A 72,089-nucleotide genomic window follows, 5' to 3' on the forward strand; every position below is an offset into this window, starting at 1 on the left:
TGTGCCTACATAACCTCTCATCTACCTTGTCACATCCCTGTAAGAATTTTTAATACCTCAGTGAGATCACCTCCCATTTTTCTAAACACAGGAGTATGGTCCCAGACTGATTAATCTCCTGTTATAAAACAATCCTCCCATCTTGGGAACTAATCTAGGGCACCTTGGCTGCACTCCCTCTACCACAGATATTCTCCTCTGAAGGTGGGAGATGCTACGAATTTAAGGTCCTTTAAGATCACACAGCTATCGATGCATTTCCTTCAGTCACAGTGGCCTTTACAACACCCCCTGCCGACCTTCCCCCCCCCCCCCCCAACCAGATAGGCAAACACAGCAGAGCTATTTGGAGACCCTTCTTAGGAGGTTTAAGTACCCACTGGGCACCAGAGTCTCAGCTGAGGTTGCGGGTGAGTCTTGAATCCCAAGTTATTCCATGATTGATCATTAAGGATAGAAAGGCGTGTGTTTCTGTAGCATGTTGCCCAGCCTCTGTACATCGCAAAGCATTTGACAGACAAGTGTGGTCACTGTTGTGATGTGGGAAGTGTGGCAGTTCATTGCGCACAGGAAGCTCCCACAAATAGCAGTGTGAAGACCGGTCAATATTTTTTTGGTGATGTCGATTGTGGTGTAAATAACAGGAGCAGGACACCAGTGATAACTCCAGTGTTTTTCCCTGAAACAGTGGCATGGGGCCTTTCAAATGGAGGCAGCGGACGGGGCCTTGGATTTAAACTCCTTGTCTGAAAGATGGCACTTCCGACAATGCAGCACCCCCTCAGCGCTGCACTGGAGTGTCAGCTGAGATCATTTGATGCAGATACCTCACAGTCCCACATCTTCCAAACTGAGAGGTGAGTGCGTGACCTGCTGCACCACAAGCAAGCGTAACCAAACACTTGGGGTATTCCATGGGGGTACGAGGCGGGTATGCTCACGGGACTGGTAATCTAGAGGCTTGAACTCAAAATCCGGGCTGTGTGAGTTCAAACTCCAATTCGCAAATTATAGTTCGGACTCTTTGTTCAAAACAAAAAGTAGCCCTGAAGCTAGCAGACAAGGACCCAACCGTTGCCTTCAGTGGGAGGGACACAAGCGAGTGTCTCAGAAGTGAAGAGGCAGCCATGTTTCGGGGGGCAAGGTTCACCACCACTGCCATTGTTGACGTCTTCTCAGGAGAGCTACCTGTGGGCGATAAGCACCAGCCTTGGTGTTTACTGCCAAGTCGGGATTGCGCAGTTTGTAAGTGCCCCTTGAGAGGGTAAATGGGACAAAGCCGACACACTGGCGCTTGGAGCCACGCGGTGTTGGAGTCTGGAACTTGGCCATGTTTGGTTTGGACATTGCTTCAATAAGACCAGATGCTTTTAACAAAGAAGGAAACTTTATTTGCTTTGTTATTTCCCAATTGCTTTGAAGGTTAAAACAGGCACGACCAGCCGCGTCTCTCTACTGTTGGATCCTGCGGATGGATTGGATTTGGAAGGTCTGTGCATGGGAGCCCCACTCCCGCCAGTGCTTGTATTCTCCACAGTGACGGTCACACTCCATGATGAACTGGTAGCCACGGTAACCAGGGTACTGGTAGCACACCCACCTAAAAAGGAAGGTAAGCAAAAGTTGTTACTGGAGGCCGAGCACCTTTAATCTCTGCATCCAATTGTTTCTGTGGCATTGATTCAAACTTACTTTGACAGACGGTGCACCATGGGAACCTGTTGTATTTTTGCGTGGGATAGCATTGCATGGACTTCTCAATGTACCTGGGAGCCTAACTGTTTATAAGAGCATAAGACATAGGAGCAGAATTGGGCCATTCGGCCCATCATGTCTGCTCCACCGTTCAATCATGGCTTTTTTTAAAATCAACCCCACTCTCCCGTCATCTCTCCGTAACCCTTAACCTCTTTACCACTCAAGAACTTATCAACCCATGCCTTAAATACACCCAATGACTTGGTCTCCACAGTCCTCTGTGGCAACGATTTCCACAGATTCTCCACCCTCTGGCTGAAGAGATTCCTCCTCATCTCAGTTCTAAAGGGATGTCCCTTCATTCTGAGGCTGTGCCCTCGGATCCTAGACTCTCCCACTAATGGAAACATCCTCTCCACATTCACTCTATCCAGGCCCTTCAGTATTCTGTGTTTAGCTGACTCTGAAACCTTCTCAGTCCAGCTCAAACGAGTTGCGATCAGCGTGCACCTGGGTGGGCTTCGGAAGGTGGACTTCTCCGGGTGGGCCTTCAAAGGTGGGCTTCGGAAGGTGGGCCTCTGAAGGTGGGTCTCCGTCTGGGCCTTGGAAGGTGGGCATCAGGGTATAGGGAAGACGGACTTCATGCGCACTTTCAAAGGTGGTTCTCTCTGCCTGCAGTGACTCAGTCCCTGGAACCTTCGTGGATTTCATACATCACCATAGTGTCTGTATTGTATCCAAGAGTTCCTAGGTAGGGTCTTGCAGCCAGGCTGCCTGCAGATGAATCTCAGCAGTGGAAAGATGATGTACCACCCGCACCCTTCATTGTGCCATAGTTAAAATAAAATTAAAAAAACATGTAAAGTGAATAACTACTATTGTACCTCAAGTGTACAGAGGTTCACCCACCACTGACACCAAAGCAGGCCCTTTAAAGACCTCTGCCCAGCAGAGGTCGACACTATTCCATTCTTTACCACACCAGCCATTCTACTGGCTTTCCAAAGTGGAATCATTCCTGGTCATCTGCACAGTGGGGACATAACTAAGATCATCTTGATTCATGCTCACATTACAACCAGCAGAGAAAAGGCCAGCATACCCTCAGCCTGGGCTATCCTCATTGTACCATCAAGATCCAATAGGCCATCACGATGGGGTATAAACTCGATTAGATATTTATGTCTAAGGCACTAGGGATCTGAGGCATGTTGGCAAGCTGATCCAAAATTGGCTTGGTGATAGGAGGAGATCAGTGGTTTTCCGATTGGAAATCTGTAACAATGGGTGTACCACTGGGATCGGTGCTGGGACCTTTGTTGTTTGTAATATAGACTTGAATGATTGGGATGAGAATGTATGTGGTCTGATTAGTAAGTTTGCAGACGGCATGAAAATTGGTGGAGTTGTAGATAGTGAAGAAGGTTGTCTAAGGATACAGAGGGGCATAGATCAGCTGGAAAGTTGGGTGGAGTGGTGGCAGGTGGAACTTAATCCAGACAACTGTGAGGTAATGCACTTTGGAAAATCAAATGCTGGTGGGATATATAGAGTAAATGACAAGGACCTTGGGAGTCACAAGAAATTCTGCAGATGCTGCAATCTGGAGCAATACACAAAAAGTGCTGGAGGAACTCAGCAGGTCAGGCAGCATCCATGGAGGGAAATAAACAGTCGATGTTTTGGGCTGAGACCCTTCATCAGGACTGGAAAGGAAGAGGGCAGAAGCCGGAATAAGAAGGTGGGGGGAGGGGGAGGAGCACACGCAGGCAGGGGATAGGTGAGTTCAGGGGATAGGCGAATCCAGGTGAGAGGGGTAAGGTAGGTGGGTGGGGGAGGTTGGGGGAGATGTAATAAGCTGAGAGGTGACAGGTAGAAGAGGCAAAGGGCTGAAGAAGAAGGAATCCGGTAGGAGAGGGCAGTGGACCATGGAATAAAGGATGAAGGAGGGGAGGGGAGGAGAGGAGAATTAGGAGTGTTGATATAAAGTGGGACTTTGGGGTACAAGTCCATGAGCTATTGAAAGTGGTGTCACAGGGGGATCAGATAATGAATAAAGCATTTGGTATGCTTGCCTTCATAGACCAAGGCATTGAGTGTAAGAGTTGGGCGTCAAGTGGCGGGTGTACAAAATATTGGTTAGACCGCACGTAGAGTGTTGTCTTCAGTTCCAGTCATGTCGCTACTGGAAGGATGTGGTAGCGATAGAGGGAGATTTACCAGGATGTTGCCTGAAATGGAGTGTAGTCGTTATAAGGAGAGATTGGACAGGCTGGGTCTATTCTCACTGGATCGTAGGAGGCTGAGGGGCGACCTTGCAGTGGTTTATTACATTATGAGGGGCATAGAAAGTCAGAGTCTTTTTCCCAGGGCAGGAGAGTCTAGAACTAGAGCACACAGGTTTAAGGTGAGAGGGAAGAAATTTAAAGGAGATCTGAGGGGTAAGGTTTTCACACAGAGGGTGGTAGTTATCTGGAAAAAGCTGCCAGAGGAGGTGGTAGAGGGAGGTTCAATTACAATATTTAAAGGGTGTTTGAACAGATACTTGGATAGGAAAGGCTTAGAGGGATATGGGCTTAATGTGGGCAAATGGGATTTGTGTAGACAGGTATCACAACAGCATGTTCGAGGTGGGTCAAAAGGGCACGGTTCTGTTCTGTATGATTTAATGACTTTAAAAACTCTGAGGGAGTCGGAGAAGTGAACAGAGGAGCAGGGTGGTGATGAGAATAATTGAGTTGCTCTTTTGAAGGGCTGGCAAAGGAAAGGTGGGCCAGGTGGCCTCCTTTTGTATCATTCCACAAGGAAGAAAACAGGATACATCAGTTTGTGTAGGAGTCAAGCTTTGGGACATAAGCGTTAGGGTTTGATACTTTGATGGAAGTTTAGTCTACCAGAGGAACAAGCTTGGGCCAAAACGCTTTTCTTGTGTTGTAGCCCGGAGGAACACTTACGCGCCAGAGTGGACACGGAAGGATCCGACTTCATTGTTGCACCAACCCATGGCCTGTAGAGAAGGGTAGTCGTCGCTCAGCTCCCCCTTCCTGCCCAGGAAGTTCTCCCTCTCAAACATGGTCATCCTGCATTCACGGTGATTCTGCAGAAGGGAGAGACCGCACCAACTCTTCAGGTAATTCCTTTCTGACAGACTAAAAGCAGCTTTTTCATCTGGGGCAGGAAGAAAGTGGCCCAGTTTTTTCACCACCTCTGTTCCCATTCCCACTGCTTGTGTAAGAGTCTAGGTACCAAGACATAGGCTTTTGCTTGCAGATGACATAAACTAAGCAGGAATGTCGATGTTCAGTGTTCAGGATGTGCCTGAGCCTCATCACATTTGTGACTGCAAGAAACTGCAGAGAAATGTAGACACAGTTCAGCACATCACACAAACCAGCCTCCCCTCCATCTGTCTGTACTTCTTGCTGCCTCGGTAAAGCAGTCAGCATAATCAAAGACTCTACCCACCCTGGATGTTCTCTCTTCTCTCCCCTCCCATCAGGCAGAAGATACAAAAGCCTGAAAGCACATACCACCAGGCTCAAGGCCAGCCTCTATCCCACTGTTATAAGGCTACTGAACGGTCCCTGTGTACGATAAGATGGACTCTTGACCTCACAATCTCTCGTTATGACCCTGCACCTTATTGTCTCCCTGCACTGCACTTTCTTTGTAACTGTTACACTTTATTCTGCATCCTGTATTGTTTTACCTTGTACTACCTCGATGCACTGTGTAATGAATTGATCTGTATGAACAGTATGCAAGACAAGTTTTTCACTGTACCTCAATACAGGTGACAATAATAAACCAATTCCAAATTCCCTTCATTATATCCTCCAACAACTCCTCCAACTCCCTATGCATTTAACTGGCTCTGCCTGCAATCCCGTCTGTAGGAGTCCTTGTGGCAGCAAGAACCCTGCCTGGGTAAAGAAGTCCCTTCTGGACCAGATGCCTGTGTGCACAGCAATGTGGTGGGCTCGCGGCCCTGGCTTTAGTCAGTCACACTTGTGGAAATACTTACAGCGCAGGCGATCGGTCGGAAAGAGGTCAGCCTCTCGGTGTGGTAGGAATTGCTGCCACTCCAGCTCTCCCAGCGTGGATACTCGCCTCTCTCCAGGACGAACTGTTGACCCTGGAAGCCCGAGTGTTCATAACCCGCCCAGCTGTGGAGGAAGCATAGGACAATCAAAGAGGCTTCAAGGTGGTGCAGTGATTGCTCAAAGAATCTCAGGTCAGTGTCGATCACCCTCAGTGAGTCAGGGCTTGGATCAGGATTCTGACTGAGGGAGATGAGTGACTGTAAGTGACCAAGAGGCAGGCTCGGTAGTGTAGCGGTTAACGTAACGCTATTACAGCTCCAGTGACCCAGGTTCAATTCCAGCCGCTGTTTGTAAGGAGTTTGTACGTTCTCCCCCGTGTCTGTGTGGGTTTCCTCTGGTTTCCTCCCACATTCCAAAGACGTACGGGCTAGGAAGTTGTGGGCGTGCTATGTTGGCGCCGGAAGCGTGGTGACACTTGCGGGCTGCCCCCAGAACACTCTACGCAAAAGATGTATTTCACTGTGGGTTTTGATGTACACGTCACTAATAAAGAAATCTTATCTTATAAGTTCAGCATGGCAATCGGTCAGGATGGGTGGTCTCAGCTTTTGGGTATTCCATTGGCACTGTACCACTAAAACAAAGTAAGCACATCATAGCCTTCAGAATTCATTGTGGTTCAACACTTATAGAGAATGATTCTGCTTTTAAGCTTTCTCTGGACACACCTTTTCTTACCCCATTGCCGCTCTGTTTCACCTGCACCGTCGTGTCTTGACATTTTGCCTCTCCTTCCCTCTAACCCAGCACAGCCCTTCTCTTTTGTTTTCTCCTCTCTTTTCCCTTTTCTCTGCATCTTAAAACTTAGTTACCTCTTAACTCTTCCCAGTTCTTATGGAAGGTCATCAATCTGATATGTTAACTTCTCTCTCCAAAGTACTTCTCTCTGTTTATATTTCCAAATCTGTGTTCTTTTCTGTGCTATCGAAGTATGTTGCAACATCCTCCTTTGTCTCTGTATTCCCATTTGTTTCCATGAGTCAGATTCCTGCCAGAGGGTATGATATTTAAGGAATTTTCCCAGGCCAGAGCTGAACCTCTAGTATGGTTCAGAAGGAGAGATGCTTTGGATGAGAGATTACATGGAATTCCCACTTGCTTGGTCCCGAGTTTTGGGTGGATACTAAAATCTCCATTGCACAATTGATGGAGAGCAGGAAATTCTCTGGGAATCTTGGACAACGTTCCTCCCTCAACCAGCAATCCAAGTAGATCATTTTGCTTGAACCTTCTTACTAATCTCACATTTTCTTCCTATAACCTAGAGACTCTGAAGGCCAATCCTGGTGTCATAGATTCTTAAGTCAACTATACAGCACGGAACACAGGCCCTTCAGCCCAACTCGTCCATACCGACCAAGTTAACTAACTTAACCAGTGTCACCTGCCTGCATTTGGCCCCTAACCTTCCAAACCTTTTCCTGTAACAGTCCAAATGTCTTTTAAATGTTGTGATAACAAATTACTCGATCTGTCTGATTTTTTGCAATTATAATTGTTGGTCGAGGAGTGTGTTCTTCTGCGGAAGTATTGTTAGGAGTTTTCAGTAAAGCAAGGAAAGGACGTACTTAACTGGAGCTGAGGCCCATACTGGGAGCCCATCCAGTGAACCTACACAACTATGGGCTCCGACTAAAGAGAGGGGCAGAGAATGCAGAGGTGTTTGTGAAGTGAATTGGAGCTCAGTTCAGCTGCTAAGATGGAGTGTAAGGTGAGGTATACACAAGGAGCCAAATGGGAGGGATGGAGAACTTTAGGACTTCTAGGTATAGAGGGAGGACTGGGGATGTTGAAGGATTTAATTGTGAGTTTGGGAACTTTAAATTAAGGGCATTGAACATGGGGAACAAGTGAAGTGAAGGGGGGTGGCTGAATGGAACATCGCGGGGGGGGGGTTGATAGAAATGATCAGTTTGCAGAGTGTGAAAGGTTTGCAAAGCTTGGAGGCTGTCAGGCTGGTAGTGAGGGAGCCAGCTCTGCCAACCTGCTGGCTGGCGTTGGGTGCAGTGTGAATCCTGGGGTGGGTGGGGGGGTCTTTATCTCCCTGGGCTGATCCAGAGACTGTTCTGAAGTGTCTGGGACCTCGGTAATTTCCATAAATTACAGGTCAGACCCAGAAAGTCTCAGATGCAGGACAGTTTTTGAAGCAAGCAAATTAAAAAAAAATAACAGGAGGCCATTCTGTCCCTTGGGTCTGTCCTGGCATTCAATGAGTCATGGCTGATCTGAGCCCAAGCCCCAGTAACCACCATTTCCCCATATCCCTCAATATCTTTGATCGACAACAATCTATCCAACTCAGATTTAAAATTAGCAGTCAAGTCAGTATCAGTTCAGATTTCTGCATCCCCTGTGTGCAGATGCTTTCCTCAACCATGCATGGTCTATCAGGCTGATGAACAAATAGCTGTGATTTTATCAATGTTGCCATCACGTTAATCAAGGTAGCCTCGCTGAGAGTCGTGTACAGAGCTGGTTGCCTTGACACCACCTGATGTAGCTGTGTTGACAGGTGTTAACAATGCAGATGCCGGCTCCTGAGAGCCACCTGTATTTTCCAGCTAACTGCCCAAGCTGATCCTCTCCTGATTCACTGTCTGTGTGAGTTGTGGCCAGCATCTGGGGAAATTCTTCGGGCAGAGAACATAATAAGCCATCAAACACAATTGTTATGCAGCTTCTGCTTTATCAAAATGTGGGTGACATTATATTACAGCACAGCGTCCCTGAAAAGTGATGGCTCTGGAACAACCGTGGCCTTCCCAGAGTTGGGATGGCGGCGGTGTTGTTGCACCAGGAATATAAATGGCTCAGAACACAATGAAAGGAACGTGGAAGTTCTCCACGGAGTGAACTCAAGATCTGAAGGTGCTGGGGCTCTGAAATCAAGTACCACTCAAACCAAGGCCCAACTTTCAAAGGTCCCATACTGGGTTTTATGGAGTGATAATATGGGCACTTTACTGAAGGTTCCATGATGTTAGGGAAACTAACAGTTTTTTATATTTTTTATAATAGTTTTTATAAATGTTAGTAATTATTTGGGAACAGGGGGTACCAGGGCATATAAATTAGGGCCAGACGTGTTCGGAGTGGAGGTAGGGAGCACCTCTGCATGCACTGGTCATTGTTAGTTTTAAACAAAGAACAAGACACTGGAGGAACTCAGCAGGTCAGGCAGCCTCTGTGGAGGGAAATGGACAGTCGACGTTTTGGGTCGAGACACTTCATCTGTTCTGACTGGGTCCAGATGAAGGGTCTCGACCCGAAATGTCGATTGTCCATTTCCCTCCATAGATGCTGCTTGACCTGCTGAGTTCCTCCAGCATCTTGTGTGTTGCTCCAGGTTCCAGCATCTGCAGTCTCTTGTGTCTTCATTGTTAGTTTTAAGCCTGAGATTGATAGGTTTTTGGTACAGCACACAGGGAATACCTGAGTGAGTTGGGTCACAGTGCAGCCATGATCTCATTGAATTCAGGGGAGTAATTGGGCTCTCCTCTGCCCTACTTTTGTGCTTACATGTTTCAAAAAATTGTTCATATGATAATCTACCTACAGATTTGATAGGTATAATGAAACGGTAACAAGAAGAGCTCCTGACAGGTGATCGAACATAGGTTAACTTAATTGTTTGGGTGTCCAGTTTAGAAGCCATTGATACCTTCTGCAGCACCTCGGTGAGGTAATATCTTTAGTTATGTAATATTTCAGGAAGAAGCCAAGAGTCTCCTCACAGGTACTAGTTGTGGTGGACCTCGGGGTTGTCCAGACGCTGCCGCTCGTTGGTGCCAGTCCCTGGAGTAAGGATGTTCCTATCTGGTCAAGTACTTCTCCCTCTGCTGAAACGGTGTTGGTAACGGCAGTACAACGCTCTAAGCATTTCATCTGAAGGAGGGACCCTGCTGGAGTTACCGTCCCCTTCCCCATTCTTGCTGATCGCACCTTGCCAGAGGATTGTGTCTTTCCTCACCCTGACCGGGATTGCCCAGGAGCATCAGCTTGACGGGAGTGTCCTTGACTACAGCCCTCCACAAGCCACCCAATCCAGTCTCACCGACGCTGCAGACAAGAGGTTGAAAGGATCATATGTCAACTGCTTGCCCTCCTGTACAATACTAAGACATGGGCTACCCACAGCAAACACCTCAAAGCACCATCAACAATATCTCTGCAAAAATACTTCAAATCAACCAGCAAGTTAAGTGAACCAAGTCAACAGGGTCTCTGGGGCAATGATCCCAACAAGGAGACTCTGGTGAGCAAGCCACATTACTTGCAGGTCCAACATCAGACTCCTGAAACACACATTCTGTTCCATGTTTGGTCACCGTAGGAAATTAGCAGGAGGACAGAGGAAAGGATTTGTCAAAGTCTCGTTGGATAGATGCATCATCCTCAACAATCCCTGGCCCCAGGACAACCCAGAATGGCGAAGGAGCATCATGGATGGCACAGAAAACCTTAAATATTTTTGTCAGGAGGACACAGAAGCCCAACACAAATGGCAAAAGCAATGCGCCACGTCTCAAGCAACCCCTGCCCGCCCAGCCGAGCTCCTTCTACCCCGTCTAGTGGGGCCCACATTGGTCTCATTATCCAGCTCAGAGCCTATAGAGGTGGAGTGAAGCAAGTCAGCCTCAAACCCGCGGCACCTTATTGCACTGCACTTTCTCTGTAGCTGTGACACTTTACTCTGTACTGTTATTGTTTTTACCTGTACTACATCAATGCACTCTCTACTAACCCAATGTAACTGCACTGTGTAATGAATTGACCTGTACGATCGGTATGCAAGACAAGTTTTTCACTGTACCTCGGTACAAGTGACAATAATAAACCAATAGCGATAGCAGAAGAGGAAAATCGAAGGTCCCATGGACAACACAAATGATAACTCTTCTCAGACAACGCGTCACGAAGGACCTGACAAGCCCCAACTGACAGGACTGGCAACACGTGTACAGTGTCTGGACAACCCTGAGGTCCACCACAACTAGTACCTGTGAGGAGACTCTTGTCTTCTTTATGAGATATTATACATAACTAAAGGTATTACCTGACCGAGGTGGATGGATCCAGTTTTCCGGAGGCTCAGATACTCACGCTCCACTTTCCACCTTCATCGAGCGCACGGTTTCAAATCCACACTCCATGGTATTGTAGCATTCTGCTGTGAATTCATGCCGGCGGCCCTGGAAGCACTCCTCATCCCAAATAATGATCTGCGGGAGAGTGAAAGCCCTGTAAGACCATTCTTTGCTGACTGCTGCTCTGCAGTGTGCAAGAGTGAAGGGTGGTGTTGGCAGGACAGTGGCAGAGACGGTGTGTGGGAATTTGCAAAACCGAGCGACTGGCTGGCTCTCAGAGGGAGCACCTTTGCACTTCGCGGCTTAAGGCAGATCACCGGCATCCTCTAGAGGGTAACTAGAGCGCAGAATATAGAACAGTACAGCACAGGAACAGGCCCTTCGGCCCACGATGCCAATTTAAGCTGCACACCTGCCTGCACATTAAGATTGTGAATTAAATGCTGGCCATGCCAGCAAGGTCCAAGAAATGAATAAATAATAATAAATAAAATTAGAAGCCGATCACATTTTTGTGGGCTTGAGGTCGCATATGGAGGATAAGAACAGCAGATTTCTTTCCCCGAAGGACATGAGTGAACTGGATATTTATTCTTGACAATCCAGCAATTTCACGGTCACCATTACTAATGAAGAATTTCTGTTACTGATTATTTAATTAACTTAAATTAAATTCCTCAGTTGCCATGGCAAGGTTTTAAATCCAGATCATTATCAAGGTCTCTGCATTACCCAGTCCAGTAACCCAACTCCTGCACTAGTTCAAACCCTTTCATGAATTCTATTGCAGGAAAAATAGTAACAAATGAGCTTTTTACATCAGTGGGGGATTCAGAAATTTCAAAGTGGAAGATCCTCGGAGACTGACTGGAAAGAAATGTGCCGTAATCATTTAACGCTACTTTTATATGTGTGAGCACATGCTGACGTGGGAGCCACAGAGGACTGTGATGAGTAGGGCCTGTTTCTCTTGCATGCCTTCCTCACTTTGGACTGCAGTGTGTTGTGTGGGTCTCAGGTGATGTGGCCATCATGCCAAACCTGGCGCAGAATGAAAAATAAAATAAAGCAGCTTTAAGAAACAACAACAGAAGCAAAATGCTTTTCCACAAGAAAGTTGTTCCATCGTTATCCGCACAGTGGGTAGGCTGACTTGAAAATTAAACAAAGAATTATGTTGCGAGACTCCATGTAACTGCAAGGGGCTGAGTAAAGCTCACACCATGGAAATCCTACAGAGCCATCGCATCAGACAGCATCATGCTTAATGAAAGCTGTCACAAGGATTCCAAAATGATCTTTAAAGATTGTATTATTGCAGGATATGTCCAATAAACCATTATAGAAAATGTACTCTGAGTGAAAACACATTTACTGTGACATGCCATTAGGTTTAGTTACTTTAAGCAATTCATTTTCTTTGCTACATATTATTTACCTCTGAATTCCAGCTGCCTGCATTTAAATTTCATTATGTGACTGTCATTAAAGATTCAGCTGATGCTAATGCTAAACTGGGAGCTTAAAAGAAACATTCAGCTGAGTCTGTGTTTGTCTACTGACAGGGGCTGTCTTTTCCAACAACACTTTGGGTCAGCGGAGGAAGAGGATGGCATGTTGGATGCTAACAAGAAGGATGTCTTATCGGAATTCATGGAAGCAGAATGAAAGTAATGCATGAGGAATAGCACTGAATCATGGTAAGCTCCCAGGACCAGATGGTTTCCATGGCTGCCGGCAGATACGAGGCAGATACGATAGGGTCTTTTAAGAGACTTATGGATAGGTACATGGAGTTTAGAAAAATAGAGGGCTATGGGTAAGCCTAGTAATTTCTAAGGTTAGGACATGTTCGGCACAACTTTGTGGGCCGAAGGGCCTGTAATGTGCTGTATGTTTTCTATGTTCTATGTCCTAAGGTCCCTTGATCCAAGAGTTATTCATATAGATTGAAATATTGTGCACATTGACCATAAGAACACAGGGGAGGGAAGTCCAGAGAATTATACATAGGTTAGCCTAACATCTGCTGTAAGGGAATTACTAGAGGCTATAATTAAGCATAGAGTACCTGAAAATTCTGAGTCAGGGTCTGATGAACCCAACTGAATATCTTGATGATGTGACTAAAGTAACTAAACATGATGGCACGTCACAGTAAATGTGCTTTCACTCAGAGTACATTCTCTATAATGGTTTATTACTCTACAGCTGTTACTTATGGTGCTTTGGGATGCCCTGAAGAGGGGTAAAATGCAAGGGCTTTTTATTGGTGCAGTGTTCAGCCTGGGTGTTGTTCTCTGTTACCTGCAGGTCGGTGTGTGCACACTGATTGTCACCAGGATGAAGTAACCCTGATGGAAACTCTGTAAACTTTCATAGTTTGGTTGCCAGGAACGCGAGCTGGCTTGATTTGAGATCCCAGAGAATGTACATTTGGATTGTCATTGGATGCATGGGACTTGAAACTGATATAGAAGGAGTTTGAAACAATGAGTACCATCAGCAGTGCTGAAACAATCACATCCTGGTCAAAAATAGTCTGTATAATCAATGTTCTGTCTACTTACCTTCCAGTGGCTGGAGAGTTTAGTGCAATGAGACATCCTGAAGTTAGTCTGTGTTTTAGATTAAGCCTTAGGGATTTAAAAGGAAAGGAAAAAGCATAAACATATTGCTGACAATGTGAAGTTTGTCTCTAGTTGTGTTGCTGATTTTTTTTTCTTTTTTATAGAATTTTACGGCAGAGAAGGTAGTTATCTCTTTGAAAGAGGCATCCAATTATTCCCCCTCATTCTCTCCATTGAGTATTTATCTGTTTCTCTTTTGAAGTTGCTGTTGGATCTGGTGCCTCTTCCCCTTCCACCCACTCCAGACCATTACAGCTTTCACTACCCCTAACAGTGGTTCAATCCATCTGTCCTACATGTTATTTCTCAGGTGTTTTATGTGGCAAGTGGCAGGTTGTTGCTCAGTGCGTGTGTCACCTTGCATCACTCCATGCCTGTGTACACACTCAGCAGAAGCAATTAGACATGGAAGCCCTTCAGTCCTCTGTTATCTCAGGGAGCTGATTCCTGGATCCACAAACATGGGGGTGGTGTGGATGAACCTGACCCACTAAAGAATAATTAAACCCTGAGTGGGAGCAACATGAAACCTTCTGTGAAAGCCTGAAAGCACATACCACCAGGGTGAAGGACATCTTCTATCCCACTGTTATAAGACTATTGAATGGTTCCCTACTATGATAAGATGGACTCTTGACCTCACAATCTACCTTGTTATGACCTTGCACCTTACTGTCTACCTGTACTGCACTTTCTCTGCAGGCACGGTAGTGTATCAGTTAGCATGACACTATCACAGCGCCAGCGACCCAGGTTCAATTCCAGCCACCGTCTGTAAGGAGTTTGCATGTTCTACCAGTGTGTCTGCATGGGTTTCCTCCGGGTGCTCCAGTTTCCTCCCACATTCCAAAGACGCACGGGTTAGGAAGTTGTGGGCGTGCTATGTTGGCACCGGAAGCATGGCGACACTTGTGGGCTGCCCCCAGAACACTCTGCATTTCACTGTGTGTTTCGATGTACATGTGGCTAATAAAGATATCTTATCTTACTGTATTTTGCATTCCGTTTTGTGTACTACCTCAGTGCACTGTGTAATGAATTGATCTGTATGAATGGTATGCAAGACAAGTTTTTCACTGTATCTTGGTACATGTGACAATAATAAACCAATTTACCAATTTACCAAGTCCCCTGCCTTGACCAACATACTTGGATGAGGTGACAAAACACTGTTACAGTCAGAGGTATCACTCCCCCGCTTGATTTGGGACTCTGGTCAGATTGTCAAAGGATGCCTCAGAGATCAAGTGTGGCAGCATTGCCACGTCAGCTGCATTGCAACTTTAGTGGCAACCCAATCTTCTGGGTCAACCTTCCAGCTGTTTTGAAAAAAATCAACCGCTCAGTTGATAAGCCGGGGTAGCAATGAGTCAGAGGGAGTTGAAAGGCCACAAGTTCAATCCCAGGCTTTTGCTGATCTCAGTCAGTGACGCAGACTTTGGCGAGGAAGCAGCCTGGGCAATAACAGTGATATATTTCAAGGTCAGGAGGTTACAAACCCATAAACGAGAAGCCGGAGAAAGCCATTGAGCCCCTTAGGTCTGTTCCATCATTCAGTAGGATTATGGCCAATCTGATTGTAATCTATCTCTTCGTTCCTGTCTCTCTGCAGCAACATTTCTCCCCTTGTTTAAGATATTTTTTAAGATATCTTTATTAGTCACATGTACATCGAAACACACAGTGAAATACATCTTTTTGTGTAGAGTGTTCTGGGGGCAGCCCGCAAGTGTTGCCACGCTTCTGGCGCCAACATAGCACACCCACAACTTCCTAACCCATACGTCTTTGGAATGTGGGAGGAAGCCGGAGCACCCGGAGGAAACCCACACAGTCACGGGGAGAACATACAAACTCCTTACAGACAGTGGCTAGAATCAAACCCGGGTCGCTGGCATTGTAAAGTGTTACGCTAACCGCTACAAGAATCTATCTACCTCTGCCTTACAAATATTCAAAGGTTCTTCTTCCAACTCCCTTTGAGGAAGAGATTTCCAAGGACTCACAGCCTGGTGAGATAAAAAAAATGGACATCCCTTTATTTTTGAACAGTGACCTCTCGTCCTAGATTCTCCCGCAAGAAGAAACATCATTTTCACATCTACCCAGTCAATACCTGTCAGGATTTTATGTTTCAATCAGGTCCCCTCTTGCTCCATTACATTTGAGCAGACATTAGCCTAGCCTGTCCAAACTTTCCTGATGAGACCACCCAGGTATCAGTTTAATAAACATTCTCTGAACTGCTTCCAATGCATTAACCTCCTTCATCGAACGTAGACATAGATCAGTACAGCACTGGACAGGCCATCCGGCCCATGATGTTGTTGCTGATCTTGATGCCAATTTATACTAAATGTCCTCCTCCTGTGTATCATCCACATCCCTCCATTCCCTTCATATTCATGTGTTTATCGAAAAGCCTCTTAAACTCCACCAAACTGCCCGCTTCCACTACTACCCCTGGTAACGCATTCCGGGCACCTACCACTCTCTGCATAAAAAAACTTGCCCCTCACATTGTCTTTAAGCTTCCCCCCTCGAACCTTAAAAGCCTGTCTTCCAGTATTTGACATTTCTACCCTGGGGAAAAGATTCTGACTGTTTACCCTATCTATGCCCCTCACAATTTAAAAAAACTTCTATCAGATCTCCCTTCAGCCTCCGATGGTCTAGGGAGAACAACTCAAGTTTGTCCAACCTTTCCCTATAGCTCATAATCTCTTATCCAGGCAGCATCCTGGTGAACCTCTTCTGAACCCTTTCCGCAGTCTCCACATCCTTCTTATAATGGGGCAACCAGAACTGCACACAGTACTCCAAGTGCGGTCTGACTAAAGTTTCCTCAAATAAGGAGAACAATACTCCCAAGTATTGTACTCAGTTCCTCCTGCAATAAAAGATTACATTCTGTTAGTTTTCCTAATTACTTACAGTACCTGCAAACTAATCGTTCACATGTCATTCACTCTGATACCCAGCTCACCATTTAGATAAGAAGCAATTTTATTTTTCCTGCCAAAATGTACAATTTCAAATTTTCCGCATTATTCTCCATTTGCTGACTCTTTGCCCCCTTCTAAACCTATCCCTTCCCTCACTCAAAGGTAAATGGTTGTGGTTGTTGGAAATCAATACTCCCAGGTGTAGAATATCACTGCAGGAGTGGCATGTGATGTTCATGCCATGAAAGTGCCAAGTAACAATCATTTCCAACAAGAGTAAGTTTAACCCCCAACCATTGATATTCTCTCCATCTTGGAGGATTGGGAATGGTATCCATTGACTAGAAACTCAACTAGACTAGGTGCATAAATATTGTGGATACAAGATAGATTCCTGACTGGATTATCCTGTGATGTGATCCAAATCCCGACAGCTAAATCCTTCCCACCATCTACAAGGAACAAGTCAGGAGTATGTTGGAATTCTATCTCCTTGCCTGGAGCTCCAATTATTCTCCAAATAAAATTGCAACATATATTCCCGAATTTTCGCCCTGTGCTCACAACATCAGAGAATTGCTTGCATAAAACTACATAGAAGTTCCAGGCCATTTGGCCCAACAGCTCAGTTCTCTTCTTTATGATCCACACAAGGCTGTTTCTAGTGTCCTTCATCACACTCCTACCTTTATCCAGCTCCTCCTTGAATACATCTACGTCATTTGCCTCCACCCACTCCTTGCAGCACCAAGTTCCACATTCCAATCCTTTTTTAGTTAAAGGGGTTGCACATTGGATATATTAGACACTAACTTGGACTCCCCTTCAAGGAGAAACATCTCCATGTCTTCCCCACCAAGCTCCTTCATAATCTTGAAGACCGCTATTAAATCAATTTCTCTTCTAGAGATGAGAACCCCCACCTAATTAGTCTTTCTTGATGATTAAAACCTCTCAGTTCTGGCATCATTCCAGTATATCATTTGTTTATGCATCTACTCCAGTTACTTTATACATCTTCTGTATCGTGGAGACCAGAACACCGAAAAATGCTGCAGCCAAAGTTCTATCCAACATCATCAGCTGCTCCAATGCTCTTAAATCCAAGTAAGACTTTTATTTAGTTCTAATTCCATCAGCCCTTACCTTTAAGTTACTTAGATCCAGTACTTCAGATATACTGCACCCAAGGCTCTGACAGTATCACAATATATTTTCTCACTCACCTTGCTGGACTACAGTGGAACTTACAGCCCTGAGAGCAATGTGTGTTTCCTCTCTGGGTTTTTATAGCAAGCACTTTACATGGACTCATTTGCTGAGATGTGTATTCTTTAAACCCCTAGGTCAGCATGAGGGAGGGGATTTACTGAGAGGTTATTGTATTCACAACAATATATGACAATGTCCCGATCTATAGAGAACAGAGGAAGGCTTGAAGGAAACTGCATGCACATCACATCAGCAAAAATAACTTTGGTATTAACCCTTTGACCCAGGAATGTAACGCATGAGGCCTGCAATCAGAATCCAGCCCCTGAACAACTATTTACACAATCTGGTAATGCCCTGAACATCATAGAGGTCAAATATTGTGAAATGGATTTTCAACTCACCCACACAGGGAAACATCTTCTCTACATCTAGCCCATCAAACCCTTTCATATTTTTCTCTGTCACTCTACTCACAGCCTTGCCTTGCTCAGAGCAAAGAGCCTATTTGTAACTGGTGGTTATTAACTCTTGCCCTTGTTAATCCTTTATACAATGTCATCACTCAACGTTAGTTATGAGTGAACTGTGCTCAGCAGTCCAACTGTGCTGTGCTCGAGAGACACGAGAGGTTGCACATACTGGAATCTGGAGCAACAAACAATCTGCAGGAGAACTCAATGGGTCGGGCAGCATCTGTGGGGGCATCGCCCACAGGTGCTGCTTGACCTGCTGAGTTCCTCCTGCAGATTTTGTTGTGCGACACTTTACCTATATATGAGCTTTGAACCACATTTCTGTGCCGTCACTAAGGTGGTCTGCTTCCACCTCAGGAGCCTCAGCTCACCTGCTGTTGAAACCTTCCTCCCCATCCCTCTTTGTATCCTCTGGACTTCATTTTTCTGATGTGTACTTGTTCAAACTATTCCCCGTAAACTTGAGCTCAATCCAATCTCTGATGACCATGTCCTAACCCATACCAAGAGCTGGTCATTGACTTCAGGAAAGGGGAGATGTACATGCTTCTGTCTACATCAATGGTGCTGAGGTCAAAAGGGTTGAGAGTTTCAAGTTCCTTGGAGTGAACATTGCCAACAGCCTGTCCTGGTCAAACCATGTAGATGCCATGGCCAAGAAAGCTCACCAGTGCCTCTACTTCCTCAGGAGGCTAAACAAATTTTACACGTCCCCTTTGACACTCACTAATTTTTATCGATGCACCATAGGAAGCATCTTATCTGGATGCATCATGGCTTGGTACGGCAACTGCTCTGCCTGGGACCACAAGAAGCTGCAGGGAGTTGTGGACACAGCCCAGCACATCACGGAAACCAACCTCCCCTCCATGGGCTCTGTTTACACTTCTCACTGCCTCAGTAAAGCCGCCAGCATAATCAACAACCCCACCCACCTCGGACATTCTCTCTTCTCCCCTCTCCTATCGGGCAGAAGATACAAAAGCCTGAAAGCACATACCACCAGGCTCAAGGACAGCTTCTATCCCACTGTTATAAGACTTTTGAACGGTCCCCTGGTATGATAAGATAGACTCTTGACCTCACAATCTACCTCGTTATGACCTTGCACCTTATTGTCTACCTGCACTGCACTTTCTCTGTAGCTGTGGCACTTCATTCTGCATTCTGCATTGTTTTACCCTGTACTACCTCAATACAATTGATCTGTATGAACGTATGCAAGACAAGCACTGTACCTTGGTACAAGAGACAATAATAAACCAATTCCAATTCCACTCAGAAATGAGGATGACTTATCTCCACTTCAGTTTTATGTTCTTAATGGCTAGTGAGGGCAATGTGGGAACGACATGAGGGGCATAGATAGAGTGAATGCAGTCAGTTTTTTTCCCACGTTTGAGAATCAAGAACTAGAAGGCATAGGTTTAGGGTGAGAGGGGAGAGATTTAATAGGATCTTGAGGGGCAACTTTTTTTATACAGGGGGTGATACAAATATGGAACGAGCTGCCAGAGGAAGTGGTTGAGGCAGGTACAATAACAACTTTTAAAAGACAGTTGGACAGGTACAAGGATAGGAAAGGTTTAGAAGGTTATGGGCCAAACATGGGCAATGGGGACTAGCTTGGATGGGCCATCATGGTTGGCATGGAACATTTGGTCTGAAGGGACTGTTTCCGTGCTGTATGACCTTATGACTCTATAACAGGGCAATAGTGGCTGAGGGGGAGGGATGGGGAGTCTGTGAGATGGTCCATTCTTTCTACCCCTCATGCAGGGCCTCTGTGTGCTCCTGAGGTGTGGCTTCGAGGTTCTCAATACTCTTTCTCCACGTGGTCCAGAGATTCCTAGGAGTCCGTAGGGACATTGCATTCCTTCAAAGAGACCATCCCTGAATCTTTTCCACTGTCCTCTTTGGAACACTTTCTCATGACAGAATTCAGGATACAGTGCGTCCTTGGGGAGTCTGGTACCAGGCATGTGAGTGACGAGGACAGACTGGTGTAGCTGGTTGAATGTAAATAGGGCCTCCGTGCAAGCAATGTTGGCCAGGGGGAGGATCGCCATGACGGGCAGGGGGTACAGAAGCCTGAAGTCCCATACCACCAAGTTCAGGAACAGCTACTTTCCCACAACCATCAGCTTCGTAAACTGACCTCTGCAACCCTAACCCTACCTCAGCAACGGAACACTACGGACCACCTCTTGCACTGCTGTGGACTTGTCTAAGATTGTGTCATTTTTTTTGCACTAACATCTTGCTTTTACACAGCCTTTTTTTTCCCTCTTCACTGTCTTATATAATTTATGTATAATTTATGTATAATGTATTATGTGTGTTGTCTGAGCCTGTGATTCTGCTGCAAGCAAGTTTTTCATTGTACCCTGTACTCACCCGTACTTGTGCACATGACAATAAACTCGACTTGACTTGACATTGGTTTACTGAACCTTCCAGTGAATTTGAAGGATTTTGCAGAGCACTTTCTCAGTGCCTGCTACAGGTAGTCTAGGTCTCGGAAGCATAAAGGACATCAGTGATCACTGCTGCTCGGTAGACCACAAGTTCTTGTCAAGCCATCGCCCTTATTCTCAATGAATAACATTGGCTCCCGATTAATTTTACAAGTTCATTACCCTTCCCTATCTCTGCAAGTAACACTCTGAAGTATCACAATTTCCGACCACTCAGCACTGGCAGCTGTTCCTTCAGCTGCCAAAGACCCAAACTCTGAAGTTCCTCCCCAAATCCCCTGTCCATTTTTTAAAAATGCCCCTTAGCTCCTAAAGCAGCTTAACTGATTTGAGAACACTCTCCTGAGATACTTGGGACTTCTCACAATGTGAAAAGGACAATGAGATGGAATTTGCCACTGCTGTGACATTGCAATTGCTGGGGACATGCAGTGTGCAAATCGGCTGCAGATTCCAACAGAGGGTGACATGCAATTTCTTAGTTAACTTCAAGCTGATCTCTCTGGATGTCTTGTGGTTGAGATGGATGCCAAGTGAAGGCAGCTCTTTTTACACCAATACACTTTGGATATGAGAAGCCAGTGAAAGTCAAAGTGTTGGTTGTCTTGGATGAAAGATGGAGCAATGTCCTACTTGGGTTTTCATTTGCCGGAGGAAGGAAAACCAAGGAAACAAAGGAATTCCACAGCTAGGGAGTCCAGGCAAGAATGAATTGCAAAACATGGTTCATACACAGCACGTAAATACTCATTATCTTTCACCAGTTCCCCTCCCCATTCTAGTTTAATAGAGAAAGTTAGATTTGTTTTAATGCAGCACCTCTGCCAGAGTGGATGGGGCACCTTGGTCAGTATGGACCAATTGGGCTGCAGGGTCTATGTCTGTGCTGTATGATGTGTAACTCTATGGTACACCATCAAAGTTGAAGTGTTGTCACTGCTGCAATGTTGGAAATGCGGCAGCCATTGTTTGCACAGCAAGCTCCCAAGAGCAATACAATAATGACAAGGATGTTTATCTTAGTGATCTTATTTGAAGTTTGAACCTTGGCCTGGACTCTGGAATGAACTCCTTTGTTCTATTTTGAAATGTTGCTCCAGATTCTCACATGTTTGTCTGAGGAGACAGACAAGGCCTCAGTTTAACTTCCTATGCAAAAAAACCCCCAGCAGAGCTGAAACTGCAGCCTGGTTTTGAACAAGTCTTTGAGGTCAGATTTGAACCCTCAATTTTATTGACTCATTGCAGCTTGTGGTAAGCCATAATGACTCAGCTCCAAGCCCAGATACCGAACCCACTCAGGTGCTTTGTAACTGGTTGTGAAGGAACATGAAACTCAGGGTCAACAAACAATCCACTGGAGGAACTCAGCGGGTTGAGCAGCATCTGTGGGAGGAAAAGAAATGTCGACGTTTCGGCTCGAAACCCAGCATCAGGACTGAGAGTGGAGAGGGGAGATAGGCAGTATAAAGAGGAGAGGGGGAGAGGGGGAGTGGTGGGACGGGAATCCAAGGTGATTGGTGGACTGAGGAGGGGTGTAAGATGACAGGCAGGTTGCACCAGGTAGGGGAGGGCAGCTGGGGTGGAGCAGGTGAATGATGAATGGAGGCAGACAAAGAGAGAGAAAAGAAATGAGCGGCAGGTGGAGCGAGGTGGAGGGAGGGGAGGGTGGAGGTTGGAGACAGCTGCTGGAGGGAGATAAGCAGGAACACAAAAGGCTCCCAGTGCTGGAATCTGCTGTAAAAGAGGTGAGAATGGGAACCATTCGGGGAGAGGTGTATGGCAGGTGGAACCAGAACCAGATGGGGAAGGTGGTGTGGGTGAACTGTGTTGAACTCAGGATAACCTTGAATGATGATGGATACTGAATGGAGAATGTCCCCTAAAAGTCTGGGGAACCAACAAGTAAAGTCTAACTCAACATTTGACGTAAACTCATCACACGTTGGCAGTTTCCATCAGGTTTGTTTTTGCTCTGTGATTGGTGAGGATGGGTTCAATTTTGAGCACAAAACCCAGGCTGACTAGGCCTGTGCATATCATTGGGAGCAAGGAAAAGATCCCTGGCATTAGTTCAGAGATCATTTTGTTCAGTTTTCCAGGTAATAGTGGATAATGGTCTAATAATCATTATCACATCTCTGTTTGTGGGAGCTTGCTGTGCATAAATCAGCTGCCACAGACTGACATCAGTACAGTGACTACTTTTCAATATTATTTCATTGGCCGTAAAACCCTCAGGAATAACCAGTGGTCAGGCAAGGTGCTATAGGAATGTGGTCATTTCCTCCTTTCACTGAGGTTCTCCCAGTAAAGACAGAACTGGTCTGGAGTGTTTGCCTGGATTCTTGTGCTCTCCTTTGTAGTGAGACCTGAACTTACAACCTTCTGACTCAGTGCTATCCTCTGACACCTTATAGCCTCCAGATCAGTGTATGTCGATGTATGTTTTTTCCAATCCTCAGCATTGTTACTTGATGAACAAAACTCACATGTCAGTGGCCTTTTCTTTGTGTTGGGTCAGACAACATGTAAATCACTTTCAAACAAAGCAATGTGCTTGATTCAGCTGTCAGTGAGTTGAGATTATTCCACCCCACTGCCTGGGAAAAGTACTTTACTGCAATATGTGATGACCGGTAAGTTTGAACAGCAGACTCTGATGAGCTATCAGATCCATTGTCTGCTTTAGTTTGAGGGCTGTATTTGCCAGAGTATAAATTGAATGCTGAGTGCTTGTCAGGCATCAAGTTGGACCAGCGATCCACTGGTAAGAGACTCAGAAAACCCAGAGAGTGGAGAGCAAGGAAGCAGAAGGCTGGAAAGAGAAAAGGCATAGCAGAAGGAGTATCGTAAATGAAGGATCAACGAGAAGATCTAGAGAGAAAGTATTGAAAGAAGCTTTGATCAAACGTTTTTGTTAAATTGAGAGATCAGGGTGAAGAAGCTTCAGTATGATACACCAGCACTCCAGTAGGTGTGAAAGGAGTCAGCGAAGATCGAGGGAATATCAATGGTTGGAGTTTTAAAAAGTTCTTGTGTGCAAGGAATGTAAAGAGTAATTCCGGTTTAATATATTAGGGTCAGATACCCTGAGGGAAGAAGTTGTGAACTTCTAAGAATAACAAGATGTTGAGAACACACAGAACTCAAAAGAGTGAGATACTTTCTCATTAAGGCAGCTTGTTTAGCTTATTGTTGAGAAATACAGAATAGAATATAAACATTCAATTTCTTTTTTCTGATTATTAATTGGACAAATGGTTTGCTGATTGGAATTCCAATATTCGCTCATCCCAATTCAATTTGAAGCTGTTTGTATTGCAAATTGATAAGCTCGATAAATCATTATTTGAGGCATGAGGGTATTGATTTACTCAGTTTTTCTGCTGTGCTGTGTTGGGACAGGGGATGTGTTATATTTCTATCTCTTGTTCTCAGCTTCATATCGTACTTGAAGGTGCAGAATGTCTCAGACCACAAAGAGCCCCACCCAGGAAAAGGGCAACCCCGGCATTGGCCAGGTTGCCACTCCAGGCTCCAAGAACCCCAAGACCAGAGAACCAGGAATGGGCAACTTCAAGGTGAGTGTAATATCATGCCCCAAGTAACGTTGAATGGGTTAGCTCTGGTTTACTGTGGAATTAATTTTGGGAACTGGTAAAAGCCCTTGAGTGTATCAAGCTCATCCCTCCTTTGTCTGTTTAATTCCTCGTCATCGTATGTCTGTGCTATATTCTGAGAGGCAGGCAGGAGAGAGAAAATGGGGACTTAGAGATCAGTCAGCCAGCATTATGGAGTCACACAGAGTGGGAACAGGCTCTTTGACCCATCAATCTGCTCTGACCATCAAACACCCATTTTATACCAAGTCCTATTTTATTCTCCCCACATTCCCATCAATTTTCCCCACTCCCCTATATGCTAGGGATAATTTACAGTGGGCGATTGACCCACCAGCCCACACTTCTTTGGGATGTGGGAGGAATCTGGAGCACGTGGTCACTGGGAGAACATGCAGACTCCACTCAGACAGCACCCAAGGTCAGGATTGAACCCAGGACCCCTCCATCCTCTGAAAGGCGATTGTGGATTGGCAATAAATGCTGGTCATGCCAGAACACTCGGATCCTGAGAATGAATATTAAAAAAAACCTTGAAAAATTTTGTCCAAATTGTTGCTTAACTTTCTAAATTTCAGTGAATACAATTCCAGTTTGTATAATCTCCCCTGGCAGATAAATATTTGCAACAGTCATTAAGATCAAGTCAGGTCGAGTTTATTGTCATGTGCACAAGTACGGTGAGGTACAGGAACAATGAAAAACTTGCTTGTGGCAGCATCACAGGCACGGAGGTACAGACAACAACACACAGAACACATAAATTGTACAATATACTGAACTACCGGCCAGAGTTGAAGCATACTGATCCATAGACAAGAGTTTGAATCTCTACATGGGATCTCAGGAACTTAAATTCAAGTAATTAAATAAACCTGGAATTAAATACAAAGTAGTCTCAGTAATGGTAAGCATGAAACTACGGGATCGTTGTAAAAACACAAATGGTTCACTGGTGTCCTTCAAGGAAAGAAATCTGCTACTCTTACCCAGTCTGACCGATACTCCAGACCTACCAATGTGGTTAACCCTTTAATGTCTCCTTATTTTAAGGCAACTCAGGTCGGACAACGATTTCTAGGATTGCCTGTGACGTCACATTCTATAAATGAGTAAATTACATAAAGAAGACAGGTTCCTTTGAATGCTCCTCAGTATCACAAGTAAAGACCTTTATCTTCAGGCAAGCTTTTAAACACATCATTAGCTATGGAGATACCAAGCTATGGAGGCAGATACCACAGAGCCCTCCTCACTCCTTGGTTTCTGTGTACTGAGGAAGCTGACTATATGACCAGGTTTCAGATTCAGAGTTACTCTGTTTTACAGCATTGACTGAGTCTCTGGGTGCCCACCTTGCAGTCAAAAAAAGGTTACATAAAATATTTAGAAGTGTGTTCCATTGAAATGAGTCTGATTGAGTGGGCCTGAATTCTTTGAGATTCTCTGATTTTCCACAGCCAATTTGATGGAAATGCCAGAAGAGTAGTGTAAATGGCTGCCTTTGCCATTTGAATTGTATTTCAAGGTGAATGCCACAGATCCTGTAGCAAACCTCTGAAATTCCATGTTAGTGCATAGTTTTTGGCTGTCTTTAGGTGTCATTCAGGGAGGTTAGAACTGCAAAGCATGGAATTACTTCAATTGAAGCAGTGGGTTTGTGCATCAAAGTGCCCAGCATCCATATAGTCTGAGTGAAGCCCAGTCTGGTCCGTTACTAGTGATCTCAGGTGAGCAATTTCTGCCGTATTCATCCAAGGAAAATTAGCAGATTAGTGCAGACAATCTTGCTCACAGGATTGAGGCTAGGCTAAGGTTTGGAACAGAGGATCCAGTCTGAATTATTTTGGGACCTTCATTGCTCAATCCCCTAACATCTGATGTAAACTAACTAGTACAAATTTCATGTTATTGAAAGAAGGAGACAGCTTTGTACACTTCCTTCTGGAGACATTTGACCAAGTTAGGAACATTGACGTTAAAATGACATTGATCTCTGATCCACGGCTGAATGCTTGGCTTGTTACCTGATTGACTCCATCCTTTGCTGCAGATCATCATTTATGAACAGGAGAACTTCCAGGGCCGATTTGTAGAGTTCTCCAGCGAGTGTGTGAACCTGTGCGATCGCAACTTCGACAGAGTGGGCAGTATCCGCGTGGATTGTGGGCCGTAAGTGACCCTTCAAATGACCCTTCAAAGAGCCACTGGGCCAATGGGTAGAGGGGAGTGGACATATATGACAGCCCCTCATCGGTGTGAAGTTGTGACATTGAGAAGTGCTTCATCCATTTCCCACGCCCCACTGCTCTTCTGTGTTTATTGGAATGTTTCTGGGCCAGATAGGTGGCAGTTGCCAAAGTTCTGAGCAGTGGAGGGAACAGAATGAAATGGAACTTTGGAGACAGAATATCTATTTGCTCAGAATGAAGAAACGCGTTTCTTAGTCATACTGTTTTAAAGATGACAAAAAGAAGCGAGGCGTGCTGCTAAATGCTTGGTCCATCTCACTTCTGATCTTGTGACTGCAAATCAGTCAGTCCTTTTGAGGTTGGACCAATGTGATGTACTGGGATATAGGGAAAGTGGGAGAATAATGGGGCAGCTCTTCAAAAAGAGCTAGCACAGATTAAATGGGCCAAATAACCTCCTTCTGTCATAGAGTAAAACAGCATGGAAACAGGCCCTTCAGCCCAACTCGTCCATGCTGACCAAGATACCCATCTAAGTTAGTTCTGTTTGCTCACATTTGGCCCATATCCCTCTAAACATTTCCTATCCCTATACCTGTCCAGATGTCTTTTAAATGTTGTTATTGTACCTGCCTTCCTCTGGCAGCTTGTTCCATGTATGCACCACCTCTGCATAAAAAGGTTGCCCTTCATATCCCTCTTAAATCTTTCCCCTCGCACCTTAAACCTATGCCTTCTAGTTTTTGATTCCCTTTCCCTGGGAAAAACACTGTGTGCATTCACGCTATCTATGCCCTTCATGATCTTATGCACCTCTATAAGGTCACCCCCCTCTGAGGAATAAGGTCCTAGTGTGCCCAACCTCTCCCTATAACTCAGGTCCTCAAGTTCTGGCAACATTCTCATAAATCTTCTCTGCACATTTTCCAATTTAATGACATCCTTTCTAATAACACAGTGACTAAAACTGTACACAATATCCTCCACTATTCTATAGTCCTCTATAAACTTATCTACAGAAGATAAGAAACACTGTCTTTATTAATATATTCTATAACTTTGGTTCCAAACAGCTAGGAAAACTTGTTGTTCTTCCTCTTATTTAAGCTTATTTGTTTTTGTTTCTTACACCAGATGGGTTGCTTATGAGCAAGCAAACTTCCGCGGAGAGATGTTCATCCTGGAGAAGGGCGAGTACCCTCGCTGGGATTCCTGGTCCAACAGCTACAGGAGTGACCGCATCATGTCCTTCCGCCCGGTCTGTATGGTAAGTTGTCCACACCTGAGCGTGGAGAGTGGTGAAACACAAACAAATCAAATGTACGTGAAAGATATTCTTGGCGTAGTCACCTCTGTCAACCCCTTAATGTCCACTTTGACTTTGCACCAACACTGGGGAGAAAGTTTCAACAAGTCTCTCGTGCCTGGGTAGAACATGAAAGGAGAGGTCGTCAAACAACAGGATTCCTTGCCCTTCCAAGCTCGAGTCTGTTTCTCAGGCTAATCTTTCTTGTCTTTATTTTTGGCCAATGCCTTTGTTTCCTGTTTTGCTTAAGCTTTGAATATACCCTCCTACAATGTCTTTCATGCTCTTGTGACAGCTGGCTGTGTGCAGCTCGATTGCTCATCTCCCAGATCTCAACATGACTTCACTGGCTTTAAAATGCTTTGAGTTATCCTGAGGTTGTGAGGGCGCTTATAGAAATGTAAGTCTTTCACCTCACCACTGCTGTCGTCTCTCACTCTGCGCCTTGACCGACTAGATCCCACTTGTTGAGATTAGTTGGTGAGTGTACCCCCCCACTCCCCGTCAAAAAGTAGCCGTCAATGAAGGCAGAGGGAAAGGGAAATGTCGGATTCCCTCACAGTATGTTTTTATCCACTGCCTCACAGGATAACCAAGAGCACAAAATCAGCCTGTTCGAAATGGCCGAATTCCAAGGAAACAAGATGGAGATTATGGAGGATGACATTCCCAGTCTGTGGGCCTATGGATTCAGTGACCGTGTGGGCAGTGTGAGGGTCCACAGTGGCACGTGAGTAACTGCAGTGCAACTTATATGGAGAGCTGATGTCGCAGGGAGTTAAGGTAGCTTGTTCCGAATGTACTTGTTATCTGAATGGTGACAGATTGGGAAAGGGGGAGGTGAAACGAGCCATGGGTACCGGTTGCTGAAGCTAAGCACGTAGATTTTATTCCCTGGAACGTAGGAGATTGAGGGGTGACCTGATAGAGGTATATAAGATCATGAGGGATATAGACAGGGTGAAAGCACATAGACTTTTTCCCAGGGAAGGGGTGCTAAAAACAAGAGGACATAGGTTTAAGATCAGAGGCGAGAGATTTAAAAGGGACATCAGGGGCAGCTTCTTCATGCAAAGGGTGGTGCGTATTTGGAATGAGCTGCCAGAAATAGTGGTTGAGGTGGGCACATTAGCAACATTTAAAAACCGTCTGGATAAGTACATGGGTAGGAGAGGTTTAGAGGGTTATGGACCAAACATGGACAGGTGGGACTAACTCACTGGGCAACACAGTTGGCATGGATGAGTTGGGCTGAAGGGCCTGTTCCCATGCTGTGTGACTCTGTGACTCTACATACAGCAGGTGGTTGAGAAGACGAATTGTCTGCAGGCCTTCATAGGGTAAGGATTCAAACATAGGAGAGAAACAAGGGACTGCAGATGCTGGAATTTAGATGATAAACACTATGATGCTGGAAGAACTCAGCAGACCAGGCAGCATCTTTGGAGAAAAGCAGGCGGTCAACGTTTCGGGTCAGGACTCAAATATCGGAGCAGGGATGTCTCGCTGTGGCAGTGGCAGAGAATGGAGTCGGCAGAGTAATCCACAATAGGAAGGACGACTGATCTTTTCTCTCCCTCCCGCTGTTGCAGATGGGTTGGTTACCAGTACCCTGGATACAGAGGATACCAGTACCTGTTCGAGATGGGGGACTACAAGCACTGGAACGAGTGGTACGCCCAGCAGCCCCTGATGCAATCCATCCGCCGTCTCCGAGACATGCAGTGGCATCAGAAGGGCTGCTTCCAGCCCGCCACCAAGTGAGGAGGCTTCACCTCCCACCACCCACAGAGGGCACTCACCCAGCTTAGTCTGTTCAGGGAGTCAGTTAAGATAAAGGTCCCGATCCCTATTTTTAATTCACCTGGAGCAGGTAATTTCTCTGCACTTCACAATGTAAAGCAGGTTTTTCAGAATCCAAAGTGTACATTATGATGCAAATAAAGAAAGTGGATGAAAAGTTATCGGCTTGGTCTGGTTCATGCGGCAAGTAAGCATTTGCTGCATTTCCCTGAAGGGGTGGAACTTGTCCTCAGGACCTACAGCAGAGGTGGACTATAGGGATTTGGATACCTGAGGCACTGGACCTGGAATCCAGTCCTGTTGATTTAACTGAACTGATTTCAGAAGCAGAGTTCAACGTGCAAGTTTTATGTGTTGTGCTTTTGGCTTAAAGGTCTGAGGAAGCACTTCTGTGTTCTCTTGGGACAGGGTTCCATGAGTACAATAGTCCTCTGTACCATTCTTAAGTAGCGACTGACCATGCATGACATGCTGGGCAGTGGTTACTCCTTGTTCACTGCATTCGACAATGGGCACTGGACACTGTGAACAATATAGGTCCAAGGGGCTGTGGACCCCATGATCACTGGACACCATGGACAACATGGGTGCTGAACACTAGACCCTATGGACAATATAGGTAGTAGACACAGTGGGCATGGGACACTTTGGGTTCTGGACATAATAGACTGTGGACACTATGGACACGGGACACTATGGTGCTGGATACTTGACACAATGAACACTATGGTTACTATGGATAATGGACACTACTGTACACTACGGACACTGGATACTATGGGCATAGGTAATGGACACTATATATATTAGGCACAACAGACATTGGACATAATGAACACTGGACTCTATGGATACGAAACACTATGGACACGAGACTCTATGGACACTCTGGATATTGGACACCATGGACACTGGACACCATAGGCATTGTGGCTAGTGGACCATAAGCCACTCAATGTACAACTGCAGACTGTTCCTCACCACCCTAGATATTCAGTTCCAAGATCGGAAGGGTCTGCCGCCCATTCATTGCTGGCAACCAGAGGTGAACGATGGGCGATGGCAGGGTACCTGACTGCACTGAACGTGGCTCGGGACCTCTCCCCACACATACTCCTCATGGCACAGTTGCAGGAGAGAAGTTAGCAGGGCTGGCTCTGGCTGGCACCTCTCTCCTACCAAGCCAGCTGTTGTGATAGCCAGTTGGAAGAAAGATATTTTGCCAATGTGATGTTGATTACTCACCAGAGACCTGGGTTCAATCCTGGCCTCTGGTGCTGTCTGTGTGGAGTTTGCACATTCTCCCTATGACCATGTGGGTTTCCTCCCACATACCAAAGATGTGCAGGTTGGTACATTAATTGGCCACTGCAAATTGCCCCTAGCTCTTCCATGATGCCAGACTCCCTGCATGAAAAATACAGCTTCATGTTACTGAGCTCCATGTTTTATTACTCTGACTCCAGGAGTGCGTTGCGTATTGGGGTGAGCGGGTGGGCAGTGGTGTTGTGTTGGACAGCACTCTAACCTCTGAACTGTATGCTTGTGTGTTGAATCTCACTCCAGAACACTAATGGAGCAATGGACTACTGCACCACCAGAGGGGCTGTCCTTAAGAGAAATGGTTAAGCCAGATCTCCATGTTATCTCAGAAGGATGTAAAAGATCCTGCAGTTTTAGTCAGGGAACAGTGGGAGATTTATCAGGTTATGATATAGTTGAATTAAATGTCAGGACTGGACAACACCTTGAAGTCCATGCATCCTGCCCAGTCCCAGAGGTTAAGAAATCTCTGTCATCTCCCTTCAAATATCCATTCAATCTGCCTGCGACTTTCAGTGCAGTGAGCTCCACTGGTTAAGCTGGTGAGCTGGTTAAGTCTAAGCTGCCTCCTGTTTTTTGTTTCATTTACTGGTAATCACAACTCTCAGCCTTCAACAACCACCTTAGGCGTCTTGAACGTGGGGTCTTCCCAGGACTTTGCTTTGTCTGATTGAGGTGATGTTCAAGCTCTGTAAGCTTGTGGTCAGCTGCCTTGTGTAATTAACTATGTTGAGGTGACCTCACTGTACGCCATCAGGCTACTTGTCAGTGGAGGGCATCGCACCAAGGCTGAGGGGCTCTTTGGTCAGTCTTCAGCGTTGTGCTCTGTGATCCCTTATGACACAGTAATGATCTCATCCTTGTGCCCAAGTCTGCAAGAAATTGCAGAGAGTTGTGACTGCCCAGTCCATTACGCAAACCAGCCTCCCCTCCACTGACTCTGTCTATACTTCCTGCTGCCTCGGGACAGCAGTCAACATAATCAAGAACCCTACCTGCCCTGGTCATTCTGTCTTCTCCCCTCTGCCATTGGGCGGAAGAAACAAAAGCTTGAAAGCACATACCACCAGGCTCAAGGACAGCTCCTACCCCGCTGTTATCAGACTCTTGAATGGACCTCTCTTACGCTAAAGATGAATTCTTGATTTCCCAATCTACCTCGTCGTGGCCTTGCACTTTATTTGTCTATCTGCACTGCACTTTCTCTGTAACCGCAACACTATTTTCTGCATTCTGTCTTCTTTGTACTGCTTCATTGGAATTATATATGGCATGATCTGCCTGGATGGCACGCAAACAAAGCTTTTCACTGTATCTCAGTACATGTGACAATAATAAACCAATACCAGTAACCTGGCAACACTCTCATGAGACAAGACTGGGATAGAACGCTTGGCACTGGCCTGAGTGACTGCAATGCCAACAGTCTCACTATGCTTGACATCATATCGGGCAACATAGTGGCACAGCTGGTGGAGCCACTGCCTCACAGCACCAGAGACCTGGGTTCAATCCTCACCTCTGGTGTTGTCTGTGTGGAGTTTGAACGTTCTACCTGTCACCGCATGGGTTTCCTCTCACATCCCGGAGACGTGTGGGTTGGTGGGTTAATTGGCTGCTGTAAATTGCCCCTAGTGTGTAGGTGAGTGGTAGAGTCTGGGGGGAGCTGATGAGAATGTGGGGAGAATTAAAAGAAAAGGAATTAATGTAGGATGAATGTAATTGGGTAGTTAATGGTCAGTGTGGAGTCAGTGAGCTGAAGGGCCTGTTTACCTGTTGTATCTTGTTCTGATTCTCTGACCATCCAGAACAAAGCAGCCCACTTGGTTGGCTCCCCCTCTATCACCCTAATCATTCCCTCCTTCCACTGTGGCTGCAGTGTGTACCTCGGTACAAGTGACAATAATAAACCAATACCAATACCAATCTATAAATTGCAGTTACTCACACAGGCTACTCCGCCAGCACCTCCCAGACCTGCCACCTCTATCATCAAGGGCAGCAGGTGCATGGGGACACCACCACCAGCAGGTTCCCCTCTAAGCACCACCCAAACTAAGAAATATATCGCTGCTCCTTCATCGTCGTTGGGTCTAAATCCCAGAACTCCCTTCCCAACAGTGCTGTGGGAGCACTTTCACCAGAAGGACTGCAGCTGTTCAAGAAGGTGGCTCACAATCACCTTCTCAAGGGCAGTTAGGGATGTGCAATAAATGCTGGATTTGCCTGCTACATCCATTGAAAAACAAATTAAGAGAAAAGCAGCCACTTTTTCCGAGGAAGCCTCTCTCAGGAGAGACTGAACACAGCAGGTGTGTGCCCTGCCTGGTGTCATTGTGACTGCCACAACAACCAGTTCACATGACAACGCTGTGAACAGCATTGCAACTGCAGGGGAGCAGCTGGTGGGGAAGGGTGCATCGGTGGGGGAGGTACCCACGCCATCCGTTACAGAGGTCTCCTGCTTTGTGATTCACCCACTGCAGAACTGAAGTCAACACGGACTTCCATCTGTTGGTGCTCTGTAGAATAGCTGCAACTGTGCATTATGCTTTTACAGCCAAATCTCAAACCTCACCTGCTTCCCTTCACAGGGGAGGACAGTGGAATCAGATTGTCTGTGTGTGTGTGTGTGAGACGGTACAAAGCAGATGATAGCTATAGGCAGCTGTGTTACACAATTCCCTCCTGACTTGTGTTTCTGCTGAAGTCGGAATGAATTCATGATGGGGAGAGATGTAAAACCTGGCAGTGGACTTTGCTGTTGCCTGGTTTACTCTGTTATGCACAAGGTTAAATTATTTACAGGGTGCGGTCAATATTGTTGATGTTGCCTATATTATCAGCTAATCTTTTATGCCTTATGATCCCACAAATGAGGCAAAGTTAACCTGATCTTTATTGCATTTGTTTGAAAGGGGAATGTTGTCCAGAATACAAGGATAGTTCCAGGGTCCCATGTAGAGCTTTGCACATTTGAGAGCACTGTGGATAAACACCTTACCAGCTGTAGAGTAATCCATCAGTAGATGTGCCATTAACCAGATTTCAATGTCCATGCCACAGACTGGGACTCCCATGAAGAGGAGTGTGCTCCCAGCTAAACCAAGTTTACAATTAAATTGTAACACCAGAAGCTTATAGTTCTATACTGGTGTTTCACCGAATTATATACTGAGATATTATAGCAGTTGCCCAAAAGGTTGGTTAGATGATTAATTGATGGTTCCAGGATTGGAGACACAAATTCTAAATCTTGAGCAAAACACATAAGGGGGATGTGAGGAAAGAATTTTTTTGTTCAGAGCAGTTCTGCTCTGGAACCAACTGCCTGCGTGTTGGAAACAAAGCCAACATTGGTCTTCTAAAGGGAACTGGGTAGGACCTTGAGAGGGAATAATTTGCAGGGCTGTGGAGAAGGAGTGGGGAAATAAGACTGATGGGATTTGTTCTACGAGGAGCGGGCATCCATTCAGCAGGCTGGATGGTTTCACTCTGTGTGAGAAGCCAGCTTGAAACCCAAGGCCCACTCCTCACATGCACTGTTCTTCATCAGCTTGTTGGGTTTGACCTCGAGATGAGCCTTCAATCACCTATCTGTACCATCAATAAAACCAATTAACTCCACCTCCATAACACTGCTGGACACCTATTCGACCTCCTCTGATCTACTGCCAGACCCTCCTTCACGTGTTTGATAGTAGAGTTGACCATTCCACGGTCTCCCAGCCAGCCTCCAATACACACGAGCTCATCCAAAGCTTTGCCACCTCTGTCCTAACTCCCAACCAGTCCTATTCACCCTTCACCCACCTCCTGACTCCTAATCCAGCAATCACCCAATTTTAAAATCCTCATCCTCACCCAAATCCCTCCACTGGGTCTCAGCCCTATTTCTGAAACTTCCTTAAACCCTACAGTCCTCCAGAGATCTCTGTTCCCCCTTTTCTGTCCTCTTGATCTTCCTTATTGAATCAGCCCACCATCAGTGCCTCTGCCTTCAGCTCCTGAGACCCAAACCTAGATCTCTCTGCCTCATTCTATGACTCTGCAAGGAAGAGGTGGAGGTTTATTTGGTGGCACCAATAAGTGATTGGAGGCTCATTTTGAGGTCAGTGCATGTGAGGAGTGGGCCTTGGGTTTCAGGCTGGCTTCTCTCACAGAGTAAAACCATTCAGCCTGCTGAATGGATGTCTGCTCCTCGTAGAACAAATCCATCTAAGCAAGTCCCATTTGTTTGCATTTGGCCCTTATCCCTCTAAAGCTTTGCTATCCATGTACCTGTCCAAGTGTCTTTTAAATGTTGTTATTGTACCCACGTCTACCACATCCTCTGGCAGCTCGTTCCATATACGTACCACCCTCTGCATGAAGAAGTTGCCCGTCACATCCGTTTTAACTTTTCCCCCTCCACCTCAAACCTACGCCATCTAGCTTTTGATTCTCTTTCCCTCAGAAAGAGAACTGCTGATATAACCCTTCTGATTTTATACACAGTTCACTCTTCAGTCTCCTATGCTTCAAAGAATAAGGTTCTAGCCTGCCCAACCTCTCCCTATAACTCAAGCCCTCAAGTCCTGGCAATATCCTTGCAGATCTTCTTTGAAATCTTCCCATCTTAATGACATCAGTACAAGAGACTGGCTACAACCATCCCTCGTGAGTTTGGTAGTGCTTAGTTCAGGTAAACCTTGTAAATTGGAGGCTATCGAGTCAATATCGAGTCGAGACAATGCTAACCTGTTATACCTCTTCAGTAATAAGGACCCAGAATATCCTGCAAACGATGAGTGGCCTCACTCACCACAACCCATGCAATAAATACAAACTTTAAGGGTCCACTGGTGTCAACTTCCTGAATCGTCACTGGCACGAGGGTTCACGCACGGGATGTTTGTCAGATGAGAAGCCAGGTGAACTCTGCCGAAAAAAGAGTTGAGAAAAAGACAGGTGACTGAGCTACAGTTCCCTGGGATTAGCTGGCTGTCAAACCTGTGAAGAATTTTGAATGTTTCAAACATTCAGGGCCATTCAAAAACAATTAAAAACACAAATTCATCATTTTAAATGGTAAAAAATTAACATGATTGAAGTATTAGCTAACCTCAATGAGTCAACAAATAAATCAATGACCTAATATTTATCTTAACCCTTGCAGCTCTTCTTCTCCATTCAACAAGCTGATAGGTATGAGAGGGTGAATGGCTTTGTGCTGGATCTATCAGTGAGTCTATCTCTTCATAACTTTCTATTTCATTCTTTGATGGGAAAGAAGTCAGAAGCTACTTTTAAACACAAAGGGGAATAGGTTTGTGGAATGAGTTATCAAGATATGTTAAGAGTGAGAGATTTTATAAATCAAGGTGTAATCTCTTAATAGAGAGATGGAAATATAAGCTACAGCTGGGGTCAGTCACTGAACAATGGACCTTCTTGTTGCAAATTACTCTCTTCACTCCCAAAAATGCTTGCATTCAATGTCTGTAATACTCACCACTTAAAAATAATTAAAATGCTTTATCACTGCCTGACCTTTCCTGATGGTGAAGTCTGCCACTTAGATAAATGCACATTATGTGTCTATATATAATTAATCTTGATTTTTGTCACTTATGTTACTGTGTCGCTGGGTCTAATTCTTTTCAATGCCATTCTCTAAGCTCAGTGTGAAGGAATAGCAAATAGTCTAATGTTATTAGGGGTCGATGCTATAATAAGATATGATTATTTAGTCATGAATCGTATTACCTCTAATCCCGGCCCTGACTTCTCCAGTGTTTGGTTGGTTACAAATCAAGAAGGAATCCTTCCAGCTGACATCCTCAATCACTGTGCAGCCGCGATATTTTGGGCAGGCTTTGACCAGTGCAGGCCTCGGGTAGCAACCGTTGCCAAGGGGACACGTTTGGATCAGGACCTGTAGAATAGGGAATTCTGGGAATTGATCTAATTGCAGAGATTGAATATATTGAAAGAATGAGGGGAGATTTGATAGAGGTTTACAAAATTATGAGGGGTATAGACAGAGTAAATGCGAGTAGGCTCTTTCCACCCAGATTAGGTGGGTTAAGTATGAGAGGACATGGCTTTAGGGTGAAAGGGGAAAGAGTTAGGGGGAACATTAGGGGGAACTTTTTCACTCGGAGAGTGGTGGGAATGTGGAATGAGCTGCCATCTGACGTGGTAAATGTGGGATCACTCTTAAGCTTTAAGAATAAATTGGATAGATACATGGATGGGAGAGGTCTGGAGGGTTATAGACTGGGTGCAGGTCAATGGGACTAGTGGAATAATGTTTTGGCACAGACTAGAAGGGCTGAATGGCCTGTTTTCTGTGCTGTAGTGTGCTATGGTTCTATTATCAAACTCAATACAGATTTCATGGTATTCTAAGACTTTTATTACATCATTTGTTGTGGTTATCTTATCAAATTTTTTGTGCCAGCATATTTATTTGGTCTTATGCTTCATTAATACGGGCCAAGATGTTGCATTCGTACTTCACTGCAGACTGCACCCAGGAATTCTCTGGATTTGATCAGAATTTTGGTAATTTAAGAGAATAATTCCTGGGCTTTTAGACTGAACTCAAGCTGGCCAAGGCATTCGGAACTATGTGCAGTCAGAAATACCGAATAAATGACATCTTCCTGAGATGCCACTGGTCTCCAGCCAACTAGATTCAACCCTGTGTGTTATCAAGAAAAGGTTGAGAGGGCTGGATGCAGTGGAGGTTATGGGACCAGGCAATACCCCGGCTATTGTACAGAAGACTTGTACTCCAGAACTAGCTGTGCCTCTAGACAAGTTGTTCCAGTACAGGTGTAACACTGGCATCTCCCTGACAATGTGGAAAATTGCTCAGGTATGCTCTGCCCACAGAAAGAAGGCAGATCCAATCCAGCTAGTTGCTGCCCATTTGGTCTACCAGGCTTGTTTCTGGTGGCCAAGGGGGTTAAGGGAGATGGGGAAAGGGTCTTAGGAAGTTCGGCTGCAAATCAACCGTGAGTTCATGATGTGGGAAAACAGACGCATGAGGCTTGACAGCCGCCTCCTGCTGCACCATGCTTAGGATCATTGCTTGGTCAGTGGTGTTAGTGTTAGAGAGTCACAGAGTTATACAGCATGGAAACAGGCCCTTTGGCCCAACTCATCCATGCTGAGCTTTCCTGAGCTAGTCCCATTTGCCTGCATTTGGCCCATTACCCCTCTAAATCTTTCTTATGAACCTGTGTAAATGTCTTTTAAATGTTGTAATTGTATCTGCCTCCAACACTTCCACTGGCAGCGCGTTCCATCCACCCACCGCCCCCGTGTGAAAAAGTTGCCCCTCAGGTCCTTTTTAAAATCTTCCCCTCTCAGCTTAAATCTATGCTCTCTCGTTTTAGACTCCCTGACCCCTTATTGAAAATAATCCTACTTCCCAGTTCTCAGTACATCAAGAGTTCATCCTGATACTCTTTAAGCACAGTACATTTCCTTTTTAAGAATAGAATGCATTTCCCCTTTAAGACTTTGACTGGTTCTGAGCATGCCTGGTAGGTCAAGTGTGGTGGACAGGAAGGCAGGTAGTTGGTTCACATTGGGCAGCAATGAGTTTAGGTATTTGTAGTGTATTTGGTGCTGGTTTACAGTCAAGATGTGGTATTGGTTGCAAAAGAGTAATTGTTACTTTAATAAAAACAGGACAATTCTGGGGATGCTCAGCAGGTCAGGCAGCATCTGTGGAGAGAGAAACAGAGTTAATGTTTCAGGTCTATGACCCTTCATTAGAACTGGGAAGGGTTAGAAATCAATGAGGTTTTAAGGTGAAGGGAAAGGGAGGGAAAGAGCAAAGGGAAGGTCTGTGATTGCGGGGAAAACCAGGGGAGATTAAGTGATGCAAGTAGCCGTGATGTTGGTTGAGGGAAGGTGGTGGGGGAGTGTCTGCAGGTGGTGTAACTAGGAGAATAAAGTCTGGGATACCAGAAGAGGAGCAAAAAAGTTAATCTGAATGCTGCAAATGTGGGATACAAGTCCAGAATGGGTGATTATCTGAAATTGTTGAACTCAGTGTTGAATCCTGAAGGCTGTAATATGTCAAGTCAGAAGATAAGGTTCTGTTCCTCCAGCTTATATTGAGGTTCGTTAGAACAGGGAGGGAGGTTAAAGACAGAGGTGGCAGGTGGAGTGGAATGGAGTGACAGGTAACTGGAACTTTAATGTCGACCCTGTGGACTGAAGGGGGGTGTTCTACAGAACGTTCTGTGTTGGGCTTCCCCAGTGTAGAGGAGACCACATGGTGACCACATGGCTTCCAGAATCAGTGTTGAGGAATCACTGGAACCGCCAGTCCTGTTCAAATCAAGTCTCGGTGAGTTTGTTAGACGCTTCTTCGTGCTCTAGCCCAGACACTGCCAGACCTGTACAAACTCAGTGTGCTGTTTTACATAGACTTTCTGATAAGCACGTATTTTTCTGAGACTCCATTTCAAATGCGTTTTGCTACAATAACAAAGGAACACCAATAGAATTTAAATCAAACTCTACCACTTAAAGAGAACCAACAGGGGTAGACGATTTGGGCTGTTCTTCCGAACTTGGGCATCTTTTCATTTAAACATCAGTCCACATTTGGAATAAATGCAATGAACCAAAATACAATAAAATGTTTTGTTAATTTACTAAAAGGCACTTCTGTCTGAGCTCCCTTGATCTACTCTATCAACTGCAACTCTGTTACCTGTATCCATACTCACATCAAGTCCCAGTCACCGCTCAACACTGGCTCTTGAATAAAAAAACATCTTGGTTTCCAAGTTTCTGATTCTTGTTTTCAAATCACCCCACAGCCTTGCACCTTTCCCGTCCTATAACCCTCTGAGATCTCTGTTCCAGTTCTGGCTTCTTGATCGGTTTTAATCGCTCCATCACTCACAGCCATGCCTTAAGCTACCGATACCCTCACCTCTCGGTCTCTCCATCTCCCTCCATCCTCTTAAGATGTTGCTTAAGGCCCATCTTATTGACTAAGGTTTGATCACAAGCTGGACCTCAATGTTCTGCTCCTTGCGCAATGAATAAAAAAGGAAAAGGATTCCTGCATAATATCCACAGAAAGCCATCCTTATAAGTTCTAACAATGGGAGTTTGATCTTTTACTAAAATTCAATTTTCTGAGACTTAAATAATGTTGAAAATGAATCCTTGCTTGGTTGTCAGATCAGCAACAGTTGACACAATTTCCAAAAGTAAAAATGGATCAATTAACACTCGGCCGGTGGTGATTAACTTACAGTGAGTGTGAGGTTAGCCCAATGTCTTCGTGCTTCCCTTTTGCCCTCGTCCCCTGGAATGCTTCTCCTTTTTCACCCAGCTCCGATCATTAGCCCGGCCTGTAACAGTGATCGGATGCCCAAACCTGCAACCACATCGGGTATTTATAGCAATGAGTTCTGCCTAGTCAGCTGTTGACTGCTTTATCACACTTGTGTATGTGTCTGTCTGCTGGTCAATCCTTATCACATTTCTCTTGCTCTGTGTGTGTGTGTAGCCTGCCTGCCTGCTAGGATCCATTAGTGGCTGTTTTCTAAAGAAGCTTCCAAGCTCCCTGCGATTACAAGTGAACAAAGTTGTGAAAGATTTTCTCTAGAAGGTACGTTAACACTTGTGGTGTGGGAAGAGCGCCATTGAATGGGAATTCAGCAAGTTCTTTCCCATTTGCTCCTCTCCTTCTTCTCGGTGTGTTTCACTGGCTGTCCGTGGGGAGCTTGTGAGAGGGGTTATTTTTAGTGCCTGCTGGGACAGCTGTTGCCGTGTCTTCGGCCTCTCTCCCTGAGCCCTTGCTGGGATCGTGAAGCTGCTCGCCGCGGGATTCGGCAAAGTGGAAAGGGTTCCGAAACAGTGTGTATGTTGGGGTCCGGTGGTGAGGAGCCAGTAGGCTTAGGGTTTGATGGTGGCAGAGGGAGGGGGTAGGAAAAAAACCAGGTTTTAAGAACAAAACCCAGTTGGCTTCTTGTGCTGGAGAGAGATGGCTTGTCTTCTGTTGCGGCATTGGGAATGTTGAGTTGATCCTCTCAGTGGAAACAGTGAGTGGGAGCCGGGGACTGAGAGGTCCCCCTCCCAGTTGGGGGAATGTTGAGGGCAACTGCCCGTCCCCCCACGGCCTTCCCCCTCCCCCCTTCCCTTCCCCCTCCTCCCTTCCCTTCCCCCTCCTCCCTTCCCTTCCCTTCCCCCTCCTCCCCTCCCCTCTTCCAACCCTCCACCTCCCCCTTGCCCCACTTCCCTCTCCCACTTCCCCCTCCCCCACACCTCCCCCTCCCCACTCCTTCCTTCTCCCCTCCTCCTCTCCCCTCCTCCTCCTCTCCCCCTCCTCCTCCTCCTCTCCCCCTCCTCCTCCTCTCCCCCCCCCCGCCGCCTACTCCTCCTCCTCCTCTCCACCCCTCCTCCTCCTCTCCCCCTCCTCCTCCTCCTCTCCCCCTCCTCCTCCTCTCCCCTCCTCCTCCTCCTCTCCCCTCCCCCTCGTCCTTCCCCCTCGTCCTTCCCCCTCGTCTTTTCTCTCATCTTCCCCCTTCCTCATCTTCCTCCCCCCTTCCCTCTCCCTCACCACTACCCCCACCATGTATTCATGTATCCACCCCTCCCCATCACCATCCCCCACGTCTCCCAGGCCTTGCTCACTGGTTCTGAGTCGACGATGAATGAAGGTGAATGAAGCTGTGCTAAGAGAACACTTGTCTCATTTTGGTCCCATTTACTTTCTCCTGCAGTCTACTTCAGGCTTTGTTTGTGTAACAGAACAGTGATGACGTACTGACAACCTTTGTTTCATTTATCTCACATCTCTAGAAGTCGGATCTCACATTTATACCTCTTCACAGTGGGCCAAGGAGTAGAGTTACAGAGGCTTGATGCACAGGCCAGTGACAAAGCATAATACACAACTGTACAGAGGTCTGTGCGAAGGCCCAGAGTGCTGGGTTATGGAGCGAGGGACAGATGAACTGAGGGCCTCAGTGAAGGGGTTGATATGCATGGGGAGACCGATGGTGGTGAATTTGGTCCTGGAACGGTTCAGTGAAGAGGCCTGGTGTAATTGATCATGGCCTTGACAGCAGCAAACAGGACCGTGCACTGGGGCAGGTCCTTGTATCTGGGGAAAAGGCAGGGAATGAACATAACCACAAATAACACCGCTTTCCAATCATTCTGAAAGGTTTGCTCAAAATCTCTGTTGAGGTGTAAGTGGCCTAATCGACAAAATAATTCAATGTGAAGCAGGAATGGCTCCACTCAATCAGCAGCCTGACGACGTGCTTCAGTCAATGGGGAATGTTAGACTGGGGGCAGCCACAGAACTTTTTCTTCAGAGATGGTTTCCCAGGAATTGGTGCGATGATGCTGTCAGGAGTTCAGGAATTACTTCCCTTAATCTCTCCACCTTTTCCTTCCTTTTTATGGTTTTCATTCTGCTGTGGAAGATAGAATGGGGCTAATGTCATATCCAGGCACTGGCAAGTTCCATACCAGAGGTGGTTGTATATAAAGGAACATGCACAATGGGTCTTAACACTTCAATTCATTTCTTCGTTATGCTACTGTTGCAAGGTTGACACATTTTAGAATTATTTATTCCTTTACAATATCTGGGTGTTCCTGGCAAGGCGGTGGTGATGAGTCTTTGCCTTGGGTTGCTGTAGTCCACTGGTGAGGGTAGCTGGTCCAAGATTTTGATCAACATCGAATAAGTAATGGTGATCTGTATTCCTGTGCGGCTGTTGCCTTTGTCTTTCTTGGTGGTGGCAGGTTTGGGGAGTAGCCCAAGAGAGTAATGGCAGTGCATTTTGTAGATGGTGCATACTGCAGCCATTGTATGCCAGTGGTGGAGGGAATGAATATTAAAGATGCTCTTTAAATTGATTTCTGGGATCTGGGCATTGTTGACAAGGCCAGCATTTATTGCTTATCCCTAACTGCCCTTGAGAAGGTGGTGGTGAGCTGCAACCTTGAACTACTGCAGTATCAGAACATAGAACATAGAACATTACAGCACAGTACAGGCCCTTCAGCCCACAACGTTGTGCTGACATTTTATCCTGCTCTAAGATCTATCTAACCCTTCCCTCCCACATCACCCTCCATTTCTCTATCATTCATGTGTCTATCTAAGAGTCTCTTAAATGTCCCTAATGTATCTGCCCCCACAACCTCTGCCGGCAGTGCATTCCATGCACCCACCACTCTCTGTGTAAAAAAACTTACTCCTGACATCCCCGTTATACCTTCCTCCAATCACCTAAAAATTATGCCCCCTTGTGTTAGCCATTGTCGCCCTGGGAAAAAGTCTCTGACTGTCCACTTGATCTATGCCTCTTATCATCTTGTACACCTCTATCAAGGCACCTCTCATCCTCCTCTTCTCCAAAGGGAAAAGCCCTAGCTCGCTCAGCCTCTCCTCATAAGACATGCTCTCCAATCCAGGCAACATCCCGGTAAATCTCCTCTGCACCCTCTCTAAAGCTTCCACATCCTTCCTATAATGAGGCGACCAGAACTGAACACAATACTCCAAGTGTGGTCTAAGCAGAGTCTTATAGAGCTGCAACATTACCTCGTGGCTCTTGAACTCAATGTGGAAGTACCCTGGTAAAGGTACTTCCACAGTGATGTTGGGAAGGGAATTCCTAGACTTAGTCCCAGTGACAGCGAAGGAACAATGAGGTACTTCCAAGCCCAGATGGTGTGAGACTTGGAGGGGTACCTGAAGATGGTGGTGGTCCCATTGTACTGGCTGCCCTAGCCCCTCTTGATGGTAGAGGTCACAGGTTTGAGTGATGCAGTCGGGGTACTCTGGGGGAGCAACTGCAGTGCATTTTGTGGATACACACTGCAGACACTGCGCTGGATGACTGCTTCTGGTGGTGGATGGGGTGCTATGCCCGAGGTGGCATCAAACTTCCTGGATGTTGTTGCAGCTGCATTCATCCAGGCAGGTGGAGAGTATTCCATCCAATCCTGACTTGTGGCTTGTGGGTGGAAAGCCTATGGAATGTCAGGAGGTGAGTCACTCGTTCCAGTGTGCTCAGACTCTGAGCTGCGGTCGCTTTGTGGTTACCCTCAGTGGCCTGCCCACTGCCTGACGATGCCCAAGAGCCCCTGAGGTGCAGATAGTGCTTTAACATTTTAAGGATAACGTGGCAGACCATTCGTGCTTTGGAAGAGCTCACAAAGCACCAATGGTCTGCCATTGGTAGGATGCAGACCTGGGCTGAGAAGTGGCAGGTAGAGTTCAACCCGGAAAAGTGAGAAGTAATACACTTCGGAAGATTGAACTTGAAAGCAGAGTACAAGGTTAATGGCAGGACTTTTAGTGTGGAGGAACGGAGGGATCTTGGGGTCCACATCCATTGATCCCTCAAGGTTTCGGCGTAGGTCGATAGGGTTGTTCAGGCGGCGTATGGTGTATCTGCCTTCGTTAATCGCGGTATTGAGTTCAAGAGCTTCGAGATGGTGTTGCAGCTCTGTAGAACTCTGTTTAGACCACACTTGGAGTATTGTGTTCAGTTATGTTCGCCTCATTATAGGAAGGATGTGGAAGCTTCGGAGAGGGTGCAGAGGAGATTTACCAGGATGCTGCCTGGATTGGAGAGCATGTCTTATGAGGATAGGTTGAGTGAGCTAGGGCTTTTCTCTTTGGAGAGGAGGAGGATGAGAGGTGTCTTGACAGAGGTGTACAAGATGATAAGAGTCATAGATTGAGTGGACAGTCAGAGACTTTTTCCCAGTGCGACAATGGCTAACACGAGGGGGCATAATTTTAAGGTGATTGGAGGAAGGTATAAGGGGGATGTCAGGGGTAAGTTCTTTTACACAGAGAGTGGTGGGTGTGTGGAATGCACTGCTGGCAGAGGTTGTGGGGGCAGATACATTAGGGACATTTAAGAGACTCTTAGACACATGAATGATAGAGAAATGTGGGAGGGAAGGGTTAGATAGATCTTAGAGCAGGATAAGATGTCGGCACAACATCGTGGGCTGAAGGGCCTGTACTGTGCTGAAACGTTCTATGTTCTAAACAAAGGGCAGTGGGAAAAATGAGCAGCTTATCTGTGTACATGATGCTGCTTGAGAAAGAAGCATTGGCCTGGACACAGGAAGGATTCCTTGATCCGTGAATGTGTCTGAGAATGTGCATTAATTGGTTAGCTGAAGAGTGCTCTTAACCATCTAACAGAATGTGTCTGGTGACACAGTCTGAGTATCAACACCGGTCACCTGTGGGGCCCAGAACATTTGGAGGTAAGGTACTGTGATACATGGACGGTTCAGTCAAAGTTGAGTTTGTGGTCATATGCACAAGTACATATACGCACAGGTGCATTGAAAACCTTATTTGCAGTAGCATCACAGGTATATAGCATCAGATACACAACATTCACGAGAAGATCATAAATTTTACATAAGTTATACAAGAAAGAACACAATTGGAACAAAAAAAACTGGAAGTCCATTGTAGTGCAAGGTGGCCAGAGTGTTACTGTACTGAGGTAGTGATTAGTGTTGTGCAGGTTGTTTCAAGAATCGAATGGTTGAAGGGAAGTAACCGTTCTTGAACCTGGTGGTGTGGGACTTCAGGCTTCTGTACCTCCTGCCCGATGGTAGCTGCGAGAAGATGGGGACGATGCCTTCTTGAGGCAGCGCATTCTGTAGATACATCTGATGGATGGATTGGCAGTAAAACTGTGCCCCATGTGGCACCAGGCGCTAAGTGGTTAAACAATGCCTTCCCCATGGGCTGTTTTGGATTGGACACTCCCAGTAGTGCTCATATCCTGTGAGTGAAGCTATATTACAGAAAATCATTGTGTGTCATACAGCTGAATCAGGTACAATCTTCTTGATTTTTTTCAGTGAAGACGAAGCTATTGAAACATTCCCTTTAATGGTTGTGTTCCCAAAGAGTCCATTTTATTTTTACTTAACCTCCTAAAGGGTACTTAGTTGGACGCAGAAACTCCTAAAATACGGTTAACTTCCTTGGGGGATGAGCTCAGTTTTGAGGAGAGGGGACTGCCTCCAGCACATCATTTTAAAACAGGCCCAAAATGTTGTGCTGATCGAAACTTGTGCTTAAAATTCCCCAATACTTTGCTGCTGATTTTTGGGCAATTAAGCCAACATAGTCAAGTAGAAATTTGTTGTTATCTGGTCATTATCACATCGTGATGTGTGGGAGCTTGCTATGCAGAAATTGGCTGGCACCTTTCCTACATTACGACAGTGGGACACTTCAAAGAAGAACTTCATTAGTTGTAAAGCATCTTGTTGGTGACCACAGAGTATAGAAATGCAGGTCTTTATTACTTTTGTCACAGACTGGCCTGCTGCATAGATTAAGGTCTTTTCCCCAGAGAATCTATAGATTTAAGGTGAGAGGAGAAAGATTTAAAGGGGACGTGAGGGGTAACTTTTTCACACAGACGGTGGCGGGTATGTGGAATGAGCTGCCAGAGGAAATGGTAGAGGTGGTTACAATTACAATTTTTAAAAGACATTGGGACAGGTATGCAGATAAAAAAGGTTTAGGAGGGATATGGACCAGACAGAGGCAAATGGGGCTAGCTCAGGTAGGCAACTTGGTCAGCATGGATGAGTTGGGCCGAAGGGCCTGTTTCCATGCTGATTGACCCTATGACTGTAAGGACCCCAGAGCCTCCCTCCCAATAGTCACTTCAGACATGGGGCAGACTTCATGATGCTATGGATCTGGATTGGTGGATGGCTGGTGTCATTGTTAAACCTCTTGCCGCCCTATCATATAACCACATGCTGAGATCAAATAGCACTGTCTCAAGGAGTCCCCATCTTCAGCTGTTCATGACAGAATAGACTGGGAGTTCAAAGTAAAAATTCTGACCAAGGAAGAAAAAAATGCTTTGGTACTGGAGGGCATGCATCTAAGGTGAGAGGGGGTAAGTTCAAAGGAGATGTGTGGGGCAAATTTTTTTACACAGAGTGGTGGGTGCCTGGAATACGTTGCCAGGGGTGACAGTGGAGGCAGATACAAGGTTCTTAGATAGCCACATGAATATGCAGAGAATGGAGGGATATGTTCTTGTGTAGGCAGAAGGGACTAGTTTAGTTAGGAAGAGAAACAAAGGACTGCAGATGCTGGAATCTAGATGAAAAAACACGATGATGCTGGAGGAACTCAGCAGGCCAGGCAGCCACGGATTTCTCCATGGATGCTGCCTGACCTGCTGAGTTCCTCCAGCACCATCGTAGTTTAGTTAGGTGTTTAATTACTAGCTTGATTAGTTTGGCACAATATCCTGGACTGAAGGGCCTGTTCCTGTGCTGTACTGTTTCTGTATTGTTCTATGTACTGATATTTTCCTTTTCCATTGATTGAATAATCTTTTCTCCCTGCCGTGTACCTCCCACACGTCCATTGTTCAGGCACCCACGTTGTCTCCCAGTTAAGGAACACCTTGATTTTTTAGGTCTCTGCACGCTTGTCTCTGTTCTCTAGCCATACAATCCTCTCATATCTGCCCTTCTCCAATTCTGGTCTCAGGATTAACCCTTGCTCCACCATTGCCAGCCATGTGTTCAGCTGCCAATGTCCCGAGTTCTGGAGTTCCTTCCCTAAACCTCTCCACCTCTTCCTTCCTTAAACCACCTGCCGCAAATACCGTTGTGGGCAGGCACAAAGGTGTAGCTGTTAGCGCAACGCTATTACAGTGCCGGTGACCCGGGTTCAATTCCGGCCACTGTCTGTAAGGAGTTTGTAAGTTCTCTCCGTGTCTGCGTGAGTTTCCTCCGGGTGCTCCGGTTTCCTCCCACGTTCCAAAGACGTACAGGTTAGGAAGTTGTGGGCGTGCTATGTTGGCGACACTTGCAGGCTGCCCCCAGAACACTCTGCACAAAAGATGCATTTCACTGTGTGTTTTGATGTACATGTGACTAACAAAGATATTTTATATTTCCAACATTCCCTTGTGAGCATATGTCAAACTATCTTTGATGGTGCTCCTCCTGTTAAACACCTTGTTAACTACATTGAAAGGAACCTTGTAAGTGGAAGTTCTTGTTGACAGCAACAAACAATCTGCTGGAGGAACTCAGCAAGTCGAGCAGCATCTATGTGGGCGGGGGGGGGGGGGAGCTGTTGAAAGGAATTGTTGACGTTTTGGGCCGAATCCCTGCGTCAATCCTGCATTGAGCCCTGATGCAGGGTTTCCACGCTGAAACGCCGACGATCCCTTTCCTCCCACAGATGCTGCTCGACAACCTCCGGCAGATTGTTTGTTGCTCGAGGTTCCAACATCTGCCGTCTCTTGTGTTTCAACATTGTGAGCCCAGCCTTCCTTCACTTTCCTGCCCACTCCACAGGGAGACACCAATGTGAAGAGGTTCACCAGTGGCTGACCATCGTCACAGAGTCCTGCAGTGCCATTCCCAGTCAGATGGCTGTGTGATGTTTTCACTTAATTACTCTCACCCTTCACTCTTTCCCCACAAGCTTCTCTCCTCAAGTGTATGTGCAAGTCCTTCTGAAGTTATTACTGCCTGTTTCAATAGAGAATAGACAATAGGAGCAGAAGTAGACCATTCAGCCCTTCGAGTCTGCACCGCCATTTTGAGATCATGGCTGATCCTCAACAATCAATATCCTGTTCCTGCCTTGTCCCCATATCCCTTGATTCCCCTATCTATAAGAAACCTATCTAGCTCCTTGAAAGTGCCCAGAGAATTGGCCTCCACTGCCCTCTGAGGCAGTGCATTCCACAAATTCACAACCCTCTGGGAGAAGAAGTTTTTCCTCACCTCTGTCCTAAATGGCCTAGCCCTTATTCTTAAATCATGCCCCCTGGTCCTGGACTTCCCCAACATCTGGAACATATTTCCTGTCTCTATCTTGTCCAATCCCTTACTAACCCTGTATGTTTCAATCAGATCCCCTCTCAATCTTCTCAACTCCAGCGTGTACAATCCCAGTCTCTCCAACCTCTCAGCATAAGACAGTCCCGACATCCCCGGAATTAACCTCGTAAACCTACGCTGCACGCCCTCTATAGCCAGGATATCCTTCCTTAACCCTGGAGACCAAAACTGTACACAATACTCCAGGAGTGGTCTCACCAGGGCCCTGCACAAATGCAAAAGAATCTCTTTGCTTTTGTACTCAATTCCCTTTGTAATACAGGCCAACATTCCATTAGCCTTCATCACTGCCTGCTGCACTTGCTCTTGACTTCCACTCTACCTTTTTTATAACCCTCTGTGTAAACACAGCTCCTCACCCTCTCTCTGCTCCTCATTAATCTGTGCCTTCTTGTTCTTCATCCTACTCCCAGTGGAATCTTCTTCTCCCTATTTAGCAAAATCCAAAAATAAAAATGCTGCTTAGCAGGTCAGGCGGCATCTGGGAGAGAGAGACTGAATTAATGTCTTAGCACAACAACCTAGTTCTCGTGGTAGGTTATCGCCATGAAAGGTTAACTGTACGTCCATAGATGGAGCAACAACAAAGTGCTGGAGGAACTCACTGGGTCCAGGCAGCATCTATGGAGGGGAATGGACAGTCAACGACTCAGATCGAGACCTTCATCTGGACTGCTGAAAATCCAAATTCCAGTCCACATGAAGGGTCTCGACCCGAAATGTTGACTGTCCATTTCCCTCCACAGATGCTGCCTGACCTGCTGAGTTCCTCCAGCAGATTGTTTGTTGCTCCAGATTCCAGCATCTGCAGTCTCTTGTGTCTCCATACGTGGTGACCTGCTGAGTGTTTCTAGCATTTCCTGTGTTTTTTCAGGTTTTCAACATCTATAATTCTTTGCTTTCTGATTTCCAAAATTCTACTTAATTTTGGAAGTTGCTCTTGAGTCTTCCCACAATGTTCCCTGCTGTAAGGAAAACAAGCCCATCTTTCTAGAGACCCAAGAGATAAGATACGATTTTTTTATTAGTCACATGTGCATCGAAACACACAGTGAAATGCATCTTTTGTGTAGAGTGTTCTGGGGGCAGCCTGCAAGTGTCGCCACACTTCCGGCGCCAACATAGCATGCCCACAACTTCCTAACCCGTACGTCTTTGGAATGTGGGAGGAAACTGGAGCACCCGGAGGGAACCCACGCAGACACGGGGAGAACTTACAGACAACGGCCGGAATTGAACCCGGGTCGCTGGCGCTGTAATAGTGTTACTGCAGATGCTGGAATCTGGAGTAACAAACAACCTGCTGGAGGAACTCAGCATCAGGACCCACAATGTCCACAGTTCTTCCTCCCCCCCCCCCCCACAGGTGCTGTTCGACCCATTGAGTTGCAGTCCAGATGAAGGGTCTTGACCCAAAATGTCAACTGTCCATTTCCTTCCATTGATGCTGCTGGATTCGCTGAGTTCCTCCAGTGTCTTGTGTTCATCCAGCAGATTGTGTCGCTGGAGCAAAAGGAAATTAGAGTTTTATGTTGACATTTGATGGCCAGTTGATAATGTCAAGTGGTTAGTGTCGAAAGATAGTTGAGGGTCAGCATAGGGACTGTGGGCAGAAGAGTCTGTTTCTGAAGTGACTCTACAATGCTATGGATTGTGTCAGTCCCTCTGTGGTGTGTGGATTCAGGGCAGGAGCTTCCAATGGCTTTTAAATGCCCTCTGAAGCCCCAGCATTGCTTTCACTTCTGCAAGCTCTGAAGCTAGAAAATCGAAGAGGGGTCGGTCCCATTGTGTCTGGATTATTGTGGCTAAACCCTTCCTAATTTCTCTTCCTCCCCCACCTACCTTCCTCCCTGCAACATCATCTCTGGAGAGAGGCAAGAAACGGGGAAAGTGTTCTCAGCACCAAAAGGACTTTCAGTCTGAGATCGTAGTCTCGGGATCTTGTCGGTGAGGCTGCGTATGGAATATTGTGTTCAGTTTTGGTCACCCTGCTATAGGAAAGATGCCATTAAGCTGGAAATAGTGCAGAGGAGATTTACGAGGATGTTGCCAGGACTCGAGGGACTGAGTTATGGAGAGAGGCTGAGCAGGTTGGAAATTTTTCATTGGAGCGTAGGAGAATGAGGGGTGATCGTAGAGAGGTGTATGAAAATAATGAGGGGTATAGATAGGGTGAATGCACACAGTCTTTTTCCCGGGGCTGGGGAATCAAGAACTAGATGACATAGGTTTAAGGTGAGAGGGGAGAGATTTAATAGGAACCTGAAGGGCAACTTTTTCACCCAGAGGGTGGTCAGTATATGGAATGAGCCGCCAGAGGAATTGTTGAGGCAACTACATTAAAAGGTACTCAGACAGGTACGTGGATAGGAAAGGTTTAGAGGGACATGGGCCAAGCTTGGACAAATGGGACTAGCTTAGATGGGAATCTTGGCCAGCATGGACCAGTTGGGCCAAAGGGCCTGTTTCCTTGCTGTATGATTCTATAAAACCTTGGCCAATGAGGAATGAGATGAGGAGATATTTCTTTATACAAAAATTTTCTTCCCCCTCCCAGGATTCTAGATGCTTGTTCACTGAGTAGATTTATACGGGGATTGATAGACGTTGGACACTAAGGAAATCGAGATACAGGGATTAGCCTTCAAAGTGGACAGGTCCTAGGATCATCGATGATCTTGAATAGTGGAGCAAGCTGGATTAGCCACGTGGACCACTCCTGCTTCGATTTCTTTATTGTTCTTCAATATACTGATGAGAAGATTAGAAATAGAGGAACTAAAAGATCAGAGGACATTCAGTGAGTGTTCCACCACTCAGTAAGATCACGGTTAATCCTTTACCTCAGCACCACTTTTCTGCTCCAACCCCATATACCATCATTCTCTTAAAACTCGATTATTGCTGTCTATGGATCAATTTTCAGGAAGTTAAGATGACGTATCTCGATTGATCGGTGGATGCATCACACTGCTCCACTGCTGGACTCTGCACGAAGAGCCCTGTGTTGCTGGGGTTCCCCAGCATTGCTCTGGAGAAAATCAAAAACCCTCAGATGCTGGAAATCTGAACTAAAAAAAAAGTGCTGGAAACACTCAATAAGTCAGGCAGCATTGGTGGAGGGAAACAGAGCTGACATTTTAGGTCACTTATGTTCTGATAAGGGTCATTGACCTGAAATGTTACAGAGTCATAGAGTCAGAAACAGGTCCTTCGGCCCAACTTGTCCATGCCAACCAAGGTGTCTATCCAAACTAGTTCCATTTACCTGCGTTTGGCCCATGTCCCTCGATATTTCCTATCCATGCACCTGTCTAAATGCCTTTTAAACATAGAGTTAGCACTATCTCCCTTTCCACAGATGCTGCCTGACTTTCTCAGTATTTCCAGCATTTTCAGCTCCTTTACAATGGGGAACTTGCTTTACCAGTCAGATGTGACATTAGATCAGGGACCCTGGTTGTTACTGTGGGGATTCCTGGCTGGAGATGGGAACAAATGGGCAAGTTAATTAATTGAAATTATTTCCTGGTTCCTCGTGCTTCTTATCAAATTTATTTTTATAATGCATAATTTTGAAAATTATTTACAGAAAACTTTGACAACCAGAGACATTTAAAAACTTTTAAAGTTTCAGAGGTAGTTCTCTGCTCCCTCTGCTTTGTCAAAAGCTGTCAGGGTGTTTTTGGGGGCGAGGCCTCAACACTAATGCCTGACGCCTACTTGCTGTTGTAGCCTCATTACTTTGTCTGGGAGGTGAGGCTCGTCCCTCCCGGGCAGGGTGTCCCTTTGGCACTCTGGAACCTTGTGGTCTTCTGTGAAGTGATAGGATGCTATGTAAATGCAGGTTTTAGTATCACGTTGCTGATCTGCCTGTGTGTTGGCAGGGACAAGGTTTGTCACTGAGGCTAAATATATCACGGACACACTTGGCAAGGCGATAGCTTGATAAACAATGTGGCTGTTTATGAGTGGGATCTGATCCATTTATATCCCTGGGTGGATTCACAGTGCCACGGTTAGTTTAGAATTAGAATGTGGTTGAAGAGAAACACAGAACAGTGCAGCATAGAACAGGGCCCTTCGGCCCACAATGTTGTGCCGACATAGCTATTCCCTCCTACCTACAGAATGCCCATATCCCTCTATTTTGGTCTCATTCATGTGCCATCCAACCCCTCTTAACAGCCCCCAGTGAATTTCAGCAACGCATTCCAGGCATCCACCACTCTCTCAGTAAAAACATACCCCTCACGTCAGTTCTGAACCTACCCCCTCTCACCTTAAATGCATGCCCTCTGCTATTGGATCGTTCAATATGGGAAAAAGATATCGCTTGTCCACCCTATCTATGCCCCTCGTAACTTTATACAATTTCCAACAGATCACCCCTCAGCCTCTGCTGCTCCAGAGAAAAGAGCCCAAGCCTCTCCTAATAGCACAGAAGGAGGCCATTCAGCCCATTATGTTTAAAAAAAAAAGTACTACTCGGGCCTAACCCAGCACGTGGTCCATAACCCGCCATTTTACGGCTCGTCAAGGACACGTAATGTAGAACATAACATGGTACAGCACAGGAACAGGCCCTTCGGGCCACACCATCTGTGCTGAACATGATGCCATATTAAACTAAATCCCTTCTGCCTGCACATGATCCCTATCCCTCCATGCCCTGCGTACTCATGGGTCTACCTAACAGCCTCTGAATCACCACTTTCTTTCTGCTTCCACCACTCTTCCCCCGGCAGGCTGTTCCGGGCACTCGCCACTCTCTGTGTGGGGGGAAAAAAAAAACTTGCCCCACACATCTCCTTTAAACTTTTTCCCTCTCACCTTAAATGCAAGCCTCTAGTACTTGACATTTCTACCCTGGGAAAGAGATTCTGACTGTCTTACCCTATCTATTCCTCTCATAATTTTATAAAACTTTTATTTGGGTCTCCCCTCACCCTCTAATAATCCACTGAAAACACCCCAGTCTGTCCAACCTCTCCTTATCACTCATACCCTCTAATCCAGGCAGCATCCTGTGAATCTCTCTTGCACCGTCTCCAAAGCCTCCACATTCTTCGGGTAATGGGGCGTCCAGAATTGCACACAATATCCAGGCACGTCCGGGCACTTTTTAAGTGTGGTGCGCGTTTCTGCCTCCATCACCCTTTGAGGCAGTGAGTTCTAGACCCCGAGCACCCTCTGGGTGTAGAGTACTTTCTAATCTCCCCTCTAATCCATCACCAGTGACTTTTAAGTCACACCCCATGGGTTTTGACCCCTGTTCTTAGGTAAACAGCTCCTTGCTACTTGCGCCGAATTTCATTTTGTTTGAAGGTTGCAGATCAACCTTGGCTGTCAAACTGTTCCCAAGAGTTGGAGAAAGTATGTGTTGGTATTGGTTTATTATTGTCACTTGTACCGAGGTACAGTGAAAAACTTGTCTTGCATACCGATTGTACAGGTCAATTCATTACACAGTGCAGTTACATTGAGTTAGTACAGAGTGCATTGAGGTAGTACAGGTAAAAACAATAACAGTACAGAGTAAAGTGTCACAGCTACAGAGAAAGTGTGGTGCAATAAGGTGCAAGGTCACAACAAGGTAGATCGTGAGGTCAGAGTCCATCTCATCGTATAAGGAACTGTTCAATAGTCTTGTCACAGTGGGGTAGAAGCTGTCCTTAAGTCTGGTGGTACGTGCCCTCAGGCTCCTGTATCTTCTACCTGATGGAAGAGGAGAGAAGAGAGAATGACCCGGGTGGGTGGGGTCTTTGATTATGCTGGCTGCTTCACCAAGACAGCGAGAGGTAAAGAGAGAGTCCAAGGAGGGGAGGCTGGTGTCCGTAATGCTCTGGGCTGTGTCCACAACTCTCTGCAGTTTCTTACGGTCCCGGGCAGAGCAGTTGCCTTACCAAGCCGTGATACATCCAGATAGGATGCTTTCTATGGTGCATCTGTAAAAGTTGGTGAGAGTCAAGGGGGACAAACCAAATTTCTTTAGCCTCCTGAGGATGTAGAGGTGCTGGTGAGCTTTCTTGGCTGTGGCTTCTACGTGATTTGACCAGGACAGGCTGTTGGTGATGTTCAACTCCAGGAACGTGAAGCTCTCAACCCTCTCAAACCTTAGCACCATTGATGTAGACAGGTGTATAAGTTGTTGGTGAGGCCACACTTGGAGTACTGCGTACAGTTTTGGTCACCCTGTTATAGGAAAGATGTGGTTAAACTGGAAGGAGTGCAGAAAAGATTTATGAGGATGTTGCCAGGACCAGAGGGCCTGAGTTATAGGGAGAGGTTGGCCAGGCTGGGTCTTTATTCCTTGGAATGTAGGAGAATGAGGAGCAACCTTATAGAAATGTTTACAATTATGAAAGGCGTAGATAAGGTGGATGGTAACAGTCTTTTCCCCAGGGTAGGGGAATACAAAAGTAGGGGGCATAGGTTTAGGGTGAGAGGGGAAAGCTTTACAAGGGACCTGAGGGGCAACTTTTTCACGCAGAGGGTGGTGAGTATATGGAACGAGCTGCCAGAGGAAGTGGTTGAGGCAGGTACAATAGTCTCATTTAAGAAGCACTTGGATGGGTACAAGGGGCAGGGCTTAGTGTGATATGGGTCGAATGCAGGAAATTGGGGCTACCTGGATGGGCAATGTGGTCAGCATGGACTGGTTGGGCCGAAGGGCCTGTATCTGTGCTGTATTGCTCTATGACTCTACATAATACCATCTCTCTCACTGAGGCTGGCAATGATTATGCACCAAAAGATAGATCAGAAAATCTTTCTGACAGGTTGGGATGCAGTGGACAGTGGAGATGGTGGTTGTTGGACAGTACAGAGCATCGTCTGGGAGCTTTTAAAGTCATGGAATCATGGAGTTATGGGGTATGAAAACAGGCCTTTAGTTTACCATGTCATTGCTGACCGTCAGGTATCTACCCATACTCATCCCATTCAGCAGTACTTGGCCTGAAGCCTAATATGCTTTGGTGATTCAGTGCTTGTCCAGATGCTTCTTAAATATTGTGAGAGCATCTTTTTCCCCACCTTCTCAGGCAGTGGGTTCTGTTTAAACACAGCCCAATTAACAGATTTAAAGGCTTTTTCCTCCATCTTGTATGGAGAATCTGACCCTAATCTGAACTTGTGCATGTTTTGTGGGAGCAGGAAAAGGCTATTCAGCTTCTTGGCCATGTGCTGCCTTTCCATTGGATCACAGCTCTTCTGTACCTCCATTCAATCACATTACTTTCGTCTGATCAGAGAGGCAGGAGGCTGAGAGACCAGTACAGCTGGGCAACCTGGGGAAAGTTAAGAGACCTGTACCTGTGTTGTACTGTACTCTGTTCTATGGTGGGGAGTAGGAGGGAGAGAAGCAGGCACAGGCAGAGATGGACAGACCAGAGAAACGGAAAATATCAGTGCAAAATGTGGAATGGTGGGAGTCTATTGCACTTGTATTTCATTTAGTGGTTATTTTTGATGGGGCTACTCAGCTAATTGATAATTGTTTCTACAGGCTTGTGTTTAGTTTCAGCGGTTAAAGTTTGCTTTTTGGTGTTCGTTGAACAATCAATTAGATTTGAACTTGAAATAAGATCCTTAAATAAATTAAACCTATAAATGATATCAAGAACATTGTTCTGGTTGAAAGAGGTGCACGTGAGTTTTTAATGTCACGCTGCCAATCAACTTTCTGGGCTCCCCAGAAGAGAGAGAGTGTGTGTGTGTGTGTGTGTGTGTGTGTGTGTGTGTTTGTGTGTGTGTGTGTGTGTGTGTGTGTGCGTGCGTGCGAACACTAAATTTTTTAGCCTATGTTTCAATAAATAACATTTTAATCCCTTGTGGATACATCAATTTTTAAATATTTAAGAAGTTCTAAAAGTTAGAGGTTTTTGCTTCCTAGGGTGCTGCCCGTCAGCAATCCGATTGGCTGCTCAGCCAGTGTATTGACACCACTATTGGTGGGTGCCACACATCCTCGACAGAAGGAGCCTGATATCACAGAGCCCACTGCTCCTTGGTGGTAAGTTCCTCTGAGGTCAGTGCTGTTTCACTGCTGCTGTAGGGAAAATGCAACCCCATATACCTCTCCTGAGTTGTGTCTGCACTGAGCACATAACTCTGGGCAAGCATCTGACCAAGGTGCAGTAGAACTGAGATCGAAATGAGTATCCCCTGTCCAAAAAGGGTCCACATTACAAACAGACCCTTAAAGTCAAGCTGGAGTTGACTTTTTACAGTTTTGGTCTGAAAGCCAAGAAAGATGCATTCAATATGTGTCAAAATAACTTCAGGCTGAAGGGCAGAGGATTGTGCCTTGTTCAAGAACTGTGTCACTGGCATACGAGGCATACTTTATCCCCGAGAACATTTTAGCACATTAATCAACATCATTAAAACACAACGGCATGGCCCAGAGACATCGTACACGGCCTTATGGGACACCAGCACTCCACTCAGTGATTTATTAAGTGGGATACGATTGACTAATTAAAATATGAACAAATCTTAGCTGAGGGGGAGCAGTGATGCTGGTATTTCTTAATTTGATTAATGAAAGATTGATTGGGCTAATGGCTGGGAGATAGATGGGAAAAAGGTTGTGCATTAATGTTTCAGAGCGTGGTTTTGCTCGGGAGGAATCAGTGTCATAGAACATCGAACAGTACAGCGCAATACAGGCCCTTCAGCCCACAATGTTGTGCCAACCTTTAAACCTCGCCTAAGACTATCTAACCCCTTCCTCCCACATATCCCTCTATTTTAAATTCCTCCATATGCTTATCTAGTAATCTCTTGAATTCGACCAATGTACCTGCCTCCACCACCACCCCAGGCAGCGCATTCCATGCCCCAACCACTCTCTGGGTAAAATAAACCTTCCTCTGATATCTCCCTTGAACTTCCCACCCACTACTTTAAAGGCATGTCCTCTTGTATTGAGCATCAGTGCCCTGGGAAAGAGGCGCTCGCTGTCCACTCTGTCTATTCCTCTTAATATTTTGTACATATTTTGTGTTGGAGTGGGGGGAGGTAGGGGCGTGAGGAAGGATTTATCTATGGCAGAATGCAAAGGGAATTTCACCAGATCTGATTCCAGATTCAGCGCTGAGTCAGTTGATTGGGTGACTGATACTTAGGTAAGATGTCTGTGGTTCAGAGCAGGGTGAAAATCAGCTGGAGCTCCCACTCGTGATCCCTCTTTGGTCTTGTTGGAATAGTGTGTCTGGCCTTAGGTGAGCTCATGATCGAACATGTGCTGCTCCTGTGGCTGAAAAGCAACAGAATTATGAATGAACCAGCCCTGAATAAAATCCAGGATTTGTCTGACGTGTGGCAGCTCACAGTTGCATCACATAATGGCTCAACAATGACCACTTGGAAAATTAGAGTCATATAGTCATAGAGTCATACAGCATGGAAACAGGACCTTCGGCCTAACTGGTCCATACCTGTCCAACCGTCTTTGAAGAGTTGTTATTGTACCCGCCTCAAGGGAGGTGAGACTAACTGGATATTTCTTTCAAAGAACTAGCAATGGACCTGATAAGTTAACTCTGTTTCTCTTTCCACAGATTCTTCCTGACTTTCTGAGTACTTGCAACACTTTCTGTTTTTATTTTAGACTTCAGTGCCCTTCCATGAGTTTCAATGACTGTTGGTAATGGAGGTTGCTGCTTCGGGAGGTGCTGTCGCAATAGTCTTGGTGAATAACTGCAGGCATTTTGTAGATGGTGCACTGTGTGCATATGAGGCAGGAGCTGGATGAACTGAGATTAGTTCTTCACTCTTCAAAGACTTCAAAAACCCTCAAAGCCAATCCACAATCTAGATATCTCCGATTGGAGTGTGATAGAATACTAACTTGTATCCATCCAAATGTTTATTGTGACAAAAGAACTAAAAAAAAGCTTGACAATAACCAGGACAATACTATCTCCTCAATCCAGATGTGGACCACATTGAATTTACAGTGAGGAGGGAAACCACTTAGCCCAAATGGTCCATGAGGTGTTTACACTCTATGCAAAAGTTCTCCCCTCTCTCTCCATCACATCCCATCCTTGCTGTTCATTTCTCCCTCTTGTTCCCATATCCTGATGTTCCTGTAACATTGCTGGATCACTGTGCTGCCACTTCCTATCCAAGGCCACAAGGTGGGGAAAGCAAGGATTGGAGCAATTCAAGGAGAAAACTCAGCCCCTCCTTCTTGGAGCAGTTTGGGATGTACAATACATGTGGCCGCCTTCTGTTATTACGGATGCACTAAGTTCGGCTCACACCTGAAGCACAGTCACTTGTTTGATGCCCATGTTGGCTTATGGAAACATACCCAAGCAGACATCTACAGTAAAATAAGGAACTAGGGGTTGGGTGGAGAATAAAAATCACTCTCACCTGCAGCACCTCATAATTCAAGAAACCATACTGAGAGATTGTGAATATATTTTACTCCTAATTCACGCAGTAGTTCACTCATTCCCATAAGTTTGGAGATGTGGATCTTCTTGTCTTATCTTTGACCTGGATTTGGAGCCTAAGATTGGTTTGGCCACCCTACAATATCTGATGTGGCTCCATCAGTGATGCTAGAACTAAGGTTGTTGGATTGGTTATCCATCTAACAGACTTACGTGGGGTGCCAATGGGTAGATGCTCTTTAGACTCAGTAAGAGAGACTTCACATGTATGTGAATACTGAGAGTTTGTCTTTAGCTCTTTGTAATTCAATAATAAATATCGAAGGAATATCTTTTGGTTTGAAAGACTTTCGGCAGCAACGTTCGAGAATTTTGGCTCTGCAAACAAACCCCATCTTCAGTCCAGAGGCAGATGCTGGAATCTGGAGCAATGCACAAAAAGTGCTGGAGGAACTCAGCAGGTCAGGCAGCATCTATGGAGGGAAATAAACAGTCAACGTCTCGGGCCGAACCTGATGAAGGGTCTCAGCCCGAAACGTCAACTGTTTATTTCCCTCCATGGATGCTGCCTGACTTTCTGAGTTCCTCTGGCACTTTTTGTGTATTGCTCCATCTTCAGTCCTCTGTTGACTGTCCATATATGCATCTTCAAGACTATGTGCTGACATCACATATTGATATGACCCTCATTATAGGAAGGATGTGGAAGCTTTAGAGAGGGTGCAGAGGAGATTTACCAGGAGATTGCCTGGATTGGAGAGCATGTCCTAAGAGGACAGGTTGAGTGAGCTAGGGCTTTTCTCTTTGGAGAGGAGGAAGATGAGAGGTGACTTGATAGAGGTGTACAAGATGATAAGAGGCATAGATCGAGTGGACAGTCAGAGACTTTTTCCAGTGTGACAATGGCTAACACAAGGGGACATAATTTTAAAGTGATTGGAGGAAGGTATAAGGGGGATGTCAGGGGTAAGTTTTTTACACAGAGAGTGGTGGGTGTGTGGAACGCACTGCCGGCAGAAGTTGTGGGGGCAGATACATTAGGGACATTTAAGAGACTCTTAGATAGACATATGAATGATAGAGAAATGGGGGGTGATGAGGGAGGGAAGGGTTAGATAGATCTTAGAGCAGGATAAAATGTCGGCACAACATTCTGGGTCGAAGGGCCTGTACTGTGCTGTTGTGTTCTGTGATATTTATAGCAATCATCCTGTGTGGGAATGAAGTTCATATTAAAGGAATTTTTGGTTGTTCTCTCCTTGGACCTTACAAAATGTGCTTTCTATTACCTTTAAGAATACCAGGCAAAATCTTATCAACTGTTTGTCCTCATGATTAGTGACATCACCATATCGATGGACCAGTAATCTGGTTTAATAGTCCACTTTGGGGGAATTTAGATTCAATTAATTAAACAAATCTATAATTAAAAAGAGAATATCTGTAAAGGTGACCATAAAACTACTGGATTGTCATAAAACTTACCCGGTTCACATATGGCCTTCAGAGGAGTTAGTCACCTATCCCCTTACCTTGTCAGGTCTGTGTGACTCTAAACCCATCGCCACAGTTCTCAACTACCTTCTCAAATGTTGCAGCAAGTTACTCAGTTTAATGGGAAGAAATGAAACTCACACTAATGCATGAACTTTTAAAAAAAAGACTTCTAATTTGGTGTGTTGACATTGGTGCCCACAAGTTCATTTGAAAACATCTTTAATTGGCAGTAATTGCATGGACAAACAATTGTGATTTGATGAGGGCAGGCACGGTAGTGTAGCGGTTAGCATAATGCTTTACAGCGCCAGCGACCCGGGTTCAATTCCAGCCACTGTCTGTAAGGAGTTTGTACATTCTCCCCGTGTCTGCGTGGGTTTCCTCCGGGTGCTCCGGTTTCCTTCCACGTTCCAAAGACGTACAGGTTAGGAAGTTGTGGGCATGCTGTGTTGGCGCCAGAAGCGTGGCGACACTTGTGGGCTGCCCCCAGAACACTCTATGTAAAGGATATATTTCACTGTGTGTTTCAATGTACATGTGGCTAATAAAGATATCTTATCTTATATGGATGTTATGGATTGGGATGGATGGTCCCTTTCTGTGCTGTATCCCCTCTATACTTTCCTGTACACATTAAATGTCCTGTTTTGCTGCCTCTACACTGCCCAGGACAAAGCAGCCCACTATCACCATAAACTATGCCTGCAACATGTACCATATACAAAATGCACCGTAGTTATCTGTCTAGAGTACTCCGACAGCACCTCCCAAATCAGTGACCTGTATTACCAAGAGACAAGGACAGAAGGTCATGGGGACTTCCCAACTTTTGTACTCAATGCTACATCCGATGAAGGCAAGCATGCCGTTTGCCTTCTTTACCACCCTATCCACTTGTGTTGCCACTTTCATGAACAGGCATGTCCTGATTTGGAAATGTATCACTGGCCCTTCATTGTCACTGGGTCTAAATCCCAGAACTCCCTCCCTCTCCAACAACACAATGGGAGTTCCTTCACCAGATGGACTGTAGTAGCTTCAGCAGATGGGCCGTCAGCACCTTCTCAAGTGGAATTCTGGATAAGCAATAAATGGCGGCCTTGTCAGCAATACCCAGATCCTGAAGAATGGATGTAAGCAGCAGGCTCGAGGGACTGTCTCTCCTCCTCCTGTTCCTAATCTATTGTTCTCATGTGGACATGAAGAGAAAGGCTGGTCTTCTCATCTGATCCCATTGAAATGAGATAGAATAGTGGCAATGGCTACATGGCATTACCGTGAGGGTAATTGGGATTGGGCTGGGTTTTAGAATTGGCAGCTGAGTCATGAGGAGGGCCTCTTGCCTGAGTGCTGTCTCTCTGATTGACAATAGGGACAAAACTTTGCAAAGCTGCACCCTTGAACAACCAGTGGATATTTTGTTTTCTGGCTTGCATCTCCTTCCTGACTCTCTGCTCCAATATGGTCCCCTTGTTGGCTTTTCTGAACACATCAGGCTTGCTCCTTTCATACTTGATCAAAGACGATGGCACCTTTGAAATACAACTGAAGAATATTGCTGATAAAGAAATACCTGCTTCAAGCAAGGTTCCTCATCACGACAAGGCTCTTCCCAGCCAGAGTGGAGGTGATTGTGTAATTCCACCGTCAATCAATCCCAGTGACCTCGTTCATTAAGTGACTGTGCTTGATGTTATGCACAATTTGTATGTAACTATCCTCCACTCTCTGCATTTCTCTGGAGAAATGACCCTGCTTTAATTAAGAGAAGTTCCTGCCATTTCTTTCCCCTCTGCCCTGAAGACTCTGTTTTCTGTGTAAATTGACTTTGTCAGTTGTATATTAAGATTCTTGCTCTCAGTCCCCGACTCTGTCCCACCTCCCATTCTAATACAACGTTGTCAGTGCTCTCTTTGTGTAACACCTTCTAGATGTCCCAAAGTGTTCAACGAAGTGCTTTGAGAAGTGTAGTCTCTTATAGGTAATGGAGCAGTTGATTTGAGCAAACAAGCTCTCAAAAACCACAGTGGGACAACAATCAGGAAGTTTGTTTTTCTGACGTTAGTTGCAAGATGAACACTAGTCAGGGCACAGGGATAACTTCACTAATTTTCCTTGAAATTCATGATGGGATCTTTCATGTTCACCTCAGAGAGCACACCAAGCTTTGCTTTAGCATCTCACCCAAGAAGCAGCAACCAGCCTGATTACAAATTGAGATGTCATCAGAATCAAATTCTGCTCACTACTCTTCAAAATGGAAGAATTTCTTTGTCCATCCTGGGGCCTTTGCTATTCCTTCCTCTTCAAAGAAACTGCTACCTTGCTCCTAACCTGGCTCTCGTTGGCTTTGCCCCCAACAGAATGCCTCTGATGGCACATCCTGCAGCAAATGCAAGCGTTTTATCATTGTTTTCTCAGCTCCATGAGCAAAAGCAGCCCCCCTCTTCCTCAACAACCTCCCGACTGGCCTTCACAAAGGTTGCATTAGCTTTTGGACTTGCGGTCAAATACCTCTGAGACTTATTTGAATGTGGTTGCTACCACTCATTGTGGGCTTATCACAGGTGGTCTCCCACATTGGACCAATACTGCTGACCAATAGCCTGTACAGAAGGAGTGAATTATAAAGGTACTGACTGTAATGTGTTAAGTGCCTTGGCTGTTTCAAGCTATTTGATAAATTCCTCATTGCACGTCATCCCATGAATTTTTGAAGTGAGCCCTTGTCTTGGGAAGTGCAGTTGAGTTGAGGTTGTGGTTCCCTTGACTGTGGTTGTGAATTAATAGCCTGCCTTTCAGATCAGAGCACCTGAGCACTATATGACTCCAGCCACATCAGATGACTCCAGCCACAACAGCGAAATGGGGGGACTTAACACCGAGGTGAAAATGAGAAGACTTATGGCTAGAAATTCATTCTCATTCACAAGCAGGAGATGTTCAATCAGCAGATCCACTTCCAGAATGTGGGTCTGTTGATAGCAAAGGACTCAAAGGTCAGAAAAGGAGAACTGCATTTGGTTATGACTGAGGACGAATTTCAACCCTTTGGTTTTGCCCTGTGTGCGATACCCAAAATGGTTTCCATCAGCGCTGTGGCTGCCTTGTTGAATCACAATAAGAACTCGACCCCCCCCCCCCCCACCTTCCATGTAGGAAGGATGGGGCAGCTGCAAACACTATTGCCATGGGAAACGTGCAGGCAGAGGTGTAAGAAAAGATGGACTGAGCAAGCCCACCCGAAACAATCCTTCTTTTAAAAACAGAAGATGTTGGGAACATTTAGCTGCTCAGCCAGCATCCGTGGAATGAGAAACAGTTAATATTCCAGGTCTGGGACCCTGTATCAGAAATTCTGATGAACAATATTTGTCCTGAAGTGTTAAGTGTTCTTCACTCCGCTACCTAACCTGCTGAGTGTTGTCAACATTTTCTGTTTCTTGTTCAGCTTTCCACCATCTGCAGTTGTTTTGATTTTCAGACATTTTTAAAGGTATGTTTCATAAATTCTTTTGTCTTGTGGGTCTCCTGATTGGCCAACAGGGCTAAAGGCAGCACTCTAATCAGGTGAAATCCTATTCCCAGACACATTACATCCTCTGTTGCTGCTGAGACTTCCCAGTATTTTTTAAGATTTCATATTAGAACGATCTTTTCTCTTCGGATCTGGCCAGGAAAGCTGTTAGCCCGGCAGATGATTCGTTCTACCTGAGTAGCTGTTTAGGTCACAAATTGAACAGCCAGCTTGAAAGTCACTCATCTTGTTCCCTATAAAAATTGAGGGTGACCTCCTGCTTTTGACTGAGCAGCCAAGTCCCATCTGAATTGGTTGCTGGGAGCTACTCGTTGGTGATGGAGCCCAGCTCCTTGTTCCCGTGACTCGGGAAGCTTTATATAGATGCAAATCAGACCGAAGTTAGCTCGGGCTCCCGATGACAAACATGCCTGCCAGGCTGATGAAGCACTGATACCTCCCAGAAAGGGCATGGTTGTGTGTTAGACAACCAGGTCACATTGTTCATTAGTTCTGACTAGTGCGCTATTCTTGAAAGGAACCTAGAAAGGGGAGAAGCATGATATTCCAACATCAATTCTCAACTACCGATTACTACGATGCATTTCCAGTTTGGCTGGGTCAAGGCCAAATATTTTTTCTGCTTGGGAAATGATCCTTTAAATCACAGACTCCTTTGAAAGTACACGAGAAACCATGGGCTCCAAAGTGAAAAGTGTGCAGCAGTTATTGGATAAACGGAGCAATTATTTGAGAAGTGCTTTCTGGATGACCCAAAGCACTTTACAGCCAGTGAAATACTTTTGATGTGTGATTACTCTTGTGGTACAGGGATGCGTAGCTAACAATTTACGCACATGAAAAGCAACATGATGTTGGCCTGGTTTCAGGGACATTGATTTGGGGATAAATTCAGTTGAACACTAATCCCACATTAATCCTGTTTTATTTTTCCTGCATTCCCGTCAACTCCTGCAAGACTCCACCACTCACCTACACACTAAGGGCAATTTACAGCTGCCAATTAACCTCCCAACCCGCTCATCTTTGAGAGGTGGGAGGAAACTTTGAAGTTGTCCAGTGACTGGTTTATGTTGACCAGAGGGAATGGTTGGGGCTTGGTTTAATACCGCAGCTGAAAGGCAGGTTTGGAATGAACTTGCAAGCACAAGTGGAAAGGAACAAACCTTAGAATCATTTAGGGAGAAATTTGGTGTCACAACAGGGAGATGGATATTCCAGGTGATAGAATTAAATAGAAGACAGAACATAGAACACTACAGCACAGGAACAGGCCCTTTGGCCCATGATGTTGTGCTGAACTAATCAAGCTAATTAAAGTAATCCCTTCTGCCTTCATTTGATCCATATCCCTCCGTTCTCTGCATATTCCTGTGCCTTTCTACGAACCTCTTAAATGCCTCTATCGTATCTACTCCACCATCACCCTGGCAATGCATTCCAGGCACCTGCCGCTGTCTGTGTAAAAAATATTTTGCCACACCCATCTCCTTTGAACCTACCCTCTCTCACCTTAAATGAATGCCCTCTAGTTATAGACATTTCGACCCTGGGAAAAAGATACTGGCTGTCTACTCTATATATGCCTCTCCATAAATAGCCTGAATGGACGCCCATAATGGGCGGCACAACATGGTGGGCCAAAGGGCCTGTATTGTGCTGTATTGTTCTATGGTTCTATATTACGATTTTGAGGTCTGCTTTTTACATCAAAGGACTTAGTTATGAGAAAAATATGTTGAAGCATTGATTTGAAGAAGCAGTAGAAAGAATTTTTTTGTTATTCATTCAGGGGAAGGGCAGCATTTATTGTCCGATGGGAAGACTGTGGTCGACAGTTGTAGAAAGTTGGCGTGGTTGTTGAGTTACTAGACTAACAGCCAGGATTCTTGATCATTGATCTACAGGTATGAGTTGAAATCCAACATGGAAATTCAAAGCCAAGTGACTAAAGAATCTTGAACCTTAAAATAAAAACTGCCATCAGAAATGGCAACCGCAAAACATCTGGATGGTCAGAAAAGCCCATCTGGTTCACTGTTTCTATGATTCTTTGACTGTATATCCCTCAGGGAGAGACATTTGCTCTCTTTATCTGGTCTGCTCCATTTTGTGACTCCAGACCCACCATTGTGGTTGACCCTTAATTACCAGCTCAGTTAAGGGGCAGTGAAGGATGGGCAATAAATGCTGGCGACACCAGTGATATCCACATACTATGGATGGATATTATCTAAAGAATGTGGTAAATAGCTCCCACTGCGCAATTGGAAAGAATGTTTGAGCATTATCATAGAGTCATACAGCACGGAAACAGGCCCTTCGGCCCAACTGGTCCATGTTGACCGAGAAACCCATCTAAGCTCGTTTCATTTGCCCGCATTTGGCGCATATCCCTCTAAACCTTTTGTATCCATGTACCTGTCTAAATACCTTTTAAATGCTGTTAATGTACCTGCCTCAACCATTTCCCCTGGCAGCTTATTCCACATACTGACCACCCTCTGGGTGAAAAAGTTGCCCCTCAGGTTCCTATTAAATCTCTCCCCTCTCACCTTAAATATATGCCCTTTAGTTCTTGATTTCCCAACCCTAGGTAACAGACTGTGCGTGTTGACCCTGTCTGTGCCCTCATGATTTTATACACCTCTATAAGATCACCCCTCATTGTCCTGCGCTGCAGTGAATAAAGTCCCAATCTGCTCAACCTCTCTCCATAACTCAGTCCCTTCACCCAGAGATGTGGTGAATGGAATATATTTTCAAGGGGGTGGTGTTCCCATGTGCATTGTTTGTAGAGGTTGTGAGTTTTGAAGGACCATTGTATAAAACCTAACAGAATAAAGTAGGATTTTTAATAGTACATTAACCATGGGACTGACATGAAATGAAAAAGCCAATGAAAGCATAAACACTACGAAAATCAGTTCTCACTCTCACAGATTATAAAAGCAACCATCTTGGAATTATTTTAAGTGATGAAGCTACAGTCCTTTCTCAACCATGTTTTCCTATTTTGTAGGAATATGCAGTGTTTGGGAAACTAAATTTTGATTTGCTGTTTTCAGTGCCTGCACCACATTCAATACAATTCTTTAACCTGTAAAAAAAAAATTTCCATTCATGAAGATACGTTAGAGAATTGTGGCAATATTAGCCAGCACTGAACTGTAGGATTTCTAGCTTTGAATTAGAGTTTGGATTGGAAAAGCTGCCAGATTGGGATGAAATCATTTGCCAGCAGACTCATCCCTGGCACGGCCGATTCATTTCCTTCAGTAGGCCTGAGCTACTCTCCCACTGTTTGACCCATTCTCATGCAGCAAGAATTAATGTAGAAGACAAACCATGTCAGGTCCTGGATGATAATCCTTAATTACAATACTGCAGCAGTGAGTACACTTCAAAGTTACTTTATCGGCCGTGAAGTCCTTTGGGACATTTCGAGGTCATGAAAGGCACTATAATATCCCCTGGTCTTTTATTCTTAATTAGTTTATTTTTTATGCTGGTGTTCAATTTTGCAGATGTGAGTCTTTTGACGTTTATTCATTCTCCTTCATTCCCGTTGGCTTTGTACATCCTACCTGCTTCCCTGCTTATATTTTAATTCTTCTGTGTTTCCAATTTGAAATAAAGTTATAGCTATTCCTCTTTAGTGCAAGTTCAACCTTCCTAGTGAGTATCGAATTATAACAACAACTTTTATTTACATTGCATCTATTAAAAGAAATCTGTGAATGAGTCATGTAAAGGGAGCAGATTACTGAAAGCTGGGTGAAAGATGTTAGTCAAAGACTATTTAAAGGACATTGATATACATAACAGGAGGACAGGTTTGGTAGTATACTGGTTAAGTCACTGGATTAGTATCCAGTGCTTGGACTATTGATCTAGGGATACAAGTTCAAATCCCGTCCAAGAGATGAAGTCAGTTAATTAAATATGGAATTCAAAACCCATAATGAGTAATGGTAACTAGAAAGCTACCATAAGCTTTTATTTAAACTTACTCAGGGCCATGAGGAGAGGAAATATGCTTTGATTAACTTTTAGTTGTCTCTTGTCGATTCAAGAAGTAAATGCATGAGCAATTAGAGAAAACATTCCCTCTCGCAAGCTCTGCCATCCAATAAGGTCATTGTGGTGCCAGGTGGAATGATCTTTGGTACATTTTTGCATCAGCCACCACTGTTTGTTGTGTAATGTTCACCTTTAATGTTCGATTAGAAGCCCTACCCTTGGAGTCATAGGGTCGTACAGCACAGAACCAGGCCCTTCACCCACCATGTCCATCTGACCTTCTTGCCTATCAACACTAATTCCATTTTCCTGCATTCAGTCCATATTCTTCCATGCCTTGACTATTTAAGTGTCTGTCTAAATGTTTCTTAAATGTAGTCATTATATTTGATTCGACCACATGCTTTGGCAGTGTGTTCCACATATCAACCACTCTGTGTGTAAATAAAAACTTACCCTTCAGATCCCCTTTAAAACTCCTCCCCTTCACCTTAAAACAATGCCCCCTTGTTTTTGATCCTCCTTGTTACTCGGCATACTGAACTGCAATATAAAAGAAACTACAGACACCACAGTTATGACCTCGGACATCTTCCCTCTTAATCCTCACGTCCCTTGATCCCCAGAATATATCTGGAACAGTAGTGGAAGGCAAGAATGGAAAGGTGGCAAAACCCAGGACAACAGAAGCACAACTAATTAGTAAGACCAGCCAATTATTACATTATTATCGACCCACTGCCAGCACCTCATTGGTACATAGCATGTCCCCATCAAACTAATGAACATCCTCAGCCCTCTAGTTAGAGAATTCCGAGTGTCCAGTCCCTTATTCAGATTTTGTGACCCCTCATTGTTTATTAATGAAATTGTCATTTGAATTATTCAACAAACTAACAACAAACAGCCAGCTGGGCTTATTATATAATGAGTGGCTAGGTTTATAAATGATTATTGAAAATGATTTTACATTCAGAACCATTTGGAGCAGTTATGAGGGGCATAGATCGGGTGGACAAGCAATATCTTTTTCCCATTATTGAGAGATCCAATACCAGAGGGCATGCATTTAAGGTGAGAGGGGGTAGGCTCAGAAGAGAAGTGAGGGGTAAGTTTTTTTACTCAGAGAGTGGTGGGTGCCTGGAATGCGTTGTCTGATAGGGTGGTGGAGGAAAATTCATTGTGGGCTGTTAAGAGGGTCTTGGATGGGCACATAAATGAGAGGGAAATAGAGGGATATGGGCATTCTGTAGGTAGGAAGGATTAGCTATGTCGGCACAACATTATGGGCCGAAGGGCCTGTTCTGTGCTGTACTGTTCTATGTTCCTAACTGATATGTTTTAAATAAAACTCACTGAGTCAACTGCCCGACTTTAAGGAATACTTTTTGTGGAGTATACCACACGCCAATAAACTGTTGGCAATGGGTGGTTAATAATGTAATAATTGACTAGTTTTATTAAGTAGCTGTGTTTGTATTGTCCCTGCTTTGCCACACTTCCATTCCCACCCTTCTGATCCCCATCTGCTGTTCCGGATTAATGACTGCTTCCCTGTGCCACAGACTGCATGCCTCCCGATCTACTTCCTGCAGTTTTGTACCTGCTGCTTCCTTTCACTAAATCCTTCCTCCAATTCAGTGGCACTCAAAGTGTTGCCTGAACTTTCTGGACGAACTCTCTTGGGCTCCAGGGAAAGGAAGAAACTCATCCAGTGGTCACCTCTGTCCAGTACAAAGCATCTTTGGCCGCACTATTGATTACTATCATTAAAAGGGTAGATAGGACAGCACACAATTTACAGTCAAGAAACATCACTTGGCTCATCAGATCCAAGCAGATGTCTTTGTTCCACAAGAATTTCCTTCCACCTTAGTTCATCCAATCGGTTGGCCTCAATAGCTCACTGGGACACAGTCTTTCAAAGTTTCATGACCTTCTGACTAAGGGAATGAATCCTCATCTGCATCTTCAATGAATGATCCCTGAAACCACAGAAATCTGGAGGGTATTGGTATTGGTTAGTTTATTATTGTCACTTGTACCGAGGTACAGTAAAAAACTTGTCTTGCATACCGATTGTACAGGAGGAGTTTATGGAGAGAGATCTAATAAACACATTTTCAGAATTTGTTTATTAAATTTATTTATTTCCAGAAATAAATTCACATTCTCAAATGGCCATGGCGGGATTTGAACTACTGGATTTCTGCTCCTGTCCTTTGGATTCCTAGTCCAGTAATAAATCCACTACAATACACTGTACTCTATTGATCAACCAGTGTATTAGTTCACTGTTGACTGCTCCAAAGAGTCGGCGCAGGTAGTGGAGACATAGGCAGGGTTGCAGAATGCCGACCATTATATCTCCCTTGGCCCAGTGTACTTGCTGGGTGACTGATTGGAAGTCAGTTGGTATCAGTGGTGCTTTTAAACGAGTTTTGAGATCACCTGTGTGGTTCCTGCCAGACTCAAAATTAAAATCCTACGTAGGTTTTACGCTAAAGGGATTTTTATTGCAGAACTATTCATGTGAGTGACCAGGAACTTGTAGCTTAATTCACTTGCTTGATTTTGGAGGTGGGTTTGTGTGATTGTTTCTTGTACATGAACCCAGCTGTAAAATGGCAGCAGGAATTTAATGCAGACAAGTGTGAGGTGTTCCACTTTGGGAGGACAAACCAGGGTAAGACTTACACAGTGAATGGTGGGGCTCTGAGGTGTGCGGTACAACAAAGGAACCTGGGAATAAAGATCCATAGTTCCTTGAAATTGGTGTCACAGGTGGATAGGGTCGTAAAGAGAGCTTTTGGCACTTTGGTCTCCATAAATCAGGGCATTGAGTACAGGAGTTGGGATGTTATATTGAAGTGCAAGATGTTGGTGAGGCTGAATTTAGAGTATTGTGTGCAGTTCTGGTCACCTACCTACAGGAAAGATATCAATAAGCTTGAAAGAGTGCAGAGAAAGTTTACAAGGATGTTGCCAGGACTTGAGGACCTGAGTTATAGGGAAAGGTTGAATAGGTTAGGACTTTATCCCCTGGAGTGCAGGAGAATGAGGGGAGATCTTATAGAGATATACAAAATTATGAAAGGTATAGATAGGGTGAATGCATGCAGGCTTTTTCCCCCTCAGGTTGGGTGAGACTAGAACTAGAAGACATAGGTTTAAGGTGAAACGTGAAGTATTTAAGGGGAATCTGAGGGGAAACTTCTTCCCTCAGAGGGTGGTGCGAGTGGGGAACGAGCTGCCAGCAGAAGTGGTAGATGTGGGTTCAATTGTAACATCTAAGAGAAGTTTGGATAGGTACATGGATGGGAGGGGTTTGGAGGGTTATGGTCCGGGTGCAGGTAGATGATCAGGTCGGCATGGACTAGATGGGCCAAAGGGCCTGTTTCTGTGCTGTAGTGCTCTATGTATTGGTTCTCAAGGTGAAGAATTACATTCATTGTTCAGTAATCAATTGCCAAAGTGTCATTTTCCAGATTACATTGCATCTGGTTGAAACACAATCTCTAACCTTATTATATAGAAAATTCATGGTGATAGAGTCATACAGCACGGAAACAGGCCCTTTGGCCCAACTGGTCCATGCTGACCAAGGTGCCCACCTAAGCTAGTCCCATTTGCCTGCATTTGGACAATCTCCCTCCAAACCTTTCCTGTCCATGTACCTGTCCAAGTGTCTTTTAAATGTTGTTATTGTACCTGCCTCAACCACTTCTGGCAGCTTGTTCCATATACCCACCACATAAAGTAATTGCCCCTCAGGTCCTTTTTAAATCTTTCCCCTCTCACCTTAAACCTATGCCC

The 72,089-nt window shown here is 45.3% G+C and overlaps 2 protein-coding genes across 2 annotated transcripts; one reads left to right on the plus strand and one right to left on the minus strand.

Moving 5' to 3' along the window:
• Nucleotides 1-1,452: 1,452 nt before the first annotated feature.
• cryba4 (crystallin, beta A4) lies at nt 1,453-13,494 on the minus strand. The gene is made up of 5 exons (XM_052031809.1): nt 13,459-13,494; nt 10,905-11,023; nt 5,723-5,864; nt 4,653-4,795; nt 1,453-1,600 (listed from the first exon to the last, which is right to left on the minus strand). Exons 1-5 carry the CDS (start codon nt 13,492-13,494, stop codon nt 1,453-1,455), a joined length of 588 nt encoding a protein of 195 aa, XP_051887769.1.
• A 10,601-nt stretch (nt 13,495-24,095) lies between these two features.
• Nucleotides 24,096-29,628, plus strand: LOC127579202 (beta-crystallin B1-like). Its single transcript, XM_052031810.1, has 5 exons — nt 24,096-24,212; nt 26,305-26,423; nt 27,578-27,710; nt 28,337-28,479; nt 29,342-29,628. The coding sequence occupies exons 1-5, from the start codon at nt 24,096-24,098 to the stop codon at nt 29,511-29,513; spliced, it is 684 nt and encodes a 227-aa protein (XP_051887770.1). The 3' UTR covers nt 29,514-29,628.
• The last annotated feature ends 42,461 nt before the right edge of the window (nt 29,629-72,089 follow it).

This window comes from Pristis pectinata, chromosome 17, assembly GCF_009764475.1.
Source record: "Pristis pectinata isolate sPriPec2 chromosome 17, sPriPec2.1.pri, whole genome shotgun sequence".
Lineage (NCBI taxonomy): Eukaryota > Metazoa > Chordata > Chondrichthyes > Rhinopristiformes > Pristidae > Pristis > Pristis pectinata.

What these genes read in the sequence shown, in the direction of transcription:
- cryba4 (XM_052031809.1), bottom strand. Translation starts at nt 13,494, where the DNA reads ATGTCTCATTGCACTAAACTCTCCAGCCACTGGAAG. An exon ending in AACTCTCCAGCCACTGGAAG is followed by an intron (nt 11,024 to 13,458) that starts GTAAGTAGACAG and finishes ACTCTCCCGCAG; the next exon opens with ATCATTATTTGGGATGAGGA. An exon ending in ATGAAGGTGGAAAGTGGAGC is followed by an intron (nt 5,865 to 10,904) that starts GTGAGTATCTGA and finishes CTTCCTCCACAG; the next exon opens with CTGGGCGGGTTATGAACACT.
- LOC127579202 (XM_052031810.1), top strand. Translation starts at nt 24,096, where the DNA reads ATGTCTCAGACCACAAAGAGCCCCACCCAGGAAAAGGGCAACCCCGGC. An exon ending in CAGGAATGGGCAACTTCAAG is followed by an intron (nt 24,213 to 26,304) that starts GTGAGTGTAATA and finishes CCTTTGCTGCAG; the next exon opens with ATCATCATTTATGAACAGGA. An exon ending in ATCCGCGTGGATTGTGGGCC is followed by an intron (nt 26,424 to 27,577) that starts GTAAGTGACCCT and finishes TTCTTACACCAG; the next exon opens with ATGGGTTGCTTATGAGCAAG.